A 72,089-nucleotide genomic window follows, 5' to 3' on the forward strand; every position below is an offset into this window, starting at 1 on the left:
TGGACTTTGGGTCTAATACTCAAAGCCTGAGCATGCACAGCTCGTGGTGAAGTTCTTTGCATTTTGACGCAGGAGAGTTTGAAGGTATAGAGCTGTATTCTTGGGTCAGCCGTGCTTTTTCCAGTATTCTTACAAAAGAATGCAAAAAATTACACCTAAGCTCAACTCAAGCACATGAGTAACACCAGGGGATTCCTCAACATCTGATTTCAAGACTTTGAATCATCAAGGCCTTAGTTACCACAATGGCAACTTTAAAATGTCACAGCAGCACCACTGCCGTGCCACACAATGCTGTTCTTTTCTTTCCCTGTTAAGAATAGGCTTGCTCATTCATATCGCAAACAAAGAAACATCTTTAGGCCCAAATGTGCAAACAGTGAAGTCATTAAACAACTGACTTCAATTCACATGAGCAACGTTACTTGCCTGAATAGTAAAAGCAAAAGCAGAGCCTTAGTGAACAACCCATCATAATCTTAGGGTGACAACACCCAAGTCAATGGAGTGGTTTGCAAGTTCAAGTGAGACACAAATGAAGACGTGTACATGTCCAGCCAAATGGGAGCATGGATGTTAATACTTAACAAAGATGGTTAAACATTTTCATTCAATAAAGTATTCAGCAAATATTATACTATTTTGAAGCACATAATGAAAAGGTCTCCTTTTATATCTTTATCCAGCTCTAAATGAGATAAGAGCCTTCAACGTATTTTGGAGATTTGGTTGGCAAATAATGAAGCTATAAGAGTTTGAAAATCCTGTACAGTGCATGTACAGTCCACTGGCTCCAGACATACATCTACAATCTGGAGTTGTGCAGCCTGAAATAAACACAGCTGTGTTTATCTGAATGTGTGATCCCATGTACATAGTAGAAAGTTCAAATAAATGCACTCGGCGCGATGATGCTGTAAATGCAGCGAGTGCATTTGTCAGATGTGTGATGATGCAATCTCTTAAATAAACAGACTGAGCTGTTTGTTTGACTCCTGAGCTACAGAGACATAAAAATATATGTACATTAATTGAAGCCAATAGAATTAAATCCAAACCAGCTATAAGATCTTAATTGAACCTTAACTGAAAATTCACTTGTTGTTCTTACACCCAGAATAAACAAGTTCTGTGTGCTGGTATTAAGCGTATGGTCTAAGTTTTAGATAATACTAGACTAACGTAATAGATAACCATTGGTTCTAGTTTTAGTGGACCAATCCTGTTTTTTCCTAAGATGGCCCATTGTCTAAGACCAACTCTAGAAAACATAGGATATCCCCAATTTTTCTTCTCATCAACCAAAGAAATAGCTCTATTTTACAGCTAAAATATCTTTATTTGGGATGTGTGGTCTTTTCAGTATTCAACAGCCCCAACAGTCTACAGGAGTAAGTTTTTGATGAACTGAAGAATATGTGAAGGAAAGAGAAAAACTGAATGAATGTAGATGCCATCAAAGCTGCTGTTTTACTCAGAGTTAACATTGGCGCAGCGTTTCACTATAAACTCATTCAGAACATCAAGTTACTGGAAAAAATCCTCCACTTGAGTAATATGCAGTAGTTACCGATGAGTCAGAAGTTGGAAGTAGTGACACCACTACACACTATTAAAAAGTCCTACTTTTCAATACTGTCTGACTGCTCTGCAGCCCTAAATAATATGACTGCAGAAGATGCGTAAAGCTTTTTCATTTGTCTTAAGCATATTCACTTGGAAAACACAAGCTGTACAAAAGGTCTTGAGAATGGTTACTATAGAATTAGACCATCAAATTTCTTGACTTATGTGCTTTAAAATCTTGCCCAAAAGATGGCACTAACATTGTTTTTAGTAACATATATTGGATATAGATTTAATTCTACCCCTGTGTAAAAGTATCTTCAAAATAGTTACAAATGTATGTTGAAGAAGGTGCTTAATATACACTACTACGCCAGCTAACAATTGCTATATAGAAATTAAGCTTCCTTCACGTTAGGATCATCAGACACTGCATACGGAAACTATTGCTGGACCAGCAGATGTATCTGCCAAAATAGAGAGACACGGAGCTATGGAACCTTCATCCCAACCAGGACTATTTAAATCTATGTAATATGCCATACAATATACCAGAACGGTATCATACATTTAAATCATGCACTGTTAAATCTCTTGAAAAGTTCGCTAAGACTAGATCAACTTCATTGAACATTTTATATCTGATTTAAAATATTCAAAGAAGTATAACACTGCTGAATTTTATTATCAGTAATTTATCTCAAGTTTTAAAATATTTAAATTACGTGCTGTATAAGGAATGGCAAATAGTTTGCATGTCTCTTCGAGCAGTGGAAGCACCTATTTACAATACTTTCACAGTTCATGTTAATATGGTTATTCTGAGTATGCACGGAGACCACCTTTCTTCTTTTCACTAACCAGATCATGTCTACGGACTTGAAGAAGGTGGGCCCCAAAAAAGCTAAAGATTTCCCTGGCAGGAATGGAGCATTTGACAAGCAGAGGACTCAAGTGCAGCTGCTATAATTTACAGCAGCACCAGAGAGAAAAATACTCAGTCTTGCTCCCACTGAAGCCAACAGAAAAAAGATCTGTGAAGAGTCAGGCCCAGCTTTCAGTATTCTGAGCTTCTTCTGAACATCTGGTGCTTCTTATTTTCATGTCATGCTCCTTCCATAATAGCATAGCTCACACAGCTTCCAAAACCCTCAGGTACATGTTAAGATACTGTGATAAAGCTGGACACTAGAAAAAAACAGAGAAAATGACATAAAAGAATGATAAACAGGTCAGCGTGATAGGAATGACCAAATTATGGCCAAGTCTCTTGCAAGCACCATAACGAAGGAGAGATTTGAGGGGCAGAGAAGAGAAAGTTTGAGGAGAGAGCTTGGAAACTGAATATAAAGGCAACAGATAAATGAAAGTGAGCGGTAAAGAAGGGCAACGTCATGGTAGGTGTTGAAAGAGAAGTCAAACAGCTTGTGCTCTATGCAGTCAACACAAGAGATGTTATGGCATCCAGGAGAGAGCACCTACAGGTTGAAGGCAGGAGAGGATGTGAGATGTGAGATGGAGAGCTTGTGATGTGCTGGGACGGGAATGCCACCGGCGAGAGAAGAAGCCAAAGGGAGATGGAGCAAAGCAGGGAAAGGGGTATGTGGTCTGGAGGCACAGCAGAGAAATGGGGAAGTGGTGGTATGGAGACATGTCAGAGGTGAAGAAACAGCTGGGACTGGTGCAAGGATAACAGTGAGGAAGGTGAGGCAGACCCACACATACTGGGCTTGTCTTTGTGGGAACCACGTAGCAGCTTTAATCTGGGGACCTGCACTTGCTTATATTGAATTTAGCCCCAAAACAAGGAAGAGAGGGAACACGAATTAGGTCGACATGATGTATACATAGCTTTTCACTCTAAAAAGAGGTACGACAAACGAGGAGGCTGACGAATTGCAGGAGCTGCCCCAAAGCACATTTAATACTTAACACCACTTCCTTATGAAGTCGAAGCAATTTAAGTCCCCAGCCCGTTGTCCTTCTACTAACAACCCCCTCCTGAAGTCAGTTAGTTAAAGAAATGCAAGGAAAAGGAAGGTGAGCTTCTTGGGGAGGGAAGACCTAGCCACGCACTTTTACTTTTTGTTTTCATTTCCCAGAGACAGAATCAGGTTTCCTTTTAGACTTTTGTATTTTTGTTGTTGTTTCTGGAGCAAGCCAACCTTTATACCCCCCCCTTAAACTTTATTTTTCTTCGTGGGAGGAATTAGTCAGGGAGAAAAGAGAAGTGAGGACCGACGACTGCACTGCAAAATAGTAACAGAGGCATCACAACGAAATTGGGGAATTTACAAAAGTGAAAAATTAGATACAGCTACTGAGGCCGCCAACCACAGGTGGGTTCTCTCATATTAACATAAAACCCCTCAGTTAAGAGGAATCAGAAGAGCCTGGTACCAATTATTGTAAGCTGCCATCACCACTCATGTCGAGGCTCTGTTCAGTCCAGAAGAAAAACCTCGCACCCTGTTAGTAGGGCCTGAAAATCCCCAAACCATTGCTGGGAAACTCCCCACAACAATATCCCTGCACACAGAATTTTTTTTGTGCTGCTACACAGCAGGTCATCTACATGCAACCAGTTGCTTTTGCATAAAAGTAGAGGTGCTCATCTGGTTACAACCCCAGAAAGCCACGGTGCAGGAGCACACCTGGGAAAAAAATCTCCTACAATAGGGTGCTGGACCGTAACAGGACTCTGCTGCCCCTTCCACCCCCTCACTTAATGAATTTTTCAAAACCCAAAGAGAACTGCCATCCTAACAACAGGAACTGGACAATTTGCAGTAGGTGCTACGCATGGTAGTGCTAGTAGCAGCAGGAGTGCCATGAATATGGAAGTGAGGAGCTAACAGGAGGAAGAGACATTTGGAGAGAAGTATCTTGCTCAGCTTCTCATAACAAAAACTAGTTTTAAAATCTTCAGCAGTGAAGCAAATGGGTAGGGTGTCACCGGTTCAGCTGAAAACTCACTTGCACCTTATGGTCACCATCTGTGGTGTGGAACGTTTTCAACCTTGACAAAGCAGATTTGTCCGAGGATATTTCCTCTCTTTGAAATAAGAGAATTAGCTGTGGTAAAACCGGAACCCGTGTTGGCACATCTACACTCAGGCGATCTCTGGAAAAAAAAGTATATCATTGCAACAAGCGTCTGGTTGCCAACCTGTAAAAAATAACACCCCGCCACCCCCGGCCAGCTCCAGCTGTGTCAGTGCCGAGCAACACCAAAGGCCACTGTCTCTTCCTCCTCCTTTTTAAAATATGAAGTGCCTTTTTAAAAGCCCACGAGAAGAAAGGCATATACAGCAGGTGGTCACATCTGTGCCCATCTCCCTCCATCCTGAACAATTTGCTCCCGAGTGCTCTTGGCGAGGAAAAGGATGGAAACTCTGGGCGTGAAAGGAGGATGAGGGTGGGTGGAAGAGGACAAGGGCAGGCACTCCCGCTCGCGTCTCGAGAAGGAACAGAAGAAGGTCTTAAAGCCCACGAGCTGTTTGCCCTCTTTCTTGCTGTATCTCAGCGTAACCACTGTGGGAGAATCCCCCCAGCGCCTAACTAGCTGACAAGCACAAAAATCAACATATGTTTCAGATATGTATGTGCAGCCATGCTCTCTACCACTGTTGAGATGGAAGAGACCACAGAAATATAAAACATAGATGGTTTCCTTTTGATTTGCCCTTCATTTGAGAATTCTCCATTGGCTGTAATTGCATTCATAATACTGCCGCATTTGTATATTTTTCAAAGAACTGAGTGAATAATCCAAATGATGACTCCAGCTCTGGACACAGCCTTTCATTTCAACTCATTTAACATTTTAATAGTTCCTTAAGTATTGTAAGGGTCCTGTGTCAAGCTGGAGAGGCGCGCTGCGGACCTGTGGCTCCTCCCTGCTTCTGCTAGGATTTTCCAATGTGACTTTGGGCAAATTGTTTAATCACTCTGGGCTTCAGTCCCCTCAGCCTGCAAAACAGGAATAAACTGCCCTCCTTCTTTCAAAGGTAAATTGTGAGGATAAATGGGTGCATACAACTGCAGATCATGTTTTGGGGGGCCAGAAAATCCTTGTCTAAATGGATAGAGCCAGCCGTGCATCTTGCCTCTAAAGAGATGACGATGCTTTACTTTCCCTGGCAACCACCCTGAATGTCACAGACATTTTTAAGTTTACTTTTGACTTTTGAGGAAGTACATGGCCAGTTACTACCATAACTAAACACCAAAAGTTTAGTCTGTTCCACCCAGTTTTTTAATCTGGTTATTTGCCTGGCTGTTGAATTTTGCTTCTTCCCTCAAATTCTCCCGTTCCTCCCCATTAAGAGGTGGAATCCCAGTGAGCTACACTTCAGCAGAGATGAGTTGTCGGGCTAATGAGAATCCAATTAACATAGTCAAATTTAACCACTTCACTTCCAGTTCTGGTAGGCAATGTCACACGCTCCGGCGACACGGGAAGTACTGCGATGCGAATTAAGCATCATTAGCTAGAGGCAACCAGTAGAGACACAGGACGGCAATCGTCTGCCTGCAGAAACCACAAGAAAGGGCACAGCTCTCACCATCAAGAGCTTCATATGTAACTCTGGCCTTTAAAATGTGTGACAATGACTCAGAATGAGGAACACAAGAAAATCTGCCGAAAAAGCAGGTTGTCACAATGTGGGATTCGTTTCTTCAACAGCTATAACCTCAGTTTCCTGATTCAGCAACTTTGATGCCTATAAATTAAAGAAATAAAGTGAAATGGCAACGTGTTTGCATGGCATGGAGGTGAAACGGGGTCCAAAAGGAAAGGCACTTTGGTGGTCAGGAAATATACTGTAATGTCCCTGGATTAAAGATTAGTGCCACTAGCGAAGTTAGGAGAACCCCTGTATGATCATTAAGTTTATCAAAGCCTCAGTAAAGATTCAAACACGGGTGAAGTATCGGCCCAGTTGAAGTCGGGGCGATACTCCCAACCTCTCACCAAGTGTTTCTAAAGTGCCCAAAGCACTGGGGCTGAAAAGCAAAATCAAAACAGAACAGATAAATTATAAATTAAATAACATAAGTTAAAGCCTCCTGGAAATGAAAACTGATTAGCCAGATTTCACAGAGGGTTTCAATTAAGTCTGTTTCTCATTTTTGTTTATCTATATTTAATACTGATAAATAATGTTATTTCATTACAAGTCTCTGAAGGGTGTTTCTAGCCTTTCTTAAAGGGATAGTCGGTCTTGAAGAAAATCATCACCTATGGTACAAGTAATATTCTGGGCTAGTAAAATGGAAAAAGCGTGCTTATTTTTCTCCACTAACCATGCTCGCGTGTTTTCTTGCACTCTGTTTCTCCTCCGACTTTGCAGAAGCTGGAAAGGGAGCTCTACTAAGAGTTCCCATCTTCTCCCTCTGTTGAAAACCTGAAATATTGGCTACTGCTGAGTTTAAATGCTGTGCTTCATGATTCATTTATCCACCCTCAAAGATAAGGGAGGAGGGCCCAAGAGGACCAATTCCCATCTCACACGGCCCCCGTGCCCCTGAGACCTGAGGATGGGGAAGCAGGAGTTCAGCCCTGCCGTGTAGTTTCCCTCCAGCGCTACGTGCGCTTACACCCAACCCCATCAAATGCTTCTATTTACAGAGAAAGGACGCCAATATTAAAAAGCCACTTCTCATAGAATTAGGAAACAGCGATCAGCACTGCCAAGACTTTACCCACCACATGATGACCCTGATCCTCCCCATCCTTGCATGGCAAGCAGCAGAACTTCCCTGGTTTCAGCTGCTGGAGATCAACGCCACATCCTGGAGGTGGGCAGGTGAAAAGCTCCCCTGCATACCTGTTCTTTAATTAAAAAATGTGTAAGGTGAAAAGGGGCAGCACGTTAATGGCACGTGTTTTAGACGAGGAGACAGAGCTTTACACTCAGCGGCAGTACGCAGGTGAGGGTTTCGGCTCCCTGCTCCTCCCACAGGTCATCCTCCTGCTCCCGGACAGGGATTTGACAGCTACGTACCATGACTTCAGTAACGCAGAAAACAGTGCTGCATTTGCTAGAACTGCTTAACACTGTTTAATTGTGCTAATTTAACCCAGGTGGTCTCCACAGCAGCCTTTGCCTTAGGCCTGGAGAAAAGCAGGGAGGAGAAAGCAGTGAATTTGCTACATTAGCGCATGGGAAGAGTTCAGAAAACCCAGTTGAGATGTGCAGAAAGAAGGTGTAGCAATTGCATGCTTCCTATCAGCTCCTGCAGCTTTAGCGGAAGGTCTTGGTGCAGTGGTGGCTTCAGGGACTAGGATGCTGTGAGCTGTCGAGGCTTTTTTTGCTTGCAGGATTTTGAGATGGAAAGGATGGGGATACTCTTTAACTTCTGAAGAATCCAGGTGACTGTCCATTGCGTAATAGCAGTGCCGTAAGCACGGGCACATCAGTGAGTTGCTTTTTCTGAGCAGATGTGCATGCTAACGTGGAGAGGCATGAATGTTATGCCAGAGGTCTTTTATTTGAATAACTCTACCAGAAGGAAGACGGGTGGCCTTCAGGAGGGATGCAGGTAGCACTGCCTGGAGCCGTGTGCTGGTGCCTGGTGCTGCCAGACCCGCTGCTGCATCCCTGGCTTAGGAACTGGAAATCATGTTGCTGAACTAGGATGACCTTGTTACTCCAACTGGAGCCACTTTTTCTGCCCCCAGATTTTATTCAATTGTCTATTTGTTTGGCAACCTGAGCAGAGCAGTGTCTCCAGCTGGACTGCTGGGTGTCTGGAAGACTAAGGCTGGCTGTGAGCAGATGGGAATGTTCCCGTATTTGTGTCTCCAGCTCTCAGGGACCTGACTGAGACTCGCACTGCTCAGAATGCTAAAGGAGGCTGCCCAAAAAATGCCACAGCAAATGCAGCTGGAAAGTCATCCGTTTTTATTCACTTTGATTTCTCAGGCTGCTTCTCAGCCTGAAAGCCAGGTCTGAATCTAGTGATGCACAGAAAGGAAGGGTGTTGAGTGTCTGCTCATTGCTGTGGCACTCGCGCTGTCCTACTTCTCCAGCAAGTAGGACATCTGGGATCTATGGCCACCTTAGTCCCAGGCTTCAATCTCGCACCTTCAGCAAGTGCCCCCAGCCCTCGGAGCAGAGGCTGAGCTCCAAGTCAGACTCCGTGCACTTTGCAATACTGCAAAAAATTCCTGGGACCAGGGGAAGAAAAAGCGAAGGAAATACGGCTTTGTAATTCAATGCTGAGAGCACTCACCAGGACAGGGGAACCCTCAGCTGTGATTCCTGCTACCCTCAGAAGTAGTATCTTCCTAGTTACTTAAAATGTGTCTGTCTTGGGAGCGGTGAACTGCAATCTCCCTATTCCTACATGACTGCATTCACAGCCATGCTCCTTTACTGTTTTTCTGTGCCATTCCCGTTACAGGCATCATAAGCCGTGCTGCACCATCCACGCTCAAGTCCAGGATAGGCAGAAAACTGACTAAAGAAAATTAAGCTCCACCTTGATGTCCCACTTTTCTCAGGCTATGTTTTTGCAACTTCGTAGCAGATGGTATGTCTTAGGTATATCACTTTGGCGATGCCAAGTGATGTACTATCTATCAGTGTTTTTATTTAATGAGGAGGGAAATTTTGACTCCTGCTCACACTTGGGAAGCGGCAACACGGAGACAGGTGTGATGCTATTTCATACTGCTGTATCATCTACCCAGAGCTCTTAATAGCTAGTTTTAATCGGGACACTAAAGGAACTATTAATTAGGGAAACATCCGGGTGCCTAATACAAATTGTAGAGACGATAATGGGGTATTATAGCATCTTAATTTCCTTCAGAGACTACAATTAGCAGTGGGTTGGTCTGCACTATGATGATTTTCTTTTTTCTTTTCTCTGACAAAATAAAGGTTGCAAATATAGGGCAGCTGAGTCCTAATAGGAGATGCATGGGATTCCAGCCCAAAGCGCTTTACGTGTGTGTCCAGTCAATACACGTAAAAGGAGCCATTTTACTTAAAAGCCAATGCCTCAAAAGTGAAACGTGGAAACTGTTAAAGGGCTCTGTGGCACTTGGTGACAGCTTTGCTTTCAACTGCACTAGGACAAATATCAGCATTTAATACTATATGGTATTATAAGGCAATAAAAGAAATGAAGCAAGGTACAGCTGAGTGAGGAGGAAAATTATAAATGACTAGGGTGTAGTTGTTGTTTTTAAAATGTGAAGTAGATGACAATGTTGCATACAACTGCTCTTAAAGAATGCCACAGTATTTTACCATTTATAGATAGCCAAGTCCCTGGTTTTATATCTCAGCTGTAACGTGGCACAATAGTTTCCACTACCTGCACATCAGATCATAGATGCCACATTTTTGGTGGACTTTCACTGTTGAACAGGTGTAATCCAACCTTCCTGCTTTGTGGCATTGCAAAGGAGGATGATTACATTGGTGCAAGCTAACTTGATTTTCCTTTTCACAACAAAATCAATTTTTTTTTTTGAGAACTTGGACTTGTACTGTTACATAGGAAAATATTTATCAGTGAAACAAATTTCTTCTGTCTAGGGACTTGATTATCAAGGCAGCTGAAATCCATAAAGGGTTATTGAAGATGAAATACTTATCTCTTATCTCTGCCACATCTGAATAAAAAGGTGGGAATTTCTGCCCCCAGAGGAACCTGGATGAGGTTCATCCATGTCCCTCTAAGGAAGCTGATGCTTGTACTGATCTTATTGGCCTCTAGCAACAGCAAGCGAGCAAACTCTTTGCAGTGGATATTTTTCATTGGAAAAATGGAGCAGAAAGGGCAGAAAATGTAAAGAAAGTAAAAAAGAGCAACAGGAAAATCCTAAAAAGTGGTCATCAGTTGAAAGCGCTATGTGAAGAGGACATGCAGCTGATGACCTTAAAATCACAGAATCACAGAATCACTGCGGTTGGAAATGACCTGTAAGATCACCAAGTCCAACCATCAACCAACACCCCCTTGCCCATTAAACCATGTCCCACAATGCCATGTCTACATGTTCCTTGAACACCTCCAGTGACGGTGACTCCACCACTTCCCTGGGCAGCTTATTCCAGTGTCTCACCACTCTCTCAGTAAAGAAGTTTTTCCTAATATCCAGCCTAAACCTCCCCTGGTGCAACTTGAGGCCATTTCCTCTTGTCCTGTCACTTGTCACTTGGGAGAAAAGACCAACACCCACCTCTCTGCAACCCCCTTTCAGGCAGTTGTAGGGAGCAATAAGGTCTCCCCTCAGCCTCCTCTTCTCCAGACTGAACACCCCCAGTTCCCTCAGCCGCTCCTCATCAGACTTGTGCTCCAGACCCCTCACCAGCTCCGTCGCCCTTCTCTGGACACGCTCCAGCACCTCAATGTCCTTCTTGTAGTGAGGGGCCCAAAACTCAACACAGCATTCGAGGTGTGGCCTCACCAGCGCCGAGTACAGGGGCACGATCCCCTCCCTGCTCCTGCTGCCACACTGTTTCTGATACAGGCCAGGATGCCGTTGGCCTTCTTGGCCACCTGGGCACACTGCGGGCTCATATTGAGCCGGCTGTCGATCAACACCCCCAGGTCCTTTTCTGCAGGGCAGCTTTCCAGCCACTCGTCCCCAAGCCTGTAGCGCTGCATGGGGTTGTTGTGACCCAAGTGCAGGACCCGGCACTTGGCCTTGTTGAACCTCATCCAATTGGCCTCGGCCCATCGATGCAGCCTGTCCAGATCCCTCTGCAGAGCCTTCCGACCCTCCAGCAGATCAACACTCCTGCCCAACTTGGTGTCGTCTGCACCCAGCAGATCAGCATCACCCAGCACCAAAGCAAATCACACTGCTGCCATCACTGAATATACCTTTCATTTCCTCTCCACAAAGCAGAGGCACAAGCCACTTGGAAGGAAACCAAAAGCATTAGCCACTGTTCTGCTGACGTGGGTGGGAAACCCCCTTCTGCCGCACAGGTCCTCACACAGGGGCCACTGCGATCATGTCCTCATGAGAAAGAAGAAGGAGAGAAGTGTCTGACTCTGCCTGGCCTCATCGCAGCTGGCTGGATGCTGTGGTGCCAACGCCCAGCGGGATGGCCCAACCTTCGGCGCAGCGCACAGGGAAGGCTGTGGCAGGTTCTTGTGGTCGTCACCGCCTCTGTTGGTACTTCATCCCTGTGCCTTTCAACACCCTCACCAGCTCCACAACTGTAGAAATGGGTTTATTTTCATCTAGGATGTCTCTAAAATAGATTATTCATAACTTGCTTCCTTATGTTTCAAAATAGGGGTAAGAAAGTTGAGGAATGAATGAGGAAATGGGGTCTATTGGAGGCTATGCCCCCCATTTCTCTTTCCTTTAGAAAATACATAATAATCAGCAAATGTGTTCATGTGATAGCGACTTTTTCTTAAAAGACTCAGACTGACCAGCCCACCACCCACTTCGCCGCTGGGAAAGCCTGCACCATCGCTCGGCACTCGCCTTGGCTTGATGCGGGAGGGAGCTGCGGGGGGACAGCAGCGACCCAGGCAGCCTGCGGAGCTGCGCTCTCTTCTTGGAAACATGGAAAGGTGATTATGGATAAGCTGGCGGATTGTGGCCGGAACCAGAAGATCTCAGGGACACTTAAAGAGGTTTAACGAGCTGAACGTCACCAGTTCCCTGCAGCTTGGCCCTGGGGTGGGGAACTAGCCCCCCCCATACTTTCACGAACGCTTGCAAAGAGATATGGCTTAGACTCAGTGAATATTGGAGACTTGGTATTGTGTTTTAAATTAATTCTTTGACCTATACCTTCATCTGCCATGGTACGAATGAACATTACAGGCTGAACATTAGATATTTATGTTCATTTAACAATCTGTAATAAGCTATCGGGGCTGATTTTGACATGTACATTGAAGTTATTGCTTCTTTATCAATATCACGGTACATTTGTCAGCAGAGAATGATAATTGTATTGCTATGTATATAACAGATCTTGTAGTGTGACATTCTCTACAGTGTGCACAAATTGAATACATTTCATCTTAAATACAAGCCTATTAATTAAAATCAGAGAGAAATAGAGAATTTTATACTGCCGACTATGGAGCATCTCTGACCAGCGTCTTCTCCAGCATCTTCTTCTCTGGTAAACAACTTGGAGTCTCACACGATCACCTACTCGTCTAGCTATTTATCTGTTATAGGATGCCAGAGGAAATGCAAGGTCAGAGGTCTGAAATCAAGGGCACAGGAGGTAGGACAAAAAGGGCTGACAAGGCTGCTGTAAAAGCATGAGAGCATATTTCTGTACTATAGCAAGCATCAAGCAGCATCTGCCACAGTTATGGCAGCAAGAGTAGCTTTCGTTCTGTTCCTCGCTTTTCACACACCAGTAACTTAGACAAATGCACTGCATATGTGAACACAGGTAGTCATCTGCACTTTTCAGAAGTCTCCAGCCAACTCCGAGTTTTAATTACTGCTAACTTCTACATTAATTTCCTTACAACCTGGCTGCTTTTTTTTACAGCCAATGATGAACTAAATATGAGGCCAGGTTTCGAGAAGAAGTAAGTTTAAAGCAAGAAATCTTAACTCACACGTACTAGAATACACAGGATTTTATGCACAAGGAAGAGAAGACTTAAATAAGCAGGAACACACCGAAGACCTGGGAAGGATTTCTCTGCCATAGTTTAATGGAGATCATAAGAGAGAGAATGAGTCAGACCATACTTGAAAACTAATCGCCCGTTGTCCCAGTGCGATGATGGCTAACATTAAGATTTTCTGCAGTTCAGGTTACAGAAGCAGTGAAATGCGGTTATTTTTATCAACTGACTGAAGTGTAATAAAACTGTAGTAAAAACTCACTGGGAGAAGTTGCAATAATCAATGTTTGCCTCTTCTGGCAGAGTATAAAGAAGAAGAGAAAAAGGAACTGTAACTTATGCCAAAGTAAAAGCCATTGCTCACGAGTTTTCTATGCCGTAGAAAATCTCTATGCCACAGCTTAAAATAAGGCAGAATGAACTCCGGTATGAACAAGACCAAGCAGTACAGGATGAGAGGCCAGGTACTATGATAGAGAAGCTCTAGCCTTGTAATCAGCTAAGGCCCTAGATTTCATATTACAGTTAAAAGTAAAGATGCAGTATCAGTACTAAGACCAGAGATAGGGCAAAAAATAGTGAAGAAGTAATTGCCAGTCATCTTACCAAACTTATCAGGATTTTCTCTTAGCAACAGAAGATGGACCTGTGTGAATATATTCCTGAAACTTCAGTAATTTTGGCAACAAGCAATAAGGCAGTGCACAGGTCAAGAAGGGATGGGGAGAGTGGGACCAGCATGCAGAGAGGATACTCCTCCGTTGGATGTAACTGAAACACGATACTGTGAATGTAGGTATTTTGCTCCTATTTGTGTATATGTCTTGCCGTGGTATTTTCCATAATAGACATTATTTTCCTTTCCCCTTAACAGGCTTCCTTGTTTTAGACGTAAACTCACATTTTGCAAAATTTCCTTCTTGCCACCGAAGGGTGCTAAGGGAAAATGGTTGGCTTTTCTCAGCTTTGGGTATCTAGATTAATTGATGTTTATTAATTTCAGAAGCATCTCTGTTATCAGAATCCGCCCACCTTGGCTTCCAACAGTACCTGTCAGAACGGTTATGTGAAATCAGCCCAAACCATTGCAGTCAGCGTCTTGTTGATTCCTACTGCAACAAGTTTTCCATTTACTAATAACAATACCACTAGACAGCAGTTGGACTAGTTAGCTAGAGAGAGGCACATTTTTCTGCCTTTTCATTCCCATGCACAGATGGAGAAAAGAAGAGGCTCGGTTTAGCTTTTAAACATGACAGTGTAGCTAAAGTTGCTTTTCAACTTAAATTGACTGTATCCCCTCTACATATTCTGCAAATTAATGTGGCCATGCTTCCACATTACTCGACAATATATTCTGTGCTAGTAATGTAATCATTTACAAAACTCTCTCTCTAGTCTATCATGCAAAAAAAATACCGTAAGATGAGCATAATCTAGGAAAGATCTTGTTCCACTAACAACTCCACAAACAGCCATGTGTAATTTTTTCCAGAAATGACTCAAAAGATCACCTGCTAATCCACTGGCTGGTACCAAATAGCTGCCATTAGGTAAAACTCATAGCAAGGAGCTCCAAAAGGGCACAACGTTGAAAACCACCATGGGCTTTGCTTTGAAACCTTTCTTTCCTTCACACCTGCTAGGCTGGCACAACTGAATTTTCCCATTCTTGTCAAATCTTTCCAGTTTAAGATGAGTAATAGTGACAGGTTTCTGAAGAAATACACCACTTAATGTTGTATTCTCCAGTAAAGATCCTCTTAAACACTTTTACTTGCAAAGGTTACTACGACAGCTGTTTGGCTTAATATATTTTCAAAATGGGTATTTATGTTCTTCCACAGCTATTTGAATTCTTCTTTTTCTTCACGTGTTATATCTAAAATATGAATTTTTATCAAATTTGGAATGTGATCCATTATTTAATTTATCAGGACCGTTCTGTTTAATTGCTAAATTCACCTCATCTTCTGTAGGGTATGTAACATCTTCCACCTTCAATCTTTAATTGACTGCAGTTTTATTTCCTGCGCCTTTTTCATCTTATCTTAATTGATTGCGCTGTGACAGCTCCTTTTGAAATACCAAGCAGAAAAGACAAAGTGTTTTCATAGATTTCGAGGCCATCACAGTTCTCCAGCCTACCATCCTGTGTGAAGCAGATCACAGACACTTACACAGTCTACCTCAATTTTGAGTTATTGAGTCTGCAGCTCAGTCACTTGTGGTTGAGCTGGAACATATCTTCTAGGAAGTTTTCCAATTTCAAAGACTTCATGTGACAAAAATTATCCCACATCCCATGTGTAGTATCCAAATGTTAAATTGTTCTAACAGCTAAATTATGTGCAATGTTAAAAATTTACACCTCATTTCTGATATAACTTTTTCAGCTTCAGTTTATAGACAGACGACCATTTTATGCCTATATCTATCTTGTGATTAAAAGGACTTCTAGGATTGTCTATCTTCTCTGATTTATTTAATGGCCTCAAATGTAGACTGGAATAAGTGGTATATAACTGCAAAAGGATTTTTCAAAAGATAATTTGAGTTCTTACTGGACAGTTATGAAGGCAGTTAGCGAACATGCAGCTGGGGATTTTTATATATATATACATACATATATATATATATATGAGTGTTATATATTTTTATATATATGCTACAGGTATGGAGAAGGGACTAGATGCCCAAGGGGGAATTTCTGTAGGAAATCTCCCACACCACCAGAGTTGTTTAAAGGCTAGTCATTCTACAGCATGATTAAATTACTAACTGCTTCCTTCCTCTTCTTTGTCTTCTCGTGGGCATCTTGGAAATTGTTCTCAGGTCTCAGATGTGTAAGGTGAATACGTTAGGTGTTTCTTGTTAGCATAGAAGAGCAGGGAAGCAGAACTATGGGCTGCAATGGTACAGGCAGCGAGGGAAATTACCAAACACCTCATGAAAAGTCTTTTTTTTTCATTTTCCTTAGTAGCTTGGCAACATGTAATTCTCTAGTCTCCTGAACCCTGTCATCTAAATTATGTTAGGATTCAAACAGCTAGCAGACTGTAAACAGGAGAGATTAGTCATCCTCAGATCCCCAGCAATACCATCTTGGAGAGCGGGAGAGTGGTTCCTGTACGACCCCGCACTGTTTACATTGGGGTAGCAGCAGGGAAGAACATGGGAAAGTCAGATATGAGTGGCACTTCAGAAAAAAATTGAAAACATTTGTCAACACTGTGACCTACCACGTAATAGTTCATGAGTGGTGCTCAGCGCTGTCTCACAGATGCCCTTCAGTAGGATGAACTGGAGCATCACGGTCTAGTTAGCGGGAGACAGTCTGTTGCTCTATTTGAGCTGGATTCCCACTTCACCATGGTGACCAAGAAAGCTATATCTGATCTGCTATTCTGGCAAAGGCCTCCATCATTTTTCTGTCTTCTCATTGCAAGCCTCCTCATCGGAGTTTTCCAAGAGCCCTCAATCACTATACCTGACAGAGCCGGACTTCTTTCCAGCAAATGAACACAAGGACCCGACAGCGTCTTTGGGAAAATATGTTCTTCCCTTCTGGAAGGTTTCCAAAGGGCAGGCTGCCCCAGCAAACCCCCTCAAGGACAGATAGCCTAACAATAGCTGACCCAAGGTTGTGTTTTCAATTTATGTGTGTTAACAGTAAAACAGAGTACGTTAATAGCATGGGTAAAGGCACGGCCTTTTAGTACTTAAAGGGTGCTTATAAGAAAGTTGGGGACACACTTTTTAGTAGGGCCTATAGCGATATGACAAGGGGTAATGGTTTTAAACTAAAGGAGGGTAGATTCAGACTAGATATAAAGAAGAAATTTTTTATGCTGAGGGTGGTGAAACACTGGCAGATGTTGTCCAGAGGTGGTAGATGCCCCATCCCTGGAAACATTCAAGGTCAGGCTGGACGGGGCTCTGAGCAACGTGGTCTAGTTGAAGATGTCCCTGCTCATCGCAGGGGTGTTGGACTAGATGACCTCGAAAGGTCCCTTCCAACCCAAACTATTCTATGATTCTACAATTCTATGGTGCCATTTCATCATGCATTTGAGCACTGACTTTACAAACACACACCAGATCATTTTGAAGTTGCCAGCTCCGACACTATAAGAGTAAATCGGAGTGATGTTACCTTTAGCTAAGACAACCCAGCCTCGGAGGTGCCGTAAGAGTCATCCAAGCCCTGTGCTATTGTTCCCGCTGCTGTGTTTTGTCTGGGCAGCCCAAACTCTTATAAACAGGAAACTGGAGACTTCAGATGACTTCTCTGCTTGAATACAGATTGGCAGAAGTATTCGAGATCGCTGCCCTTCTTACAAACAAAACTCATTCATATGAATATTCATAGGCAATTAAACTGTCGCGACTACTTAAGGAAATGCCTGGACTTACATACAGGTTAATGAGTGTGTGTTTAGGCTACAGGTCTTGCTCTAGGAGCTACAGATATCAATCTACTATTCAGTCCTTAAGCTGCTAGCAGTGGTGTTTTTTTCCTGAAACTCTTCTCCCATAAATACCAAATAAAACTATAGTTTGTGCAATAGTCCCAGAGATATTGGTTGACCCAGACTGTATTTGTTTGCATAAGACATCTTTATGGCACTCTGGGGAAAAAACAGAGTTTCAAAACCAGAACATCTATCCTCAGACAAATCTGCTGAACTGCAGAGTCTTACTTCCTGACTTCCAGGTATTTCTTTTGGAGTAGATACAGTAACACTTGCACATCATTCTGAGTCACTCCTTGTGCATATGTGCACATTACATCCATTTTCTCCTGCACTGACAGGACATTGCCAAATGACTTAGTTTAGATAGAGCTGGCTCTCCAACGTAATTTTTCACACACACATTTTAGCGCACTGAAAGCTGAATTCTGATTTACAACCTTTTTGGAATTTGCTTTTCACCGAGGTTTATGCCAAAGATGTTTTATTCATACAAAACAAATGCCTGACATTTGTTTCATTAAGATATTAAACTTGCGCTCCGTTTGCTCTCACCGAAGATACCAGCCACGTAAAGGATTGCCAGGCCAGGCTCTGGCGCAGGCACGGCTAAGGGACTCGGAAAATGGCATGTGAGCTCATCTTTTGCAGCTCTGACTAGGCAAGCCCTGTTCAGAGCCCTGATTCAGTGGCCATTAAATAAAGCAGAAAAGCACCCAACCCCACCCTTTGCAGCTGGAGCTTTGTCTGAATGTGATAAGAGATCATTAATTTTCAATTTGACCTCAGCCTATAATGTTCAAGCGGCCTCTTTGTTCTCATAGTGATGTTACAAGCAAGGTCTGAGTCAAGGGAACTGGAAAGGAAATATTAAAATAGTCCAAAAAACCTCATTAGTCTTGTGATCTCACTCCTCCTAACTTAACTGCGCACACCTTATCCATTGGACCATCACGGCCCCACGACATGAATTTCCTCTTGGTTACTGCTTCTTTCCCAGAATAAAGAACACCGGTCAACCAAGGTGACCAGTTGTGCAATGGTAATAATGAATATTGAAACAACGCAGCAAAAACATGTTGTGAACAAACCAGCGGGGCAAAGTTTATTTATATCAAATGTCTGTGAGTAGCATTTGTAACATTTTACAGGCAGAATAAAAGCTGAAATTCACTGATTAAAGTGTTCTCTGTGAACAGCTCATACAGCTCTGAATTCAAAGTCATAGTTGAAGAAATTGTTATTACAATCCACTGCAAAAAGAGCTATTGTGAACCTATGGGCACATCAACAGCTGTCTATGGAAAATTATTATTATTAGAGAACAGAAAATGTCCTATTTTTAACAGATAATCTCAGAATCTGGGTTGAATTAGAATGCAGGAGAGCCCATCTTTCACATCCTTTTTCATTCAGGCATTTGGCAAGCCGAGACTTTACAGAATGTAATTTAGGATGTTTAAATTGCTGTTTGTTACCGGTGGCTTCTCATTGTAACACCTCAAATACTTCATCAGAGGACCTAGGGCTTGGGTCCTTCTGTAAATAGACAACTACTTACTACAGTTGTTAGGTGCTTTAGGCTGCTCAGTTTGGGTTCACAGGGTTGGATGCAAGGAAGGGGTGTTTTAGGGTTGTTTTAATGTGTTTTTTCTGCTTTTAAGCAAATCCAGTTTTCCATTGACTAACTCATGCTTTGTACTGAATCAAAACATTTAAATCTTAAGATTTCTCTCCATCTGACAGAATTAACAGAACTGGATGGCACCAGAATTGGGGCCAGCACTCATTTGAGACTTCATTTTCTCTACTTCTCTGTGGAGAAAGAAATCCTATTCGGGGATTGTACCATCAAATATGAGGAAAAGGGGTATGTAATACCTTGACTGTATCTTCAAAAACCTTCATGACAGCCCGAGACCTGCTCAGAAGCCTGTGGAGCTGCATGTGTCCACAGCAGGCAAAGGACACACCAACGGAAACTCGCTGCAGCTCAACCCACCTCTCAACCCATCAGAAAGAAATCAAGGAAGAGGGCAGACAGAAAAAAAAAATTATTTCACCACTGACTGCTGATGCCCTGCCCTTCGTGGAGCAGAGGACGACCCCGTTTGTTCTGGCTTCATTTCTCAGGGAGCCTTCAGAAGGTACACGAGCTTCCAAAATGTCTTTCTGCATAAAAGAAAGGAAAGGGAGGTTGTAATACAAGCACAAAGAGGGGTCCCCATGCGGAAAGTTAAACCTCTCAACTTCCTGAGATGTAAATTCATGTTTGCTCACGTTATTCATGCAAAAGGCATATCGCATCTCTAGAATGCTATATGGCGCTTCCAGGGTTACTCTCCGTAGCCCCACATTTCTGTTGCATGTTGGGGAGGGATATGGAGATGCACACAGTCAGTCAAGTCAGGAAAGACCTTGGATAGTAAGGAAAGAAAAACCTTCCGAAAAGCAGTGGCATAATGATTGTTTGCCAAAATACATTAAAAAAAAAAAAAGAGATTTCTGTTAACTAGCAAATTATAGGATTTTAAAATCTTCTTTCCTCAATATGCAGACTTTAGTTTTTATATGCCAAGTAACTCTGACCTCAACGAATATTTTCCCTATGGACCTGAACTATTTTATGCAAGTTTAAGGGTATTGGAAAGGGAAGGATGATGGCTAAACTGGTTAATAAGACGTTTGGTGACTTCCTATCAGAGTCAAGCACAGAAACTAATGAAAAAAACTTTCGGTTTTCTTGATGCTGCTTACTAGACTTGTAGGTATATGTAGCCTTTCTGGGAAAAAAAAATAACAATTCAGTGTGGGTTTGACTAAATTTCAGCTTCCTGATGATATATGTTCAGACAATCAGGGAAACAAGTAATATTATCTAAGTTCCACCACATTATGGGACCTACGTGAACAGCTCAGGCAAACCAGGCAGAAACCTGAGACCTCATAACACTTTATAAATACCCAGACAGGAAAAAACATTGCCGTGAAATACTTTTACAGACAAATCATGTTCTTGAGCAAATTTTCTGCTGGTCAGCGGACAATACTGATACTTGAACCCAGCACTGATTTCAAATATTTTTGCACTTCACAGCTTGGTATTAATCTGCAGCAGAGTGTCAGCGAGCTGGTCCCTCTGTGCTGGAGTGATTATCGCTGAGCTGATGGATGGAACTGCAAATATTGTGAAGAGTTCTTCCAGATCTGCACTTTGTATTGCAGCTGTTAATATTTTTTTTATTGCTTTGTTTTCTTATCCAAATTTTAGTTGCATGAATGACATATTAATTAACCAAATTCAGAATTGGTTAACTCAACAACTGGAAGGCTTATATTTATAATTGTTCAGTAATACTACCCAAATGTCAGCTCTTAGTTTGAAAAATTCCTCTGAACTAGTAAACAAGAGAATAATAAAGATACTATAATTTTCTTTCAATAAAATAAACAGAATATTTTCTTAGTTAATTGTTTACACGTCTTACTCCTGCCACTTCTTTCCTTTCATCCTTATTTTTCTTGTTTTCCTTTATTCACATTTCATCTCTTGAACTCCTTATCTCTCTAATCCCTTATCCTTTATGTTCTTGTTTTATCTCTCATTCCACCATTTTATTCCCTGTTTCCTAAGCCTATCTCCCTTTCCATGCTAGGCTCCCCAGGCTTTGAATGCCCTCTGAACCCTTTTCCCTTTCCCCCAGTTCTCTACCTTTCTCTTCTCTTTCATTTTTCCTTACAGCAATCTCCGCAGAACAATACTAGAAGTCGAGCTGGCAAGCTGACAAAAAAGAACAGTTGGAAAGAAAAGTTTACTCAAAGACAAGCACATTTCTTAAAAAAAAAAAAAAAAAAGAAATATCTATAGGAAGGTGTTGCCAAATCATCTGCTTTTTCAGCTGTGAAACTTTTAGCAAGGCTCTCTGCAGCACTGATGTGAGGGAAGGAGCAGGAAACACTATCAGGTTGCCAGATGACTTGAGGACGGTGAGGTGGGATTCTTAAGTGCACATGATAGCAGTAATTCAGGATATTATTCCTCATGTAAAAATAGCTATGCAAAATTAACACAAAGGCTTTGGTATAAAAAGATAAAAGCCAGGAAACTCAGAGGCTGTGCAGCTCTTTTTATCTCGTTTCATTTTGGTTAGGGGATTGCAGGGAAACAGCAGAAGAGATAGATTGAGCATTTACATTAAGGCATCTGGTGCAAGGTGTAGTCACGACAAAAGGTTATGGTATTCCTGCTTGTCAAATGGGTGAGAAGAGGACCTGAGTGTAAAGGAGATGATCTTAGGCTGGGGACACATGGTCGGAGATGGGAAATGTGAAAGGCAAACCTGGAGCAAGTCACGCAGTGGCAGTCACCTACAAATGAGCAGGCTGGATGTTGGCCGGTGGGTCTGTGAACAAGAGAAAATTTCAACTGTGATTTGCACAGGAGTACATTTGTTACTTGGGGGTAGAGTAAACCACTTCAGGCTTTGCATTATATAGTCTCAGCTCTTTAAAAGCTTAAGGAAACGTTCTTTCCCTGTTCAACTGACTGAAGCCGGAGCGGCTTCAGTTGGCAAATATCTATTGGATTCCATTGATTTATTCTGGATTTGAATTTTGCTCCTGGAAATAAAACAGTTATGTGAAGAGAGCCGTAGGTGGGATTTCTACTCCCATCCCCACTATCTGAGCCAATGACCCTGAGCCTTGACTTGCATTCCTAATAGGATAGACCTCCTTTTGAAAGAATTCTTTAGCACCTGTAGGTTACGCATTCAATTAGTATCTATATCCTGAACCAAGCTGAGTTGCACAAGCTTTGAAAAAAGTAACAACCAAATGGCTAATTAGGTCAAATTTGGGGCGTATCAAACTTGACAGTGTCTGGCTTACATCACCGTGGATTTACATAATGGAACTTAACAGCGCTGAAGTCTGTTGTGTCAACTCTGATGGCTCGATGGAAGGCTTTTTCCATAATTTTCTTCAAAACATAAAACACTCATTCGGAAGAATATCTTCTCGATAACCTTTCCATCTGTCCTGTGTGGTGCAGGGCCTATCGCCGCTCATTACCTGGGCTACTAGCACAGTAGTATTTCCATCAGTTATCTGATTTTTCAGAACTCAGTAATCAACGTCAGCAACCAATTGTTTAACAAATTTCCTTTTAAAAACCAAAGCTATTTTTCAGTTAAACAAGAACTGTTTTTTCAACTGCAAAAGCCTGGGGGAGAGACGGCAAAAACCATGAGGACTCAAGGAAAATGCCCCTGGTAGTCTTTTCCAGAGATACTATCTATCGGTGAGCAATAAAAAAACCCCAAAAAACCAAACAAACCAACAAAATCTTAAGTTAATAAAGTTTTATATTCTTACTGTGGCTTCCTCTGTCTTCTAGCAGCCCATCCTGTACATCAAAGGTCACAAAGAACACAATGAGTCACTATCAAAACCCAAAGAATGCTTCGTGAACAATTACTATACATAAATTGCAGCCTGGTATTTCGTTTCTGTGCCAACTCACAGTAATACAGCCCATTTCCTCTTCATTTTTTTCCCTGCAGCTTTTGTCCATAATAGCAAACAGCTTTGTTAATCTGCTCAGAGTGCCTGAATTTATTTTTTTTTGGGTGTACTTATACCTTTGCCTTTTTGAGTAGTGGGCAGCAGTGGTATGAATTCTTTTGCTACAGCTGTTTAGGCTACATTTCTTTGGTGTTAGAGTCCACTACAAGTCTATAACGCTGCTGGGTTTTGTAGCCAAAAACATCATTGGGAATACTGAAAGGGTCCCCTCTGAAACCCAGAATCAAAGTGCCCCCCAGAGACAAACCAGCCATACATTAGCTCATGCCTAGCAGAGCAACTCAGTGCTGTGCAGCTGTGAAACCTGCGCGGATCCCTTCATAGAGCCACTGCTGGGAGGACTGGCCTCAGGATTCACCCAGTTCAGGGGCAAACACGGTACCGACCTTACACACTTTTAATACCGTGCATGTGGGATGAAATAGGCCTTCTGTTTGGAATCTACTGTATCTTAGCGATCGTCAACCTTGGCATTGCATTTCATACTGCAATCTCCAGTCTTCCCACTTTTGGCAATATCTCATGTCAATGACTCTTGCTGCAACCCCCTGAAAGACAAGCAGAGATATTCATTCACTTACATAGTTTAATATCTGAGAAATAAAAAATCTTTTAAAATTTTGCTGAATAAATATTGTGAAGACAAATAAAGGAGAATTGTTTTTCAGAAAGTATGATTTGTGTGTGTGCGTACGTGTGCGTGTGCAATCAAGCAATGAATGCAAACCTAGATTTATATCGTCATCGTGTTATTACCTGCGCACTCGAATTCTGCATACTGCTCAGCTTTTAAGTAGTCTTCTGGTTAATTTTTATTGTCTTTAACGAGCAATATTATGGACTAGAAAGTTGTGATGACAAGTAGCAACAACTGGCATTCTCTCAACAATTCCACAATAAGAAAAGAGGGAAGTAAGATAGTATCAGCCAGCTTCCTTCTGAAGAGGTTTGGTTAAATCAGAATTCTTCATTTTAGAAAATTACAAAGCAAAAATACTTCAGACTACTATTCCACCTAGCATGGGAGGAAGATAGTAGATATTTTTAATGTTCCTAAAATAATCACATCCTATTGTACCCAGCTCTAGTAAAAGGTACACTGAAGTAAAACACTGCTTTTTTGCCTCCTGTATTGCGAGAACCATTCAAAGACCCCTCACTTCAGTTCATGATAACAAAAGTAATCAAACGTGTTTGAGGGATGTATGCTATGGCTCATCCGGCCATGTGCTGAAACACAGGACTCGCAGTCACGTCCAGGGCTTTGATTTGTCTTCAGTAACATTCACATCAACTACCGATGTGAAGGGGACTCGGAGAAGGGATAGTAATTGTCCTTATAATACACTTCACAATTGTGGAGCCTAAATTTTGATTCTTTACTCTATTATTAACCTTATGTGTAAACTTGCATGCATTTACCCACGCAGGTTCCAGTTTTCAATCTGTAAAAAGGAGATGGTAGCACTTACGTATCTTTGGGGATTAAGATCCTGGAGGGGCTCCAGGCTGGCAGCGTTTTATACTCATAAAAAGCATCGCTACAGCAATTGTGAATAGGCATAAGTACCGACAGGTCCTCGCAAGATCGGGATATATTTTTAATATGCTGTTCTGGGGGAATAATATTATCACGTAAATCTTATAAATTATTAATTAATACTAAAAATGAAATGTATTTAGCATCCTTGAGTGAAAGCTGCTATAGAAGACTAATTCATAAACGTTTTTAGAGCCAAATTTCAACAAAGCATCTGTAGTTTTTGAAATTCTTGGTTGATTAATTCTGCAACCTTGCATATACACATTTAATCTCCATTTTGCATATGCTTATACCTATCTGCAAATTACAAGTTGCATTAGCGCCGTAGAATTTGCATACATCCAAACAGAAGACTCACTTCTGCAGAAGGACTTTTAGAAATGTGACCTCTTCTAAGTTATACCAGTAAAACATAGAAAACTTGCTGTCGCTTATGATGTAGAGCAAAAACGGTGATGAAAGTGCTTGCTTGTGATCGAGAAAACAATACATCCTTCCGTCGTTCCATGCAAAGAAAATATTTCTGGGTTTTTTTTTCATTTTCCTTCTTCTCTCACACTAACTGAATGTGGGTGGGAAACAGTAGAAACAGAAAGGGTCATGTTTGCTCCTCCAAATTTGAAGACGGTGGTTTTTTCCTTTGCCACAGATGCTCCATGCTCATCAGTTACCGTGTACTTCTGAGAGAGAAAAGAGAGAGAGAAATTGCCAATAACATTGGTAACCTTAAGTGTAGGCATGCATAAAAATTTGCTGAAAATTGGGTTGTGGTACATGTTCTTATTTTAGATTTGCCCTTGTTAACGTCTTTTTAATAAACAGGTGCATACACTTCCCCAAGCTGTCACTGTTGTTTACCCAGTCTGCACATTTTATAAATCTCCTAATGGAATAGACCCAATCATCTTAAGGATCCGGGCTTTAATAAGCTAGAGTCTCAAAGTTTTCAGGAAAATACTTGCTGGTAATATAGTTCTGCTGGATACAAGCTTCACAATAGTTGCTTCTAAAGATAAAAAAAAAAGTGACACAATTTCACTTCTAAGTTCAGCACAATGTAATACGGAGTTTCATGCATGCTTGACATTAAGATTAGCAACAAAGTGGGATGGATAGAGGGAAAGAGAAATAGAAAGGTGTAAGAAAGGTGGAAAAGGCTTTTCTATTGGAGTTTGAAACCAAGAGGATGCTCCCTACTGAGCGCCCGGATCACAGTGGTGTACACTCAGGCTTACTTTCGCTAGCTCAGCGTCAGCCCCCACGAAAGTTTCATTCCTCTCTCCACCTCTTGACCCAGGGCAGAAGAGCCCGTCACGAGACTGGGGAGACACTATTTTTGATTCCTACCAAGTGGTGAAAGATTTTCAACCGAAATCTCCCACTTCCTTGGAGAGCGCTTGACTCATTAGGTTGCAATGCAAACCGTAGCCTTGCTCATTCAGAGAAGGAGCAGCTACAAAAGGCTGCCTTTGAAAAAGGATTTTACATGGTGAATGTGGAAGGGATGGAGGAGCTTCTTCTCCATACTCTGGTCTTTCATTGTGACTGCAGTCTCACAGGTCATTTAGAGTCACTCCAATTGTTTGACACTGCCATTCCCTCAAGACTGCTTGGGTAGACACAGTTGCGTTGATGCAAAGATTTAATTTGAGGTAGGTATTTCATGTCTGCAAAGAGCACAAACTCTCTCCAAGCATTCCCTAAAAGGTCGAAATACCTGACTTTCACTCTGGATCCCACTAAGGGGACCGAGCATTCACTGCTGCAGTGCAGGTCTTAACTTTAAGGAGTACAGACCTCATTGATTGTGTCCATCCCACAGTTCTTTGAGAGCAGCGGCTCTAAAGAAACTAATATTTACAGTCAATGTAGTAGAGAGATTAATATATTAACAATTACTTTGCTATTGGAATAGGTAAATAAGTTAAAGGTATATATAATTAACAGCAGTTTCATCTCATGATCTTTTAAATTGCATCGCTGGAGATCAGTGTTGTCCGATTGTAGACAGCAAGCAGTAATTGCTGAAACTTCTTGTAACTAATACCATGGGAAGAGTTTCTGCATTTAGTTCTTTGCTGAAGGTGTCAGTTTGATAGCCCTGGAGGATGTAATCCGTAATATTTGTCTCTAGAGAAGTCAGAGGAATGAAAATAGCAAAATACACTTTCTCTGTCTCATTGAAGTTATTGCTGTTGTTCAGGGTTGGTTAGGTAACTCCAGGCTTCCACGCTTCACCTTGCCACAGATACCACCAGTAGAGCAGCGATGGAGAGATTTCTACAACGTAGAAAACTATTCCGCTACATATTTGACTGAAAAAGCTGATACATTAAACAAAAGCTACCTATGTTGCTATCACACGGGGAAAATTTCTAGCTATCGCCAAATTGATTTGCACTCAAGTCTATGACCTACACGTGAGAAGTCAAATAACCCCATATATACACCCGAAGCTCTCCAGCTCTTAACAGGCTATTTTAACCTAGAGCTTCATGCGCCTTGATGTGGTTATGAGTTGCACAGTGCCTCATTAGACGAAGAACCCTTGAGCAGACTCTGTTCTGGTCTGAGTCACGGCGCTCCACAAGGAACTACGCTCACGGTGCAGACTTCACCGCTAGCATTATTCTTTCTGGGAAAAAGGCAAAAAAAGAAAAACCTTTACAGCAGCAAGACTGGGTGCAGGACAGATAGAGTGATTTGCCATGAAAAAAGTTAGAGGGGCTCATTAGAGGCAAAGTTATTAGGCCAAGCAAACAGTTAATCCCTGTCACACAGAGGTAACAGAGTTGCCAGCCTTGAACTCTAAATTAAAGGCACTCTCTGAGCTCCAGAGAAGTGACTCTTTTTTGCAGCTTCCTCAGTACCATCCGTCTACCATAATGCTGTGGTCTTTTTCTTTCTTTAAATTCTGGGCTCCAACTAATTACTGGCAGGAAGTGCCTATTTTTATGCCATTAGTATGCAAATGAGTGAGAAGTAGAAAAATATTCTAAAGGAACTGTTACAATATCTGTCCACAGATTACTGGCCAATTAGAACATGGGATTAGGGCTGCGGGACCCCAAAAGAGTATGGCCAAAGTCTTTCTGCTTGGGTGCCTCAAGTGTAATTTCAATGGGAACTGTATATACACGGTGCTTTTCCTCTAAAAAAAGGGAAAAAAAAGTTCAAGCCTAAATTGCCTGCTTACAAATGAGCACTTCTACGCTTGAAAAATGAATGCCTTCACTTCCTCGCCTCAATTTTTCTATCCATAAATTGGGGATAAAACATCCTGTTTGTCTGCGTTCCAGCACACGCTGGGGGCGAACTATTCAGCCAGACTGAAGGTCTCCTCATCTCTCACCCTTTCTGACAATGTCTGAGAGACAAAATCTTGTATTTATAAAATTATTTATAATGTGAGTGATAAATATTAAAAGATTTTCAGGTCTTAGCACTTCTGCCTAGGTAAAAAAATAACGGGAAGAACTGCCTGCCTTGTGACGTTTTGGCATTTCCATAGCTTGACAGTACCAAGAACTCAGAGGTGCAGGAGAGTGGAAAACTATTGGAAAACAACTTGACTAAGCTTTTTGAACCTAGAAATTTGTGAAACAAACTGCTGCATTATCCTAAGGGTATTTCTCATGCAAATCAGCCTTCTCGTCACTCTTTCACACCAACTGATTAGCGAGAGTAGGAAAAAATACATAATTCCTCAAGTTACTGGTCTCGACGCTTCTCACAGCTGTACTCTTTGGAAATTTTGCATTATCACTCCATTAGGTCTTACTCATTTTGACTTCCTATTAAAAAAATAAACTGTTTACATCTACATACCAAAGATAACACCACACTAAACTAAGTCAGCATGACAAACACTCCTCCTCTGAAAAGTTTTGCTGGAGAGGTTTGTTATCCATCGTGGCCGAAGAAGAGGGTTCACAAACCAGGCTGCAACACGAGCACCTGCCCGGCCTCTCCCAGGAGTGACACCACCTGAAAAGGCTTGATTGACCAGGGAAAAAGCACACACCTCCTACTCCTACGCAACTGGTAACAGCCCTGGTTTTCCCCCTTCGCATCTGCTTCTCTCAGAAAAACATCCTTGTGGCTTTTTTGCCTGAGTCCACCTGGTATATAGTTCCTCGTTATTTATTCCTCCCACCCACCCCTGCACCCTGAACTCTGTCGAGCGGCCCCGCTGCTTGGCGGCCACCACTGCAAATGCTTTGCTTCCCCTTCCATCACTTTGCTGCGCTCAGTTTTCTTCTTTCTACTCCCCGGTCCAGCAGCCGGGCCCCGGACGGCGGGCGAGCTCCCGCAGGCCCGGCGGGGAGGCCTGCCTTCGCTCGCTCGCTGCCGGGGAGCTGCCCCCGCAGAAGGGGCTGCCCAAGCGCTGCCGGCGACGGGCGGGCCCGGGCCCCTCGCCCCGCGGGCAGGGTGGGTCCGTCGGGCGGCGCCGGGCCTGGGGGCGAGCGGTCGGCGGCGGGGCCCGGCCCGGCCTCGGGCCGCGGGCGGAGGAAGGAGGGGGCCCGGCTGGCGGCAGGGGGAGGCTGGCTCTGCTGCGCGCCGAGGGGAGGGAGGGGCCGGGACGCCGGCGCGTCGGTGCCGACGGTCTCCAGGCGGGAGTGAGGAGGAGGAGGAGGAGGAGGTGAGCTCCCTCTGGGTGGGGTAAGGAGCGGGGCCGCCCGAGCCAGGCAGGAGGGAGGGAAGGGGTCAGCGCGGAGCGGCGGGGCGGGCGCTCGGCCCGGGGCCGGGCGAGGAGGACGGGGGCGAGGGCCGGCGGTGGCCGGCGCTCCGCGGGGCGGGGTGGGGTGGGGGGGCCCGGCCCGGCGAGCCCCGCTCCGCTCGGCGGGGGGGAGGCGAGGGGAGCCGGCTCGCCGCCGCCGGACGCGGGGCTGCGCGCTCCGCCTGACGTGGCTCCCCGGCACCTGCGGCGCGGGCGGCGCTGTCGGGGGCAGCCGTTGCCCCGGCCCCCCCTAAGATGGCTCCGCGGCCCTGGCAGCGGCCTCCGGGGCGGGGGAGCCGCCAGGCCCCGCAGCCCTGCGGCGGCCCCGGCGGGAAGGGGCCGTTCCCCGGGAGGCGGCCGCGGCGGGGGAGCAGCCGCTGCCGGCACGGGGTGCCGCCTCCCCGGCGGCCCTAACATGGCTGCCCGCGCCTCGGCCCTGGGGAGCCGGGGCCGGCCAGGGCCTGCCGGCATCTTCCGGCCCCTTCCCCCGGGGCCCTCCTGGGCAGCCCCTGGGTGAGGCGCGGCTGCAGGGCCCGGGGCAGCCGGGGAGGGGAGCGCGGCCTGGCCGGGCCTGGCTCCCCAGCCCGGCTGGGGCAGGTGGCTGCGGGGGAGCCGCCGTCGGGACGTGCCCAGCCCGCCAGGCCTCAGTCAGCCGCCGGCCCTGCCGCAGCCCCCCAGTCCCTGAGCGTTTACAGTGCGTGTGTGTGGGTTATTTTCTAAAGACAGTCTGGATTTTTTTTTTTTTTTAAGTACAAGCTGTGTGGAGCAGGAGCCACTTTTTGTAAGCAGTTACGAAGTGAGCTGCAAAATTTGAACCCAGTTTCCTTCCAAGTGTCACTATAGCACAATTAAAATGTTAATATGTATAAATAGCTCTGCTGGTAAAGCTGTCAGGAAAAATTGTAACCTTTGTGGTGACATAGTGTCATGCTTTACAGAACAAGGGAAAAAAAGCCAAACCAAAACCCCTTCAGTTTTGCAAAATGTGTAGATTTTAGGATTTTGGTTTTGTTATTTTAAGCTAAAACCACCATGTGACAGAACGCTTCATAGCAGAGGAGCTGCTTAAATATACTTTGCAAACGAATCCCAACTTCAGGAAAGTGTGTCTCAGATGAATGGGACTTGGCAGGTCTGCACAAATCTTTTAACACATGACTGTGTGATGACTGGAGTAGCAGACTGGAGGAAAGAAACCATTGGAGGTGCGAATGCATGCACTTTTTTTAAGAAGCGGGGGAAAGAGTTTGAAGCTTACTTCATGGTAGGATTTTCTGGTTGATGAGAAGTGGGTGCACGTTACCATGATTCAGAGTGTAGCCCAATAGTCAGGTAAAGATGAGTAGCAGATTTTAGTGTGGTTTATAACAATGGTTTGGCATAATTAAATAGAGCTATTTTATTGGACTCTATTAACCTGGTTAACCTTAAATCTTAACCATGACAGGGTTTTCATGTAAAGAGCCTCCATACAAAGTACAATATTGAATTTTAATTGGAGCTTTCAAGACCTAATGTACAGTGTATTCTTCTTGCTTCATCTTTTTTTTTTCTTCTTGAAGTCCAGGTGTAGTAAAATGCGTTGGAAGAGTACTTTCTGACATAAGTTTAAATGCTATGAATCCAGATCACATAAATCAATTAAGGGAAGGATATTTTTAATACAGTGCTGATTTTCTTTTTTTTTGATCTATTATAAAAAGGTGAGGATTGTTCTCAATATTGCAATACCTTGGTCTTTAAAAACTTTCTGAACAGTTTCCCAGTCTAATTATTAGCTGCCCAATTGACAGTGATGGTAGAACCTGGGAAGCAAACCCACTGTCCAGCTGAAGGTGTTGGTGCTTTACAAACACGGTACAAAATTCCTCCCTCCGCTGATAAATGCACAGTTTGAATTCTCATGGGGTAGTATCGCCACGACTACTGTCAGTTATTGCGCTTGGAGTAGTGCAGTAAAGCCCTGTGAAGGCAAGAACGGCACGTAACGGATTGGTCGTGTGCCACAGAGTTTAGCCTGAATGAGGGAAGGCGTTTGGCACGTGAGTCACTAATACGATACCAGCAAAGATCTCCTGAATTTCAGTCTTTTGGGATTTGCCACAAGTTAAACACCTGTTAACTGACCCTTGTGGACATCTCTCCTGCGTTAGGATCAGTACCAAGTGCGACTGCTGCTGTTGCAGAAGTTGTGCCCGTAGCTTTCAAAGTGCCCGCGTTACAGTTAAACCTGCCACTTTCGCTGCTAAGTCACTTAAAGTGTAATGTAAAAGTTATACAACTTCCTTAATGTTGTTTTAAAACTAAAATAGAGACATATTTTAAAGACCTGTTTGGCTGGAGGCCCATTTTAGAGTGGCCGGTAAAAGTAATAAACTATCCTCAAACATTTCTGCTCAATAAAATTTGAGAATATGCAAAAAAAAAGTTCCTGGTTTAGCTTTTTATAAATGTTTTCTACACCCTACGACTGCAGCGTTTGACATTGCCCATCGCTCAAAGAAGAGCCACATGCTTTGAGCATTTTAGACCTCTGACCCAATCTACAGCATGGACTTCTGTTATTTTCTGTTTTGATCGGAGCAGTGAAGGTTTATGGTCTCTGACCAATATCCTGCACTGGTGAAAATTTCTAGGTAGTCAGTTTTAGCAAAACCAAAAAGGAAAAAGATCTATAGACTACATTGTTTGGCTGCACAAGATCAGAGTATGTTTATACAATGCAGTCCTATATAGTTCAGATTGGGAGAGTCATTGAGATAAGGCATTTCTTCTGCAGGTGTTGATGAGCAAATGTTTAATGTGGAATATTTTCTTGTTTTGGCTCTTTCAGTTGCAAAGAGGAAGTCTTGTCCAAAGTCTTGAGATCTTACCTGGTTAAATAATTCAGTCAAAGAACTGCTGTTCCTGTATAAATCGGATCCTAAACTCCGTGTTCAGAAGAAACATATATGAACAGTTATTCCTTTGTGAACAGAACTGTATTCTGTTGTAAGGAAATACACTGAGAATATATTTTAAGGTTAGATTTTCAGTGCTATTGGTATAAATAATGGGACCTTAATGTTGACTGCTCTATTTGAGGGCTTCTGCATACCACTGCTTGAGACATAAGCCATTGTGTGGTGGAAGTGGTAACAAAACCAAGGCAAATGATTTGCTGACTTGAACAGAGTGAGTATCTCATTGTCTGGGACTAGTTGTATAACTTATTAATATTGCTAATTTAAAAAAAATACATGCAGAAGTGGAGAACAATCTCTAAATATATATGGAAGGCTGTTAGGAAACCATGCAGCAGGCATTTTAAAAATACATTGGCTACCGTGAGTTTTTTTTCTATTTGTATGTGAGAAACCTTCTCTACCAAGTTTGTGGAGCAGGAAAATCATCTTAATCTTTGGTGGCAGAATTGTTAACGAGGGGCTCCAGAGAGCCTGCCTTCCCCTGCCCCCAGCCATCAGTAAGCGGTGCAGTTAGCAGTGGTGAAGCAGTGCCTCAGTGCTGTAAGGACACAAACCCCAGTGTGAATTTCACTTCTGAATAGATATTTATCAAAGTATGTCTTAAACGTACACCTTAGCTAGCCATATTGCTGCACGTCGGATGTGAAAGTAAAAATAAATGTGTGAAGCACCAGACAGAGAGTATGAAATCTAAATCTGAAAACCATGTCTCCAAACAGTCCATTATCCTAAATCCTGGACTCCATATATATGTATATATGGGAGAATGTATATATGTTTTATTTTTGATCCACGGTATTTCCTGTAGGCAAGAAATCAAAGATCTTTTCAAGTTATAAACGACAGTAATGGGGAAGCCAATATTTCAGATTGCTGGTATTTTGGGTATGAGTAGCTCTTTGATGTCCAAATGAGAACTGGAGGAATGTCTAAAATTAACAATGAAATATGTAAAATTAATGATGAAATGCAGAACTTGGAGGAAGGCAGGCAAGGCCAGGCACTAAGTGTGGTTTGGTTTTTTTTGTCCCCTGAATAATTATTTGTTAGGATTAAGACACAGAAAGAATACAAACAGCTGAGACGCATCAGTCCCAAAGTAAGTTAGTGCTGTATAAGCAACTTTGATTTAGATATACAGCAACTTTGATTTAGATATTTGCGTGTGTGTAGGTTTACATATAATCAAACATATGTGCGACATTTAATACATATGGGATTAGTGGAAGTTTTCTTGTTGGCACTTCAGATGCAACTGAGTTTAATAACTTCATACCTTAATTTTGCTGAATTGTAGTTTCGTTGAATTGTTATTAAAAATTGTTGAAAAAAATGTTGACAAAAAAAAAGAGGAATTTAACCAGTTTTGTATGTGAAAACATCTTTATGTATTGTGTCTGTACAACAGTGCGACCGGTGTGGCTTCACGTGCTGTTTTTCCAGTTTTGTTCCGAGGTTATTTTTGGGCAGTCAGATGCCACGTTTGTGCAACAGGTTGCCTATGTTCATGACGCTCAATGGTAGAAGTATGATATTGCCATAAATACTGTGGGAATGTTTTCCTCTTAGAGTGCAACAGTGGTCCTTAAAAAGGTTACTTTGGCCATGCCTCTGGCAACAGAAAACTCGTGGTGATGGTGGTCTCGATGAATAAAATACCATCCAGAGTGCAAGATTTCTTTCATAGTCATTATTAGAAGCTGTCATTGAGGAAAAAAAAAAACCATACCCCTTAAGTTCACGCCTAAGTAGTTGGATTCAGATTTAATATGATGCAGTCTTTTATTCCTTCTCTGGTATGGAAGATTTACTGAATTGATGTTGCATGATAGGCATTACTCACCCTGGCAGAATTCAGTGGTCAAGTGTGTTGGAATGAAGGATGAAGACCTCGCTGTTGCCATTTGGTATTTTTTCTCAATCTGAAAAGACAAAGAGAAGCTTCTCCTTCAGAGAACTGAGATTTTTGGTTTGTCCTCTCAGGACCTAATAAAACCTAGGTAATAGAAACAGAACTGTTATAAAGCCATTATATGGAAGAACTTCCAGAATATTGCAAAGCTTTGTGTGTATGTGCAAGAGTGAATGTATGTGAATGCTGAAGTCAGAATGATTAGATAAAGCAATGATGGTATGTGACTGTAGTGGCAGAATATTTGGGAGAAAGAACAGTGAAGATAGCTCCATTTCTAGGACTAGCTCTTAGAAAAATACCCTCTTCCTGTTCTTTCTAGCCAGATGGGTTTGGAGGAAAAAAAAGCCTGAGAGTTTCATATGAATGACATTATTTAGGATTATTTGACAAAGTAGATCTTGATTCTGTTTTCATAGTGTTTTATTTACCGAGTGACACCTTTGTATATAAAATAGGAATAAACTCCATGTTGCATTGTGAAAATAAGGTATTTCTTTATAAATATCTTGCCTGGTGCATATAATTAAACAAGTGCTTTCTCAGAAGCACCATAATTTCCATAATTTAAAAACTAATATCTTTTAATTGAAGTACAGATCCTCATCTGATGCTCAGTGTCATATTTCCTATATATCTTTCTGCTTTGGTATTTACATACAAATATTCCAGAAAAAAAAAATTCAACAAGTAGTTGGACGTATTGCATCTTTTATACTCTGATTGTTTTCAAGGTCTACACAGGGAATATGCTGTAAGATGACTTCGCAGAATAAGTAATCCAGCAGTATTCTCTGAAATTCTGTGTTTTGCGATTTCCCAGTTGAAAGTTTTGCCATTCACCTTGTTTGTCTACTGGATTGCAGTTTAATGTAGTAAATTTCTGGGTCTAACTTTGTGTTGTTTGAGATAGATTTAAGTTCTCCAAATAACAACATCTTCTTGTTGGGTTTAGAAAATAATTTATTGTCCTGATCTTGCTTTAAGAAAATTTTAACAAGAAATATAGGCTTTTGTTATCATTAAGTCAGTTTTCTTTTTGGTTGTGATTTAAATGTAAAGGCAGGATTTATGGAAATCACTGTAGGGTGGTGCTGGCCTAATTAGTCATTATTTCTGGCAAGGCATAAAAAATTGGTCATTCTTGTGCCTAAAACTAATAGCGTGCTTTGTATTTAATCTGTAGGCCTTTTGTAAAACAAATGGTTGTGCTAATAAGTCCAAAATATACACATTTAAAGTTCTAATAATATTGTTTGGCATGCTGTTCTAGGGAGTCATTTAGATTTTTCGCTGATAGTTAAATTTACTAAGGTAGGCTATCTCTCCCTGGAAAAATGTGTATTTATACAGATCCTTTAAAAACAGTATATTTTTTTAAAAGAATAGTAGTAGCTGAGCTGGAACTTGCAGTAGCAATTTTGGAATTGAATATGGCTTTTCTACTGGTGTCTATTCAAGGATGAACTACAAAACACTACAGTGCTGTATAAAAGTGCTAATACCTATTACAAGTTTTTGCAAAGAGTTTTAGGATTATCTGTGTGATGTGTTCACTGTTGGGCTGACTGATGTCTCTTACAGGGCTTTTTTTTTTTTGTTGTTGGCCTCGTTGAGATGAATTGCCAGTAATTGGTATTTCACCCAGAAGCGACCCAGGTGACTTAGGGAATTCCACCACCTTCAGCAGCCCCATGCATGTGGAATGCCTTTCCTAATCAGGCTTAAGACAGGGGGGCATTCAGCACAATAATGATTGGAAACCTGCTTTCTAAAAAACAAAAAAAAAAAAAGAAAAATCAGCAGGGGCATGTGAGACGAATGCTTCTCCACGCCTTTGCCCTCTCATTGTCAGACCACAGTTTATGCTGCTTTTAGATATCCTTAACGACTGCAGGACATTGCTAAAGCAGAAAGCTACTTTACATGTTCCTCTTTATGAATCTGTTTCATTATTAAACTTTTAAAAGTCACAACCCCCAACATGCAACTGCAGTTTCATGGTAACTGTGACATTATTTTACTATTCATGCTGTGAATTTCATTCTATAGTAAAATGAATATTATATTGGCCTTTTAAGTTGGTTGTCAGCGGAGAATAGGGAAGCTACACTTACAGCATCTGTATGCAATCTTGGCGACAAGTAGGACCCTCTGGAAAGCTGTTACTGTTGGGGCAGAACTAATCATTCCATGTGAAATTATATAAGGAGAATTAGCTCTGACTCTACCTCATTTCCTTTCATACCACTGTGAAAATAAGCTTAGAAACGTCAAACCTTCCCTCCTTATTTCTCCAAGTACTTTTATTAGATACTTCTTTTTATTAAGGCTTATTTATTGTAGGTGCTAGAAACAAAAATAACTACCTGTATTTCTAGGTACTAATGGGATGTGCATCCTTGCCCAATTTGGCAGTTTTGATTTCCTTTTCAGGACTGAATTCCCGGGATCGGTTGCCGTTGCCTTCTCTGTACTTTGACTTTATTTCCCCGGTGGATCATTCAGAGTACTTCGTATTTAAGGTAGAATGCTTGATGTGATAGAAGATTGTCAATCACAGACTGCCTTGGCTATTTACAAAAAAGAGATATCAAAAGCCTGCTTGGAGCTCTAAGGAGCAGTCAAGTCACCTGCTGATTTGCCTGGCAGGGGACTAAACTTGTACAGCCTTTAGGTTTAGAAAAGAAAACACAGATCTCTGGAGGTCATCCACTCTACGCTAAGGCCCTGTACTGTATGCGTGAGCATACAGTGTTCATCTTAAAGCCAGATAGATATGTGTAGGTGGTTTCTGACATGTTCCTCTTACCAGGTCTTAAAAACAATCAGGGAAGATTTGTGTAACCCCTCCATAATCTAATCTGTTGTTTAATTATCCCTACAGGTAGCATATTTCCTCTAATACTAGTCTAATTTTTTTCCTAACTTGTTAAGCGTCTTGGGTTTTGTTTTTTCTGCAGTGGATATTGCAATAGTGGGACATGATCATCATTTTTCTAACTGCTGTTAACCTATTTTGAAGCCTGCGCCCTCTTTCTTTACTCATCTGTTTTTCTGTACTCAGCAAGCCCATTTCCCTTTAACTTCCCCTGATTGCTTAGGTTTTCTTCTGAGCTTGTCTCCGTTTCCTACATCTGTGTACCCAGACCTGAACGTAGCGTACAACCTTAGTCAGTCAGTATCAGTGATGGATAGAATAAATCTTACTATCTTTTGCAAATGATGCTCTTGTTAATAGAAATTCAAAATAATTTTTCACTTTTTGCATTCAATTCAGTGTTAAACCCCCAGTTTCAGTTCTGCTGTTCATCGCTTAGTCCTACTTTTTTCAATTCCAACTTTGCTTCCCAGAATGCTTGTAGCCCTTCCCAGGTAACTAAAAAATTTTGCAAGTATGTTGTTCATCATCCAAGTAATATAGGAAAACATTAAATAATCCTGCACTGAAAATGCTGTCTGCATTATGATACGAGGGCCAAGAGGAGAAAGCGTATTATGGTTGGAGTCTTGCAACGTGTACCTTGATGCAGACCCGACCTCTGGAGTCGTAGAACGGCTGGGTTGTGCTCTGACCCCTTTGTTGTCTTTGGGGCCGTTTGCTGGTCTTGCTTGGATATGTCTTGTACTGGAGACCCTGGAGCCGGACAAATGAAGTCAGCCATCTTGTAGCTATAGGTGTTTAGGGAGGGAATCTTTAGTGAGATAAAAGAAAAAAAACTTGGAGAACGTTTACATGGATCTGCATACCTGGGTTGGCGGTGGGTTCAGTTCCTCAGAGTGGTGTGTAAAGATCACCTGTAACTAATTGGGTAAATATGCATATGCATATTTCTGTGTCTGAGTAGCTTGACATGTATCCATACACAAATGGTCATTCTTTGTGGCTGCTAGATCAATGCTTTAAAAAAAAAATAATCTTTGATCAAACAGATCTCATTGTTTGAAGTAAGTGTTATTTTGTGAATCATGGGGAAGAAAGGGTATCTCAGCTTCAGAACCTTTTCTTTCATGCTGTTTGCTTGGAACATAATTTGCAGGCGTTTTTCTTTTATGTTAGTGTTTTAGTATACCTGATGTGATCAGAAACGCTTTCTCTTATCCTCTGCATTGACGTTTCCAAAGCCGAAGCAACTTAAGGGATGCTGCTAGAGAGTCGGAAAGTAGCAAGGACCGTGGCTTATGGTTAAGGCAGATGTGATTGCAACATCTGTGCCTAGGAAAGCTGCAGTCTGATCTGCCTTCTGTCTTCAGGATTTCTGGGATTCCAGAAGCAGAAGTGGTGCAGATAAGACATGTCCTTTGAGGTTTTGAAATGCTTCTGCTTAGTTTGTAAAGCTCTTCCTTATTAGGCCCACAGGAAGCACATCTCCTATAGCGCAGCCAAATTGGTATCGTTATTAAATACTTCTTCTCAGACTCTCCAGTGGTAACTCTTCTCCGTGGTGGCATTATATTTGGGAAGAAGAGCCTCTATGGTTGCCTCTGTGTATTGACTAGCTGAATATGTGGCCTCAACACGTAACTGTGTATGGTAATTTCTGACTTGGAAGCTGTGGTGGGATCCAAAGAACAGTTTAGAGAGGATTTTTCACCTTTTCCCTTAAATTGAACTCTCCAGTGCTAAAACTTGGGACTGCTAACTTGGAATCTTCATTAGAACACAATCCAGAATAATAGGAGAAAGAACCCCAAAGCCTTGCCATCAGACAAATTAAAATTCATTTTCTTTAATGATTCTCCCCTTTGCCAACTGTGTTCTTGCAAAATGGGTCTTTGCCCTAGGTTTATTCTCAGTGCAGCAACTGCGTTGGTTTCTGGGGGACATAAAATTTTGCATATTCCTCTCTGTGTTATTAAGAAAACTCTGCCCTTTTCCATCATCTCTGAGCAGAAGTTGTATGTCTGCTTGCCGATCTCAGGACTCTCCTGCTTATGTTGGGGCTCCCCGCTTGCTGTGCTTCATCTCTGCTGTTGCGTCCTGCTCTTGGAGGCTGTGCCAGGTGAGATGTGCTTGCTTTTCTTTCCCCTTTCAGGAGAGCTCCTCTGGCCCGTTGTGCAGCCTGTGGGAAGAGGCAAGCCGGTGGCCTTCCTCTGCTCCAGCTATAACCTTTTTGAAAGGACTTCATTTAATACAGTGCACGGCAAGCAAAACAGGTATGCTCTGTGGGAGTACAACAGAAAACACGTACTTCAGAAATGGCTAGATATACTGCTTTAAGCTCATGAATGTGTTCTGCAGAAGAAACAGCCTGTAATTAATATGTTAAAAGAGGAACTGGATGAAACATGAAGACAACCTCCAAATGAGAAAAGCAGGTGGTTTGCATTATTTCCTTCATGCTTAGTTTTTATGTTGGTGTCATCATAACAATACATGACAAATGAATATGCTTTTCTCTCAGTGATGTTTAAAATTTGATTACCTGAATATTTATGTTGTTCAGTATTTAGAAATATTTGAAGAGTTTTATTCTTCACTGGATTGTGCATAGAGTAATTTTGGAAGTTGAACAGTATATTTAATTGCAGACTATCCTAAAATAAATTCTTAACCATTTGGATGTATTAATATTACATTTAAAAATGTGAACTTTGAAAATGTAGTTATTAAATTCTGTTCAAGTTGTGAACTCTATTCTCTTTTCTAGCATTAATTATGCAAGTTTGAAATTCTCAGTTTCATTTAAAGGTAGGGCTTTTTATTTGTATGTAGCTGTTGAAATAAATTACCAGTACAAGAAAACATTCTGCTAATAAACGAGGGATGCCTGGAGTTGGCTCTACTAACTGAGACAATTTAATTCATCCATCATCAGGGATGATGTTTCTTAGCAACACAAAGTATTTTCACCCGGGGCGCTTTCACGAACTTTCACATTTTTCTTCGAATACAGCCTTGGTAGTATTTTATATGACCTGAAGTTCGTCAGTCTGTCCTGAAGCTCCCAATACTTTTCCATTCCCTCCAATGATCAAATGATCTGATACACGTTTTTTCAGCTTAATAATACACAAGTTGACTAGAGAATCATTTCGCATGTCAGATTTTCCAAAGGGTTCTGGGAAATTATTGTTGCTCTGTATAGCAAAGCTAAAAGTTATTGAAAATGTGTTACAATTTCATAATAAAACAGATACGAAAAATATTGGCTTGGGAGCTAACTAAATGCTTTCTGATAGCCATAGCCTCAAGGGGGATACTTGGATCATTTGTAATAAAGGGATATCTTTGATATCTTTTGGTGATTTGACTAGTATTCTGTTTAGATCATAATTTATGAAAAAACTGGCTCGATACGCAATGTTACATTATCAAATTGTTTGGGTGTCAGAATTGCCTTAATGTGTGGCCAGGATTTTCAATGTTTATTCTTTTAATGTGCTCTCTATGAAATCAGAAGAAGCTGTTGATACATTAAGACTCTACCTTTATTCTTGCTTTCCATTTTTTTAACACGTGTGAAGCTGATTTGATCAACGTAGTTACAGCCTAGAGTTGCTGGGGAGATTTGGCTTGCTTAAGAAACCCCATCAGGTTTATAACAAGTGTTACTCAGTACTGAGAGCAAACATCTTCCAAATGCAATGCATTATTTTGCTTTGAGAAATATATTTTCTTGAATTTTTAGTAAATTGCTTTGAAAACTTCTGTAATTCTGTTATGTGAATAGTGACTAAGCCTCTGCTTATATCTTGCTTTGAGAGGAAAAGTTTTAGTGGTTATAGGATGAAAGCTTCTTTATCAGCAGTGCGTAGTGATAAATGTTTGAAAAATGTTGTGTCGAGTTAACTATTACTCAGCTTATTTCACAAAGGAGGTGAACAGAAACCGTTTTAAATAGTGGGAAAACATTACAGAAATATTGGTTTGATTCTTCCTCATAGTTCAAAAAAAACCTGTATTGCAGCTCATGTCATCTTAGTTTTATTTTACTGAATTTTCATATATGCATGTAAAGTCTTTGTACATATAAATATATGGAGAAAAATGAATTGGAAGAATTAGTGAGATGCTGTTATATAAAGGTTTTATTGATGGTGTTTTAGACTGTATGTGGTGTTAATGCATGAGGGAGGATTTAGGGAGTCCTCAGAGTTGCCAGCAAAGTCCATGCTCGCTTTGTCATTTAACTGGGTGCTTTTCTGTAAGGATGACACCTCACAAGTGAACTCGCTGGCCATTCCTGTGTGATTTCAAGTTAAATGGCTCTGGGCTTCTAGTTGGTGTTTCTAGTTCCGGGATGCTTAATTGCATGTCCAAACTTTGACATCTTGTTTAAGATCATCCTTGTTGCAGTGTAGGTGTTTCATACCCTGCTATTTAGTGTCCAGCATCTTGCAAGATCTCCAGGTGTTTCCTAGAGTCCTTTGAAGAATCACCTGAGTTGGAAGATTCTTCTCTTATCCCACAGCAAACAGTATCTGAAGAAAGAAGGAGAGAAAGAAAATCTTAGCAAAGGGCTTTGCTGGCAACAGGGGCTTTAGCCTTTAAAGTATCAAGTCTTTGACAACAGCGGCAGTCACTTATGTCTGATGTTGCCTTACCTGTAAGTTTGAACTACAGCAGCTTGCAGAAAGGTCAGGGCTCCATCTGCTCCCCCTCCTGCAGGACTTTGTTGCATGTGGTGACAGACTTATCTATGTTTTCACCTCTGCCTTAGCATCTTAGGATCATCTGGGAAGCTCTGGAATCAGTTGTAGGCTCTCCTTGCCCCTTCAGGTGCTGTATAGAAAATTCATTGCTTGTAGGAGTAGGCAGAGTTTGCGGTCTTGATGGCTTCTTTAGGTAGTTGCACAGTCAGATGTAGTGGACATTTGCTGAAGGCTGGTGTTTACAATGCAATAAAGTAATGTATCTATGGTTACGTTGTAGACCTGTATTTGCATCTCAGCATACGGTATTTTGTTCTGTAATGCTATGTGTGTGAAGACTGACTTTAAAGTTGGTAATACATTTTTCAGAAAGTCAAATGTAGAAGATTTTTAAATACTGAAATCTCTTCATAATTGAGACTTTATTTTATTATTACAAAGACTGCCACAGGCAAGTGTGCGCAACCTGTTTTATAAGAAACCAAACCTCCCAAATACTCTCCAGAAATTAGTCTAAAATTCCTGTTTCTATCTTGTTCAAGACTCTGGATCTCAAAGTCATTTAGTACACATTGGCAATATCCAGTCTCAGGTATGAGAACAGTTTAATTTTGGGGAAGGCTTCATTTGGGGTAGAGAAAAGAAGAATTCCATGGGATTCACAAGCAAAAAATACAGCACTCTGCTGTGAAGTACTGGAAGCGATGCTGGTGGAGATGCATCAGTCTAAGACGAAGAGGAGGGAGGGCTTCTAATAACTTCCCCTTACCTGGGCACTTTTTTTATATGGCAGAATGGTTACTTTGGATAGGCAAATAATAAGAAAACATCACCTGAGTGCTGTGCTAAAGACAAAATCCATTATCAAATGCTATTTGTAAACCACAGCTTCTCCAGCCCAATTGAAGCAGCCGCTGTGGTCCTTCTCTCTTACCCCGGCTCCTTTTTTTCAGCTGGGGCTTCTACCCATATTCTATGCAGTTTCCTGTGATTGGGTATAAAGATATGAAGAATTGATGAAAATTATCTTTTTGAAGGTAGTAAAAGGTCTGGAGTAAGTCTAGTAAATAGATAGGAATAATGCTTGTAATGAGGAACACACAGTAGTGTCAGAACGGTTGTAAATTTTCAAAAACTACTTTTCATCTTCATCCATCCATGATTCAAATAAAGAACATTCCCTTTATGGCCTGCAGCACAATACAAGTTGTACTTTGCTAGCTTTTGGTTAAAGCAATGAACATATTATTTGAATTTTAGGAAAGACAACTTGAAAATGTACTATATTTAGGATTTAGTCTTGAAGTTATAAGAAAAACTAGTGCTTTTTGCTGTTGTTGCATCTTTTAATGTTCATGTGCAAAGAATGACGTGATCAGAGTTGTCACTGGGAACATTTAGTTTTTCATGCAAAGTATTTTTGGGCAGCTCTTATTGGGAAGGACATGGGATGGAATATAAAAGAACTAGTCTAAGAAATTACCATTTATGTTAAAAGATGACAAATTATAATTGTTTGGATGCTATTTCTGCAGTTAGTCTCTGCAAAAATGGAAAAGGTGAGTGCAAACTCGTAAGGCTAAAGCATTTCTCAAGGTGGTAGTTTGACTTTGGGGTTCTCATCATTTAACATAGCTGTGTCTTTTCAGAGACTCAGGAACTAAATGATTTTATTCTAATTAGGATCTGGACACATTTATGAATGAGAAGTCGGATGTCTTCCTGTACACATAGTCTTTCTGTTACATGTTGTGTTTGCATGTAACTCATACTGTGCGAGAGTTTGCATGAAAGCAAATGGATATGGTTCCATTCAGTCTGTCTCTAGTACACAAAGCCATTTTATGTTGTCATTAAAAATCATAAATTCTCTACATTAGTGACCTTTATTTCCAGCCAAGGAGTAGTACATGAAAGTGTTATGGGATCTTTAATTGCTATATTTTTTTAAGTCTCCGTTTTGAGTGTGTATATCTCTCCCTGACCCTGAGTCACTGGAAGATCTAGTGAAACGTGCTTTTCCAAGCAGGTCATTCTGCTGAGCAGGTTATGGGGAGTAATGGATGTGGGAGAGGTTGAATCTCAAATTTTAGTGGCGTAGTTTTGACACACGGTAGTATACTGCGCTATTGAGGAGGCGGACCTACTTCTGCTGAGGTCCTTCTGTTGTACCTCCATAGTATGGAATGAAAGCCTGTCTGACATAAATATTTCATGGTATTTCAGGCCTTAACTGGGAAGTCCCCGAGATCAGAAAAGTAACGGGTCCTTAAATCCCAGTCATCTGAGATATGGAGAGAAAACACCCTTCACAACTTACTGTCAGAAGATTGTAAGATAAAATTTAGAGTAGTAGCAGTCATCCTCTACGGTTACCTACCGATAACATGGTTTGGCTCTTGCCCTCCTGGCTGTAGCTGTGTCTCTTTTTTCCAAGTATTGCATTGCATGTAAGTTCAGGGGGTCAAATTTTTTTTTAACGTGCTTTCTAAACTCTGGAATTTTCCTGTATTTGCTTGACAAAATTTTTTTGTCTGTACTCTTTAATAATACTCTGATGCTTGTGTCCCCTACCCCCCGAATGTTTTTCTCTAGAAACTCCTTATGTTCTCCTTTACTTTGAGAGTTGGCAGGTATTATGTCCTATTCAAAGGAAGCAATTTTATTCTTAATACAGTCTCAAAATGGAAAAAACAAAACATTGAGCTGTCTGCCACAAATTTTACTTAAATGGGTTTTGATTGAGGGGGAAAAAAGTTGATAGTCTTCAGATAATTCAGGAATTTAAGTAAAAAAACTATGCTTTGGTAACTTTTGGAAGCTCTGTGTAAACTTTTGAACCTGTTGGTGTTTTAGTCTTTTTTTTTTTTATTTTATTTGCAGGGGCATCTGTAGACTATGGGATTTACAAGCCTGGGCCAGGCTTGCTTTTACAGCGCCTGGCAGTGTAGCATCAGGTAGCATAATGTGACTTGACCGGTCTGGTTCAAGATGGTTGCAACCCACACCTCTTCTCCTTCCTACAAATAATGTATTTTTTTTATATCAGTCCTCATTACAAAATAGCAATACTGACAGATATAACTAATCAGTCCTTTTCTATACATAAGGCATGTTTGAAGCAAGGGTGATGTGGTAGGCTTTTTCCTAGGTCGGTGTAGACTGAACCCTAGAGTAAACACTTTTTTAGAGCATTGTATGGAAACTGCATAGGTTTAGATGCTGCAATATGGGCTTTTGGTCTAGATTTTATATTCTAGAAGTGAAATAACAGTTTTGAGGAGAAGACTGAGAGAAGACTGTCTCTCAGTGGGACAGCTAGCATAACTATGGCTTGTGGTAAAAATAAATAACACTTAACAGTTAGGCAGCTGGCACTCTGCACCTACATTTTCCCATCCATACTGTGTGGTTTAGTGTTTTGGGGTGTTGTTTTGTTTTGTATTTTTTCCCCGCATTCGGGGCAGGCTACAGCAAAGCTTGTTTGATGAATTGCAGTTTGTCTCATGAGCACGATACTTTGAGAATAAGAACAACAACTGAGCATTGTGTGGCTTCTTTCTGATTCAATAAGCAAGCCTTCTATTATAAATTAGTTTCAGCAACAACTTATGGGGGTGTGTGTATATATACAAGTACAGAGCATCCTGAAATAGGTACAATGGAATCCCAGTTATACACACAAAAAGCAAGAATCTAACTAGTTCTGTATTCAGTGTTAAAGAGCTGTATTTCATATGAAAGGTTGACCTTTGCGGGGCCTTTTCTTCTGAAATAAAGAATAGGCTGATCTGTTTCTCCCACAGCTGGAAGGGCAGGGGGAGATTTGGTTGATCTTATTTTTTTCAGCAAGACTATCACAGGGAATGATAGGGCCAGTTGCTGAGATCGCAAAGGACTGTGCTGCCCCAGGCATCTTCAACTATGTGCGAAGACTGATTCTAGTTAATGCAAAAAAAAAAAAAAAAGAAATGCCTAAGTTTAGACCAAACACCGACTCAGGTCAGGAAAAATGGGATCCTTCCCACTGACTTAAAATGGATACGTGAGACTTTTGTATGATGGTTCATATAAATCAAAGTGAATGGACATTAGATTACACATTCATCATTATGATTATCACTTGAACTGCTTAGTATGTGTAACCTGGTAAGCGTTTGCCAGTATTGTATTTAACTATAAAGACAATATTATAACATTATATTCTGAATTTTATTTAATTTATTGTGGTGTCTAAAGTTCTACGACTTGAAGAGTTTGAGACAGACAGATAGATGATCAAGAGCATGCACCTTCTGCATGGGGAGTCTGGGGGGATGTGGGGTTTTTTTACATCTGGGGGTCTAGTTACCCATATATAAAGCGTACTTTTTATGGCAATAAGAGTCTATTTAAAATTCTATTTTAAATCCAGTTTAATCTATTTAAAATATGTTATGATAGATACTTAGATGCTTTCTTGTGGACAAAAACATTCTGCCCACCCAATTGTGTAACTTCAGCTTAAGCCAGTTTTCTGTTTCCAGCCTCCTAATTGTTCTGTAATGTATGGAGTACAAAGAATTAAACGTGTCCAGTCTTAAACGTTTGGTTAATCTCATTATGCTCGGGGAGAAGGTTTACAGTTTGGGTCTTGGGATGTGGGGCTCGGAGTTTGGCCTGTTGACAGTTGTTTTAAAGGTTGAATGCTGTTAGAGCCTGTTGCCTCTGCTAACAAGACTTCTCCAAAGAAAGCCTCAAGAACATTTTGTAGCATCCAAATAAGAGTCTGAGGCATTGTCTTTAAGTGTTTAAGATAATTTTAAGATCCATTGATGGGATATGTTCGGTCAGAGGGGCAGGGGCCACTCTCCAGAACTGAAAGATCTAGAGAAACCCGATGATCTGAGGTATGGTCAAGGATTCAGTAGAGCTGCCGCAGAAAATGTGAAGCGTTGGGAAGAGGTTGAAAACTGTGGATTTTTGTGGACCAGCTCTCCTCCCTCTGCCTGTTGTAGCTCCTGAATGGGTGAAAAGATGTGAGAGTATGTGTGTGTGGGTAGAACATAGGGACTGTGGTACGCTACGAGTGTATGTTCACATGTGAGGTTGATGTCTGTCGGGACGGTGATTCTTCCTGGGGTTATGACGTTAATGTTACCTGCCCTTGTGAGAGCGGCTGCAGGTGTGTCAGGGTCGCAAGTGAAAGACTGATGTTGGGAAATACAGTCAAATAGATGTCATTTTACCAGTCTTTTATGCATAAGTAGTTCTAGGAAGGCCTGGCAAGTATGGAATTACTTGGTTTTGTTCAATTTGTGGTTTAAATTAGACCAGTCACTAGTTTTGCTATCAGATTCTAATGCACCTTATACAGCCATTCCTGCTGCTTGTTGTCCTCTGCTCTCCCTGCTTTTGCATTACTGTGGGCTCTGGAGCTGCACTTGACTTTAAGTCAAGAAAAATCTCTATTGGAGCTTCTGTTAGTGTTGAAAGTCTCTAATCATGGTATTTTTTTGGGACATGAGCTGAGGAAAGCTGATCTTAAATGTGACTCTGATTCTTGAGGGGGAGAAAATCCACATATTTTCATTGTTAGTGGAAACTGTAAATGGGAACCTCAAAGAGGAACATGGAGGGGGATCCTCCATAGGTTGTCCACAGCGTATTTGGTCAAGAAAAACAGTTTAAGGAATGTGACATGCAGTTCTTGATGAAGAAAAATGCTTCTGTGTGCCTAATACATTGGAAAACATTTGTTCAAGAGCATGTCTTCCTTGTGCAAAATTTGCCCCTGTGGTATTGTTGAGGTCAGTATTCGCATAGGTTATCTCATACATACTGAACGTGATGCCTGAGGTCAGCTTTGGCTTGTAAATGCAACTTTAAGGAATGTTTTGTCCGGTCCTGTTAAAAAACATCTATGTAAGTTGTTTGTTTAGAAGCTTATTTACTCCTGCTCTTCCTGGACTTGTCTTCAGTTCTGATTAAAAAATAATAGTTGTAAATGACACATTGTGTTCTGCTTAACAAGTAAAGTTTGTGGAAATAATCCTTATGTGTATACATATACTCATTGACTGATTCTCTTTTAAATGAATTGGTATTAATTTTAAGGTAAATGTTTTCTGTTCTGGATGTTCAGGCAGACTTTTTTATTCTTTACTAAACCTTGGTGTGAAAAAATGTGTTGCCAGTTTTGTGAGAATAATGACTGTGTTATGTTGTTAATTGAGGAGTATTAGAGTGAATCTCTGATTCAGGGAGGAATTATCAAAATGCTGTCTCATAAAAATCAAATAAACTCAGCTTCTGGATCAAGTGGGCAAGTTCACATGTCCCTGTAGTTCTTTGAACATCCTGGCTTGAATCTTTACTACTGAAAAGGTCTCTGCACTTCATCACGTGTTGGCATGTTCACCGAGAATCAGCATTCCTCTTCTGTATTATTTCTTGATAGCTTTTTCATTAATCCTTCAAAACTACCGGGCTGCTTAATGGAGTCAGAATAAAAACAATGCATTTTCAGAAAGTCTTCTGGTGTGTTAAGTTTGCTTTTCGCGTTTCACTTAAGCATTAATCAATTAACTAATTTTTGATTCTAGTCACTTCTCAGGTTAGATCTCAGCGATATGTGGATGGATAATGTACTCTGTAAATTAGGTGTGAAACGGTTGGAGAAACGCACAAGCTGGTGCTGTGCAGAGCCAAGTCAAGTTTGGCCTGGCTTTATTTTAGCTGCTGTACCGCTACCTTGTGAGTGCATGGCAGCCTGGCTAGGCTGTCCTGGGTCTAAATTGGTCCTGTAGAAAACGGCTCAGATATTTGTTTTCTACCTGTACTTTTGTATCCCTTTTGTTGCTTGAGTTGTCTGTCATCGGGGCTGTCCTGTTCCTCCTGCTCTAGGTGATGAAGAGGTGACTTGGTCTCTTTTTGCTGCTCATGTTGTAGCGCAGCTTTGCAATGCTAAGCCTCATTTGATGACTATTACGGTTGCGGATTTTGTGAGTGGAAGAGTCTTTAGCTGAATGCTGTATTTTGTGAGGAGGTGGCTGTTCTGGGGCTGGTTGGAGGCTCGCGCTGAGACTCGCACCCAAAGGAGCATCGCGAGGAGGTGAGCACCCCAGCTAGCAGCGAACTCCTATGCCTTCTGCCCACCCCACTGCCCAGCAGCCAGATTCATTGCACAGCACCTAGTTCGTCGGGGTGAAGGAGAAAGGAATCAGGTTATTTGGGACGCGTGTCTCATCTTTAGCATTTCTTTGAACAGTTTAACTCTTGGTGGCTACTGCTTTCAAATTTATACACTCAGCTCAGTTTTGCTATCAGCTGTAATTTTCTTGATGCCTTGATAAGGGTGTCGGGGGGATTACTTTTTAAGTATTGCTTGGCTGTCTTTGAATGAAGGTTTGTTTTAATGCTTAAACTTCTAAAATTACCAGTTTGTAGTAGTGAGCCACGGGCCATCAAGTGCCACAATTTTGCTTACGAATAGGACCAGAAAGTATTTCAACAAAAATTTGTTACCGATTATCTTTAAGGATTCTGTCTCAAAGTTAAAGCTTACCGTTTGTGATATTACATAGATAATGAAGAAGACTTAACTAGTGTTTCTTGTGTCATATTATTTCAAAATTAGATTTGTTGTAGGTATATTATGATAGGCAGCGTTGCAACTCAGAGTGACTGTTCCCTGGAAGTGAACGTCTGCTGAAGATGTTCAGTATGATCTGTGATGCAACCGAGCTGGATGTAATTAATTGTTTATTAAAAGAAATCTGCTTATCTGTTATGCGAACAATGGAAAAAGAGAGCAGGTCACCAGAAGCAAAGATGTAGCTGTCTCCACTCTTCTGGTAAAGAATTCTCAGCTCCTGAAAAGCCAGTCTCGGCAGATGGTAGATGCCAAGGATGGAGAGCTGGGGGACGTAGAGTCTCAACTTTAAGGTATTTCCCCGAAGTTCTTTTGCGCACTCTGAAATCATTACACGAATGCTAGGGCTAAGATCCATTCAATGAATTCTACAACCTGTAAGTTGTGCTCAAGCTGTGAGTTTTACAGGGCTTCTAACGCTCTGTTTGAGGGTGAGGTTGCTGTTATTTTTTTCCTTTAAATTTTATGAGCATTTTATATAATGATGTTCCTGTCATGCTTTTGGCCATGAATCAGCAAAGCATTTATGTGCATGCTTTAATTGAAGCGTGGAGTTGTCTCGCTGTGCAAATGTTGAAGTCAGTGAGACTATTAATTAAAATTAAGTATCTGCATAAGTGCTTTTTCTAAAAATAAGTTGCTTCATAACAGCTTTGGGCCATATTTGGGGAGGAGGGGTTTATTTTTTTCAACTTTGGAAATAGGTATATAATTCTCTCTGAATTGTGTGATGATAAAACGTAGTGGCGATACCAGAGGGCAGAATGTCCATGGGATAGAGTGTGAACTTTCTGCCTCATAAGATGTCACCTAAGCTGCTATTTATTTATTTTGAAATAGAGAATAAAACTGTTACAGTTTTCATATTGCGCAGAGGGTGGTGTCAAGGAAAACTTCAGGAGAAGTTACTGCTTAAGCTACCCCCGTAATGGAAGCACACAGGTTATACTCATAGGAAACAGTCAATTCATTGTCTTGCTTACTGAGTGCCTGGTTCCAATTTTGTTTTTTTTCCATTGAGTAAAACCTTGCATTGTTTAGTTAAAGTCAGTGCTTCTCGGCGTGAGACTTCTTAGCTAGTGGTGGTGTGCGTCGTTTATGTTTTCTATCTGTAGTCAAAGGCATTATAAGTATTTCAAGGGAATAGTGTGTTTTTTCCCTCTACGTATTAGACAATTTACTATATACATTTAGTGTACAATTTACTTTAGAAAATTATCTGGTTTATTAATTCTCACAGCACCTTGGTGAAATAGCGTACTTTTATCTCCCAAGTCTAGCTCTGTACCAGACTCACTTTATCATGCTAGCCTGTTACCTTTTTTCAGATTTATTTCAAAAATTGACTACATTTTACAAGCCCCAGTATTCTCCACCTGCAGCAAACCAGTAGATTAGTAGAGGAGGGAAGAAATCACTGGAAACACAGAAAAGAGGAATGTGTATCAAGCTGCTTGTACGGTCAGATTTCTGATGGCACCTCTGCTGCCTCTTCTTTCAATGCTGATTTTTAAGATCTTTCAGACATGCCTTTTTACAGGCATGTATTATAAAGCACTGACCACATTCCTATGCAGGAGGTAAGAGACCCTAACGCACATGATGCGAGCTGGGAAGAAGCATCGTTTGCCTGAGGTCGTACAGATATTTGAAGTCAGATGCAGAATTAGAGCGCAGGTGTTTTCTGACCAGAAGATGATACTTCTGAGGTGCTTTAGCGCGATGTGTGTTGATATCCCCAAGCTGTTGGTTTTTTACTGCTGCAGTTCTTAGTCTTTATCATTTATCGTTTATTCTTTTATTAGCAGTAGAAACTGAGACTCACGCTTACATGTGAATACAGTTCAGATCCTTGCTGAAAATCACATGGTTGTTTCTAAAAACTGGGCTCAGAAGGTTCCTGTTTTAAGTCATTAATTTTGTGGGGGGAGGGAGTTGCATTTGTTTGGTGTTGATGCTAAAAGTTTCTGTAAAGCATTGTCAAGTGAAGGCAAAGCAAAATTTACATTGTTCGGGGAAAAATACCAATGTTGCCATCTTTACTATGAGCATGTCAGTCGCCCTTTATTGCTTTTTAAATTTGATTTCATAGTAGTGTGGTGAGCTTTTCAATAAACATAGTGGTTTCATTTATAGAACACTAGAATTATTGTTAATGCACAGCTTCATACTGCGAATTACGTATGTAATATTGTGTCCAGTGGGATCCTGTATCACAAAATTTGCATAGTTATGGTGCTAGTGACATCGTATCTCATACAAAGAACCTAGGGACCTGATACAATATCAGTAAAACTGTCTCATAGGTATGATTCAAACAGTTTTATTAGCAACATATGGGGTATGAAGGAGCCACAGAGGGTAGTTTTGAGTGTAAGGGTGCTGGCCTATCTTTTTCAGCCTGTAATTATATCAGTCCTCTTCTATGGCATTATTTGTTGCTGCTCTGGGATTGCTGAAAAATAACTACTAATATGGTGACACAAAGGATCAGAATAAATTATAATTGTTGACTTTACAAGAAATTCATTGGCAAAAAGGCTTACTATCCTAAGCTTGGATGTCATTTCTGGTTCAGCTTGGGAGCTAAGCCACATACAAGAAATAATATCTTTTTGAAAGTCGTAGGGTTTTCTGGCAACCTTATCCTGTTGTATTGGATGCTTTTGTGATCTGACAGATACGAGGAAGAAACTTCTTTTGGCTGCATTTTAGTTTTTAATCTTAAGCTAGGAGAGTGCATTTTGTGTAATTGATACTGGGATATTGAATTCTTGTTCCCCAAGTGAAACACATTATAATTAGTCATCTTCAAATAAAGAGTTCATCATTTAAATGTTTTGACATTAAAAACTAGCAAAAATATAGCTAGAAGATTACAGTCGTGCTCTGTTTAGTTGTACTTCTTAAAATCATGGTATATTTATAAAAAAATAGTTTTTACATGTTGTAAAAATGGTAAAAGTTTGGAGGTGTAATGTTTCTGCTAATTGGCTACTGAAGAGCCACAGTGTATACATAGCTATTAGAGAAAAGTACTATTGGACTACTTCCCTGATAACTTTTTAAAATGCCTGTGTTTTTAAAAAACACTGGGCTGAGCAATGTTTCTTTGCAGAACAGCCTGCATAAGGATTAGGACAGTTATATAGACTTTACTCAAAATTACTTCTGAGTTCTGTTATTCCGGATTGAGGTTCAGCACAGTCTGGGGGACAGAACTGGTGAAGCTCAGCAGGACATCTGTGAGGATGGGTCATCTGGGCAGATGTGCCTCTGCAGTGCTGGGACCTCTGTGCTGCTTCACTGATGTGGGAGCAGCTTTTCATCCATTTTTCTCCATTCCATTTCCATCGTTCCAGTGTAGATCTATACTACACCTGTAGAAATTTAATCTGGAAGGAATCCTGGGAATTGTTCATCTCTTGTATTCAGGTAGGATGAAACTTGTCTGAACCATTCCTGACTTAAATGTACCTTAAAAATAGTTAGTAAGATTCTATGAACTTTGTAGGGAAAGTAATTTGGAATTTAATTGCTAAACTTCTTTCTTAGGGTTCAAGCTCTCAATCAAAAGTGGCACTTCACTTGAAGCTACATTAAAATTCTAACATTTGCTTGCAACGCCTCCCAGAGCTTAGTGTGGCCCGCTAAAATTTTCAAGTGCATACTTTGCAAGCCATCAGTGAAAATACTGAAGCATGCTGGACTGAGGACAGATTCCTGCCTGTTTCTGGTGTTCTCCATTCTCATTGCAAACTACTGGTAGTTACACTCACAGTGCAGTTTTGTATCCTGTGATATTCCTGCATCTTAGTGGTATAACCTAGATCATATTTCCTCTTTTTGATTTTCAAAAATGCTGTGTGAAAAAGCCTCACTGAAGTCAAGGTGCATTTCTTGTCAAAGGGGGAAATTAAGATTAGTTTGATGTGAGTTTTTATTTTTTCCCTGACAAATCCTGACTGGCCAGTCCTCTGTGTGTGTACAAATAGATCGTTTAATTACTTGTTTTGGTAACCTGTTGGTATGGAGGTAAGGATTACTTGTCTGTAATTGTCGTTTCTTTTTCTTCTCTTTTGGGGTAAGTTTTGTTTGTGCTAGCACTTATGTCTTTGGGAGCTTTTCTGACTTCCGTGAGCTTTTGAAGATAATTGCAGGTGATTCAGGAGCGATTTCAACTAGTTCCCCTAGTATTCAATAGTAAAAGTCCTCAGACTTTGCCAGTTTAAATTTATGTTTTGAAAAATATCCTCTCATCCTATTTCTACGCTCTCTCTTTGAAAGCTTGGATTGGAAGCTCTCTGACAAAATCATTGCTGTTGAGAATCTTAAGTTCTTCTGAAGTGAAAAAGCATTAAACCTTGAGAAATAAGTAGAAACATGTCATCTAACTTGCAATCAAGAGGTGGACAGATACCAACTTTTAGGTGCATAAACATCACAATCTTCTGATCGTTGTATCTAATGCACTTAGTCCTCTGACTCCAGGGCAACTGTCTACAGGGTGAAATGGTCGTTTTCAGTGTGTCCCACAAAAACAGTCAGCTCTTTCTTTTAGACATCATTAAGCATGAACTTGTGCTGTTTTAATGTATTTTTTGCCTTTTTAATGTAATTTTGCTTTTTACACACTTTATTATACTGTTTTCTCCTCTCCCATATCACTTTTTGTTTGGAGTAGAAAGCTCACACCCACTTTGCTAAAGATGGTAAAGGAGTGATTTCTGAAATTAACTATTAAATAAAAAAATTATATAAACAGATCTGGACATCCCATCATAGGGACTTTAGAAAACTGTCTTATGAGCCTCTAGAACCACTCATGTTAATTGTTGCGTATCTTGTAAATGTGTTTATTTCAAAGTACTGGAAGACTTCCAAAAAGTTTCTATATTTAAAAGGCCAAAAAGGATGTCACAGTGGATTTAGCCCAGGAAAAAATAAAGTAAAGGTTAACTTGGACGTCCGTCAGTGAAGGCTTAAAAGCTAAAAAAAAATTAATATAATTAATGCTGGTCACTATGGTTTTGTGATAGAAGGCTTTGTGAGACAGACAAAGCTGATGTGTTTTTTTAATAGGATTGTGTGTCTGGCCTATATTGCTATATTAAACTAATTTCTTTTAAGGCATTAAATCATTCCAACACAATATTTTGATGTGAAAACTTGGATTATGTGTAGCTGAGACACAGAAAAGATTAAAAATGTCCTGTTGCTTAAAGTGTAACTTTCAATGGGATGAGAAAGATCTATGTAGAATCATAGAATGGTTTAGGTTGGAAGAGACCTTAAAGATCATCTAGCTCCAACCCCCCTGCCATGGGCAGGGACACCTTCCACTAGACCAGTTTGCTCAAAGCCCCGTCCAGCCTGGCCTTGAACACTGCCACGGTTGGGGCATCCACAACTTCTCTGGGCAACCTGTTCCAGTGCCTCACCACCCTCATGGAGAAGAATTTCTTCCTAATATCTAATCTAAATCTACCTTCTTTCAGCTTACAGCCATTACCCCTTTTCCTATTGCTACATGCCCTTGTAAAAAGTCCCTCTCCAGCTTTCTTGCAGGCCTCCTTCAGGTACTAGAAGGCTGCTAGAAGGTCTCCCCAGAACCTTCTCTTCTCCAGGCTGAACAGCCCCAACTCTCTCAGCCTGTCTTTGTAGGAAAGGTGCTCCAGCCCCCTGATCATCTTCGTGGCCCTCCTCTGGACGTGCTCCAACAGGTCGATGTCCTTCTTATGTTGGGGGGCCCAGAGCTGGACGCAGTACTGCAGGTGGGGTCTCATGACAGCAGAGTAAGGGGGAGAATTACCTCCCTCAACCTCTAGTGGGTCTCCCATGTGTTCATGGCCCAGTTACACTTAATCAGCAGTTTTGTTGGAGATTTAAATTTGCTGCTGTATTTTTCAGATGATGCAAAGAACACTGGAGAAATATATCTACAGTTAGTCATGTAGTTCAGTCATCAAAATACAGTAAAGCTGTAGTTGGTACAGAAAACTTAGGTTGGGAAACCCTGTTTTGAGAATACGGGCATGATACAAGGAGAGGCAGGAAAGCTGGGACTGTTTAGACTCGAGGTGAGTAGGCTCAGGGGCACAAACTGAAATACAGGAAATTCTATTTAATCACAGGAAGAAGTTTTTCGCTAAGAGTGGCCAAACACTGGAACAAGTTGCCCAGAGAGGCTGTGGAGTCTCCATCTATGGAGATACTCAGAACTCTACACAGTCCTGGGAAACCTGGTGTGATTGACCCTGGTTTGAGCAGAAGGTTTGGACTAGTCAGTCTCTGGAGGTCCCCTCCAACCTCATCCATCCCCTGATTCTGTGACTTGGGGGAGGGATTGGAGGTGTGATTATCTGTGGTGATTATAATGCCATGGCAAAAGGGCTAGTGCAGTCTTTGCATATGCAAGAGAGACCACGAAGTAGACAAACACGTAAAATCTTGACATTAACTTACACAGCACTTCAAGACTGCCATTAGTATATTGTCTTGAATTCTGGTGGGATGGGGCGTTTTTCTGATGTGCTTAGAATGGTAACAGCGGCCATCTCCTGTAGAGAGGACCTTTAATGGCAGGTCAGGTTGATAGGCTCACCTGGCTCCTCCACTATAGGATTTGATGAAGTGTGAAGTAAACGAACCTACCTACTCTTGATGATCAATGGGCATAGGTGATTGTGGACTTTCCTGACTTCTTTGTTTAGCTCAACTGTAGTCTTTTTTGCAGACGTTACTGGAAAAAGTATTTGGGGTAAATACTAGTATTAGGAAAGTATTTGGGATAAATATTTGGGTGAAGGAGCATTAGGTAGTATTTGGATGAAGCTTCTTAGCCTAAAACAGTTAGGAAGTTACACCAGATGAGCTCATATCTTTTTTTTCTTTTCTTGTTTCCCCCCACCCCTTAAACTCTATTCAGATTTAAGAATGCTATTACAACTGGGAAAATTGCACTTTATCATCTCTCCATTGGATTGAAGCGATAGAACAGGTGGGGAAAAAGTACTGCTCACCACTGAGATCCACAGACAAGATTCCCAAACTACTTTGTTGAAGACATCTAAAGCAACACAGCCTGGTATTTTATTGCTCCCAGTTTTGGATGCAGGTAATAATACTTCTGATAAATATGATGTGTTTCTTAGATGAAAAAGTCAAAGTGTGTAGTTCCCTATTTGACAGGCAGAAAACACAAGGCGCGAGAATTGAGTGGCTTATGGCCAATTGCTCAATGTCGAGTTGGGGTCCCGGGCTCCCTGCTCTTGCAGTATGTTGTCTCTCCCTGTGGGTCACTGTGTCCATGCAGAGTGTTACCAAGTCCAGAGCAAATTCATTGGTTCAGCTTCATCCTACACTTCATGGGATAATACTCTTAATTGTTTGTGAAGGTACTACCTTTCAGAAGATCTTTGATGGATCAAGTTAAACTACTTTTCTTATCTCTCTGTGTGATGCTTGTTTGAGCAGGCAGCAGGGGCTACAATAAGGACTTCAGTGTGTGCAGTCTGGGGACTACCTTTCTTCATCTGTCTTGGTTGTCTGGTGGCACTAACTGGCCCCATAAAGAAAAGGAAACTTGATTGCCTTTTGTGCCTGGCTCAATGGGTACAGAGCTCTTGGTGTTTAGTAGATGTCTGCTAATGATTTTTCCTGTGCCTGCCCCAAAAATGACAATAGAGTTTCCACCGTCCTTCTAGTATATGGTAGGTCTGACAAGGTTACAGGTTTTGGAAATCAAAGGAATTTTTCCTTCAAAGCAAGATTAGAAACATGCTTGCTGACTTCTTTTTTCTCCTTTTCAATCAAAACCTGGATTCACATAGTTGCAACAGAGGTGGGAAATGTTAGGATCATGAATTAGATATGTCCGTTAACAATTGTGCTGTTCTTGTAACTCAAGTAGACCAGCTTCATGAGAGACGGTACATGAGTGAGTGACGGGTGGGCCCTACAGCGAGATGGAACAGGCGGCCCAGGGAGGTGGTGGAGTCACCATCACTGGAGGTGTTCAAGGAACGTGTGGACGTGGCACTGCAGTACATGGTTTAGTGGGCATGGTGGCGTTGGGTTGATGGTTGGACTTGATGATCTTACAGGTCTTTTCCAACCTTAATGATTCTGTGACAGGAAGAGATGACAAAAATCTTTGGCCATTCAGATACGTATTTCCTATTTACCACCCCACCTCCTCCCCCCAAAAAATCAAAGTATGTGGAATTCCACTGTTCAGACTAATGGTAGTCAACAGTGAATTGAGACTGTATTTTATACTTTTGGTGGGGAAAATCAGTTTTCCTCACACTGAGAATTAATAAATTTGGTTGTATCTTTGACATTTATTTGTGCATTAAATGAAAATCTGATCACTTTTTTTGTGACTTTTGCATGTAGTGAACATATCAGTCAGTATTTTAAGGCGGGGTCCTCCTTCCCCAATGTCTCTAACACATTTAAACTGACTGGGATTGCCTGTTTTAGGAAAGGTTTGTGCTTCTCTGCATGTAAAACTGCTCTAAGCCTGGTTTGTTTAAGTAAATAAGCCAGTGTGACAGTCTGTGTCAGTGCCATTCTTTCTTCTTTCCCCTTTCTTTTCCAGTAACTTCTGAACTAATCAGGCAACTTGTACTAAATTTGACGGAAGAGTAACAAGCATAAAGGTTTTAAGCTCCTATGTGTTAAATTAAAATATGTGGTCAAGTAATGAAAAGACAGTATTATGGGCTGCAATGATTAGAGGGCTGCAGTGTAAGCTCTTACGAGACAGCAGAGAATTCAAGTATTTCTTTGATTGCATTGCTTATATTGACACATATTTCTTCTCGTGTCCTAATTGATTTGTATATTTGACTCTGAGACATCAGAACTGTGCTAGCACTGTCGTTGTATGTTGTAGTAGCATTATCAGAGGTCTTCATAGCATGGAGACTGTTTGAACTTTTACAGTCCGTTTATTCTAATGAAGTTTTTATTGGCTTGTTTGATGCTTGTGATACTCTTCCCTCATCTTGCCATTTCCTTACAGCAGTTATTTTTGTTCCTAGCATCTAGGTTTTTCATGGAATTTTTATTTTTAAATTCTAGAAAGTGTCTTGTTAAGAAGCTGGTTTTCAGCTGCTTTTTACTGTAAAGATGTGGGCTTTTTCCTATCATTCTTCACTCAATCTCTTTAATAATAATAATAAAAGAGGCATATTATAAAACTATCAGTTGAGTAGTCAGGAGTCTTTAGGGAGTAAGTTAATTGTATAAGAACAACTTTTTTTTGTATTTAAAATTTTGTGGGGTGCAATCAATTAATGGTATGTCATTCTCAGGGTAAGGTAGGAAAGACTTGCCTAATTTGGTTATTTTCAGTGGCAGCTAGTGAGATAGCAAAGCCAAATAAGGAGAAGGTTTTGACAAAGTAGAGTTCTGGAAAGCCTAGTTCTTGGGTAGTGCGTTTTCCTTTTAAGTATTGCCGAAGAGTGGAAACGCTGAAGAAGAGCTTTCATGTACTACATGCAATTTGTAGGTGGTATTACTGTCCATGATGGTTGGAGAAGGTATTGTGCCCCTAGCTTGGGCATGTAGGCGCATCTCTTCCAGGCAGATGATATACATGAGATTGAGGAATGGGGTCGAAGACATAAATCATAACTTATTACAGGAAATAACAGACTTCTGGTTACTTGCATGAAATCAAATGCCAAGGACTATATATATTCAAGTTATGAATTAATTTATGATTAATGTTTTAATTGTCTGTGTTCTAAATTCTGCCATGTTGCAAATTTAATTAAATTTGAGATACAGAAGTAAACAACAAACTCCAGACCCTTCCTTTCTTCCACAAATCACTTACAACCACCCAGATGCTTTCTCAATGGCTGCTTTTGCCAGACTCTCAAAACCTGTACTGCCTCTGAGGCTGTTTCTTGCACAGACGAGCAGGACCTCCAGTAGCCTCGTGCGCTGGACAGAGATGAAAGTCACGTAAACTTAAAATAGTGTATTTTTTCAGTATGTCTCAGAGGCTGGGAGAGGACAGGTAGCACAGCCCCTGTTCAGAGCTGGGGAAAAACAGCCTCATGTGGGAAGAACAGCATGTCTCTAACCTCTGGTGCAGTCCCTACGTGAACAAGCTTGATGTCATGGGGGGCAAAAGAAATGCTAGTTCATGCAAGTATTGTACATCATGTATCCTTTACTATAAAGTGTAAAAATCGTGTATCTTATGAAGCCAGTACTATGATTAATATGATGTAAAATACAGGGTAAGGTTTTTAAAAGCTTTTAAGAGTCTGCTCAACTGCCATTTTCATAAATGATTTAAACATTTAGGTACCCAAGTCTCATTGTAACTCCATGAGACTTTCAGCTTCTCCTTTTGAAAATGCGGCTCCAAGTTACTTAGGTATTTTTTCTAAAATACTGTCGTTGTGCTCCATTTCGTATGGTGTAGAGCATAGGGGAGAGACACACACTGAAATACAACTAGCACGTGCAGAGCAGACGGGTGTTTATTGGGGTGAGTGGAGATCAGATGGAGACCACCAGTGCCACTCTCACAGGTGACCAACTTCTAGTTTCTCATTTACTTGCATCAGGCATAACTGGGTAGGTAAGCACACCCTGTCCATCTTTAACTCGTTTCAAGCTTCAGTGTGCAGTTAAGTGGCTCCAGAAATGTTAGTGATTTCCACGTGTAGGCTTTGATATGCAAGTGTCGTCGTTAGGTGTAAAAGAAAATTTAGGGTGCGTCTCAGCTGTGGGCTCCTTTGCTGCACTGTGGTGCTAGTAAAAATGCAAGAGAGCATGCAGGTTGCAGAATTATAAAGGTGACAGTTGTGTTCTTGGCTACTCAAGTCTAGAAGAAGTGCCTCCTAGGACTGTCCTCTCCTGTGGACTTCTCCCAACTACCTCTCTCCTACGCAGTTTGCAGGCACAGGCGCAAGCCCTTCCCAGTGCACCTTCTGGGCATTCAGCTTGTCCCCTGTCCCCTCTGGAAAAGTGGTGGGATGAAACTGTAGTGCTGATGACCAGCTGGATTGTGGGGTCCATCTGTCCACTGTATGTGATGCATTTTTATTGTTTGAAGGCAATTCCTTGTGAATTAATGCATTTTTCTTGCGTGGTCATTTGTCCTTTTTGCAAAGGACATGCAACTATATTTTAACTTGAATGCATTTCATTTCATTTTTAACAAGGCCAGTTTTCACAAGTAAAAGCCTAATGGAAGCCTAGCTGATGAAGTAAGAATTTTTTGAAACTATTGGAGGCTTACAAAAGATAAAGCTTAATTTAAAACCAGGAAAAATTCCAAAGTCTTCCATTGCTCTTTTAGGGCATTATTGCCAGAAGCGTGGTTTGTTTTTTTTTCTGAATGATGAAAATGTAGCACTTCAAAATCTGAGGAATAGGTCTTAGGGCAAAACAAAACGATATCCTGTGTTCAAGTGGTAGCAGCAATGAGTACAGACAGTTTCGAATCGTGTGGTTACTGCCGTGAAGGTACTTCAGAGACTGAAACTAGAACCCCTTCTAGCACTTCCATCTGCATACCTGTAATTCACATCATCTTTAAAAAGGACTTTACCACACGCTAGCAAAGCGCGGATCGAAAGCGTGTGTATCAAATGTCATACTGCACTTTGGTCTGGACGTGGCTGAGGTGTGGGGGAAGATTGCTGTATTTTTTCAGAGAGGTGTAGCATGGGCTTTTCCCATGCAGAAGAAATGGCAATTGTAGAACATGAATTGGTGCTTTGTATATACTCAGATATGTGTATGCATAGGCTGATATGTTCTTTTTCTGTGTTGGTTTTTTTTTTCCTGACAACTTGAATTTGAATATTACCTACTGGAAATTTCACAGGGTTCTGGTAAACAGTTAATAATTATTTTTAGGTGATTTCCAGTATGTAATCTCATTAACTCACTGTTTCAGCATACTTTGTAACAGTATCTGCTCTTTTTTTTTTTTTTTTTTCAATGAGACAAACCAGAGGCAGTTACTCAGATGTTTGCTAGGAAACGACAGCTACATAGGTGCTGGCTGGAACCTGCAAGTGTGCTGCCAGTTCATCTGAGCCAACGTGCTTTGTAGGATCCTGGTGTAGCCAGAATAGCTTTTGCAAAAGTAAATCTTAAAATACCAATTTTCTGTCTCGTTTTGTACTTTTGTTGTTGTTGTTTGTTTGTGGGGGTGTTTGTGTTTTTCAATTTTTCATGAATAATATGTTCATATAGCAGGGCAATTCTAAAGCATGTCTTAGGTGTTTATAGGGGCACAGTCATAAATAATTTAAAATCTCACTCAGGATGGGCTCAAAGTATTCCAAATATGGGCTTTATATATATACACACACATCCCTTCATGTAAGGGTTATTTAACTTTTACTGCCTTAGAGGCCCTGTAACAGATAGGGGTGCAGATCTGTAGGAAGCAATATTCTCACTGAGATCAGGGTGAGGCTCATTTTGCTCTTTTGTTCGTGAAGCAGCAGCTGAAAATGAAAGCCCACAACTTAGAACAGTGGCTTGCTTTCTTACAGGAAATATCCAGATTTTAATGAGGTCAAAGGATTCACTAGGTAGCTTTCCAGGTACCGTGTACTTACCCAAATCACTGCATAACCCAGCAATATCATTTATTTAAGTGATGAGAGTGAAAAGCTGAAGTAGTGTCATTCTTGAGGGTGGACATATACAGCCTGGGAAGAACTCTTGATCCTGGCTAACCTGAGGCATAAAAGTTTTGAAATAAAGATAGCTTAGAAGCATTGAACGAGCTTGCTAGGCCAACTGGTTCTTCTCGGCTTAGAAGGGAAACTAAAACCCCTCCCTGCACCTAGGAGGGAAGCCTGAAGAGGAAATACGGACTTAAAATATGCTTTTATCTTCTGTACTGAAAAAAGAAAACTTTTTTTTTAAACTTTTTATGCAGAAAAGCTGCATTTTGTGTTAGAATTTTTTTTGGCAATTTAATTGTAGTTTTAAAAATGCGTAAGTGACTGTAGAGTTCTAAAAGCATTTGACAAAAGCTAATTGTGTGTTCTGTGGTCAGCAAAAACTGACTGGTTGGTGTTGCATGTTTTTATTCTGTGAGGCTATTGGCAGCTAAAAGAGTTATGTATTTCTATATCTTTTGTGAAACTGTAATGAAAATAAAGTTGTTATTGTGAAGCTTAGAGTTTTGACAGAAAGAATGGCCCTTCGATCTCTGAAAGCTGCTGGATTCTCCATACAAGTTGAAACCATAAACATTTTATGGCACAAGATGAATTGCTGGGGTCCAAACATAAATTTTAGAAAGAAAAAGAAAAAAAAATTGAGTGAATGCCTGCATCCTTGAATTTCTTGAATTGCTGCAGGAAAGAGGACCCATATGGTACTTTGGTAACTTCTAATGCATTGGAAGAATATAGACTACAGCTGACTTGGACCAAATCCTACAGACATCCTGTGTGCAGGACTATGACCTAATTTTAGTAAAACAGGACTTTATGTTCAGCTCGCATTGTCCAGACTCTTGAAGAATTTTACCTAAACTACCAGATTAAGTATTTCTATGTATTTAATCATTGTGGCGGGAGAGCGGAGTCCAAGATCGTGGGACCACACCACAATTTTTAATTTTCTTTTTTGAATAGAAGAGGAGCATGGAGGGAGAAGAGTATTTTCGTGTTCCTTCTTTGGAAATGAAAACAAAGGAAACTGACATGCTTTTACTTTTTCAGTCAAGTGTCGCTCATCCTAAAGTTGTAATAATCAATTCAGAATGGCTACTTACACTTCTTTACAAAATTAGATGAAAGAGCCTTGCAGATAAGTTAAAGACCACAAAAAAAAAGCTCATAACTTCATAACTTTAAACTGAATTAGTTGTTTCTTTGAATTGCCTGTTTTTAGTCATGTTGCCATAGGTATCAAAGCAGCTAGCTATTATCATTTCTTTGTAAGGATTTCTGCTTTTCTATATTCACGTTTTAGCAAATCAAAGGATAGGTCTTCAGGCACGAAACGGAAGGTGTGTTGTTTTAAAGATATGCTAAACATACCTATACTGAGTCGGTCTAGGTATTCTGGGTACCAGCAGCAGTGCAGCTGCAGCGACACCAGATTTGCATATGGCAGCAACATAATTACATACCATGCATTCTTAGAAAATGTTTATCTTGGTTGCTAAAGCTTCCTTCTGACTTTGGTGTTTTATCTCTGCTAGCTAGATTAAGCTAGCTCAGATACTGCTACTCACTATACTTACAGCTTTCTCGTGGTGTTTGAAAAGGACCCCATGTGTTAGCTGCCAGCAAGTTTTAATGATACATGCTACTTTTATCGATTTATGTTCAATTCTGCTTCACTTCAAATGGAGACATCCATTTTGGGTTCTTTGTAAGAACCTACATTATTAGGTCTTTGATGCCTTGGAAGAAATCTGAAGCCCTAGACATTTTGGGAATGGGGGAAAATCCTAATGGTTGGGTTTCTGCAGTGATTGTAAACAGCTGTGCGTCTCCATGTAAGTAGTGTACCAATGATTATCAGTCTGTGAATGAAGAGGATATTTTGTTTTTAGACTTCATGTTACATCAAAGAATAAATAGAAAAAAATCATTAAGGTATCAAAGTTAACAGCATCCGAAAACCTTATTGCGCCACATGCTGAGGAACAGTGTTTTGGCGAAGTCTTGTGCATAACTTCATAGATGTGACTGACACTAAGTTAAATGGGAGCCACTCATCTGCCTAATATTGCTGTCATTCACAAAGATTTCCCCGTCACGAAGATGGGGCTGTCCTGTTTGTCTTCCTATGAGCGCATATAGTCAGGTAACGGAAAAGCAACTTACATGAGTGGGGCCCCCAGCCCACTCATGCAAGCAGTGCTGTTGGAACCTGTACAGCTTCTTGTACCCAAAAAAAAGGGTATTTTGGGGATAATTAGTATTGTTTTCACACTTGCATCTTTTAGTACTGTTTTTTATTTAGTGTCATTTCGCTAAATAAAGGTTTAGTTTAGTCCTAACTTGAAAGACCGGCTTTAAAGCTGCATGCAGTGACTGATTTTCTTTTGAAGAGTTGAATCTATTTACAGAATCTCACTACTGTTTTTAAATAACTTCTTTTCAATGTTTTCTTTCAACTTTTGAAATTCATTAGCTGTAAACCATGTGTAAAATTTCTTCGGTCTTTTGAGTTGCTGTTTTATTTAGCAGCCTGGCATATCTGTGAATCTAAATTAAAAAAAAAAAAAAAAGTCATTTAGCGAGGAAATAGTTAATAGCAAAACATTACGAATAGTATTTGAAGAGGTTGTTAGTTTTGCTCAGGAAGCTTTCATTTTCTAGAATTTGTGCTGCCTCATTATTTGTAATATTGAAACTACTCCTTACCAATCAGTTACACGAAGAAATGAAAGTAATGTTTACTGTTCTGGATGGAAAATACTGAGTTAGGCTTAGTGGGCCAACTTCTGCTTTGAAGTAAAATGGTAAGAACCCGAAGTATTGCCCAGAGTGTCACTAAACCCAGCCTTGATCATTTTAACAGGATTCTTAATATCTTTTTGGAATGGCTAAATTTAGTGAAAAGATCTAGCGTGAGCATTTTGTGAACCAAAGTCAGGACTGAGATTCTGCAGAGTTGATGCCTAATGCACCTCGAACCTTGATGTCAGCTAGTCAAAAATTGGGATGAAAAAATACGGAGGCGAGTATGCAGAGCTGCTCTAGGAGCTGCGCTGGTTGTGCTGGTGGACAGCGTTCTCTCCCTAGTCATGTCGTAGGGGCAATTTTTGCTCTCTTGCCTCAAGGTGGATTGTCTTCTGGTGGTCACTAAACTTCTTTTTTCTCTATCATAGTTGGGTAATTGACCTTAAGTGTCTTCTAGTTTGAGTAATTATACTTTACCTACTTTAAAATTCTCTCTACAGTCTCTGAAGAATGGGCTAATGGTAACCTGTATTTCTTTTGCTGGCTGTAGCCATGACAGCATGTTTTTGCAGGTTTTAGTGTTCATTTTTCTAAAGGTTTTGGAAGCTCATGGTGTTCAATGTTTAGGGGTGAAAGGAGCCTTAAGTAGTTGGCTCAGACTCTCAGCCCAGTTTAGGTCTTCTTTAGGTTGTTCCAGCAATATAAAGTTCACTTTAAATCGACTTCTGGCACCTAGGGATTTTTCAGCAATAGAAGAGTAACACAAAAGCAGCAGTGGGAACAAGGTGGCACAAGGAGATGCAATCAAGCATAATCTAGAGAAGCCATTGGCTCCGTTAAATTACCGTGTAGTACTTTCTCCCTTTTCTTTGTAGGTTTGACTGTTGGCAGAACTAATCTGGATTCAGTACTTCTTTTTATGTTTTTAGTCATACATCAGAGGAAAAACTATTTATCATCAAAGAGCCAATAGAAATATTTACTACTGTGTTTTTAACTACAATGTATCCTATGCACTTTAGTGCTAAGAATTTTTTTTAGGGAAAATACCAGTTGTCTCTGTGTCCTCCAACAGTCCCCCACCCTGCCCCAACAGATCTGCGTTTTTAAGGATATCAATGCAAAAAGACATAGCTGATAAACTGTAAGTTAATTTTGTTTTTAAATCGGTCATTAAGGTAGAAGTTCTGATAATATTGCAAAATCAAGTAGTTTCCATAAAAAGATACTGACTTGCACAATTTCTTGTTTTATAAGGCATCAATATTTTTGTCAAAAAATTGTCTCTGTGCAAAGTAACAAGTTAATATGTCTCTTAGTGAACAATATAGGCATTGTGGGACATGGTTTAATGGGCATGGTGGTGTTGGGTTGATGGTTGGACTTGATGATCTTGCAGGTCTTTTCCAACCGTAGTGATTCTGTGAATATGAAATTACTGTTTGCAAGTCACATACAGTTTTGTAACTACTGCTTCTTCCCTAGCAACATCTTTCAGAAGTTGCAGTGCGTTCTCTTTGAATATAAAGCAGTTTGGTAACACTAGAAATGCTTTTGAGCATATCAGCAAGTTGTTACATTGAAAGACTTCAAGAGGCAATACATTAGGCAAAAAGCAGGGGCGATACCTGTAGAGCGCGCCATACGTGCCTTTAAGCAAACGATAATAATTAGTTGCTTGTATTCCCATGCAAACTAGCCCAAGTGTTGATGTTTATGAATTGCAAAGATCACTGCAATACCAACTCAGGCTGCAAGCTGCTGGGGTTGTTTATGCCCATTCAATTTTTAATGTACCTCTAAGATGTTTTGATGAGGGCATTTAGTCCAAAGGGATTCATGTGCCATAATCATACCTCCAGTGATTTAAACACAAAAGTAAGGGTAGTTCTTCAAAGTATTTTAAGTGCTGACTTCCACTTCAGTATTAATAATAAACAGTAAGAACATCCCTGAAAATATCTTCGTATTTTGTTGGCCAAATGCGATTCAGTTGTTTCTGTCATGCTTATGGGATGATGGTCATTAAATGTCACGAAGTGTCTGCTCTTAGGTAGCCTGCAGAGTGAGAAGTTACCCACAGCTTGTGGATACCTGCTTTGCTAATTAGTTCATAGCCATTCGGATCATGCGTTTTGCACTTCAGTCAAAAGAAAATATTTGACTAGAATCGACTTTCTTTGGCAGTCTGGTACAGCGGGCGCCGGTGCTGTGTTTCGTAAAACCACAGTTTTAATAACGACGTGATTTAAATAATAATTTAAATAAAATAATCTAATTAATGATTTAAATAAATTTAAATAATATTGCAAGTTTACACACTCTAGATGTATTTTTGGTTAATTTGTACCATGTCTGTTTTGGAGCACATTTGTGTAGACTCCTGGCAGTTTAACCATTTTGTTATTCGAGAAGTCTCGCTTTTTCATTGCATGTGCCTGTACTTAACAGCAAAACTAGTTAAAAAAAATAGAGCAAAAAATATGGCAAAAAACAGCTCTGTGCAGAGCCCCTCTGTGCCAAAGGCTCGCTGACTGGTGGGAATGTGGTGAGCTGGAGGGTGACCTTGTATTAGCTGAATTTGGGGGTAAGGGGGTAAAACTTCATTTTCTTTTTTAACTGGAAGATGTTAGCATGAAATCTTCCTGTGGAAGCTCCTTCAATTGGCAGGTTTGATTCGTGCTTAGCAAAAACCCCAAATTTCAGCGTGGGGGTGGGAGGAAACACTTAACACAATTCCTTTAGTTCATTTCAGTGAATTAAGAGAAGATATTAGGAAAAAATGAGATCATGTGAGTATATATTACCTGAACCATATAATTTAAATCTGAGCTATCTCTACTGAATTATGAGAGTGGGAGGAGTTTCTTAGTCACCATGGAAGGCAAAATGTCAAAATGACTAATTATGCTGTTACAGGGCCGAGGAGATAAGGTTAATTCCTGAGCAGCAGAACAGGTTTTTAAGAACTGTGGTAAGACTATCCCCAATATAAATATAGCTAATACTATTTTGGTATAATTACATTAGTTGTCGTGGCACTGTTAAAGAGATTACATTGTACCGTTGCTTGCATGGGACAGTGCTGGTGGCTTCGTAGAGGTAGGAAATGTAAAGCTGCGTCATGTTTTGAACACGGAAATTCATAGTGTGTTATACCTGGTTTTCTGTGACTGTAGTCAAGATAATAAGAACATACAATATTCCACTTGTGCCCAGTCCTGAGAAAGCTCACCGGAGGAATGTCTTCATAAAGAAATGAGTTATTAGTCTCCCCCACTAGCTTATGTTCTGCTGTGTAGCAGATAAGAAATTTTTTAGATCACAGGAGATAACTGTATCATGCATTGATAGCCTCCATCACAGTTTTTCAGCAGATCTCCTCCTCTAGTAGTTTTTGAAAAGCTTTAATTGAGATCCATTAGTGCAAAAAGCATTAAATATTTCTCAAAGGAGCATGTGGGCAGGAGCTTTCCTGCTGGACTTTCCTCTGCTACTTACCTGCTTCTAGTGTCTGGTTCTTTAGGTAAAATAAAGTTACCCTTGTGCTCTAAGCAAATGTGCCGAACTCACATCTTAATTTGGGGTGGGGGGGTCTTCGTTCCCTGTTTTCAAATATAACTACTTATTTTCTGAACACTGAAACACAGCCAGGGCAACAGTGGTTTAATTCTGTCAAATGCAGACCTCATATTTCTTTAAAAAAAGAAAAAAAAGGAGAGGGAGAAAGATTTATTGATAAATCATTTAATGTAGGTGCTGCTGGAAATCCCATAGTTTGCTAGTTTTGTTAAAACTGCAGCATTTCTGTAGGCGGCAATACTTCTGTTTACAGCAAAGATAATACAGGAAATTATCTGGAATACTCCAACAAAATAACTTTCTTACTACTCTAATTTAGTTAAGTTGGTGTTGTATAATCTCATTAACCTTTAAGCAGAAATAAAGAAAATCTACAAATGCTGTGGTTTACATATGCAAAGTATAAATTGCACAAACATAGCTAACGCACTGAATAGCGTGAACAGCAGTCGTGCTTGTCATAGTTCTGCAAGAAAATGATATTTCACAATTGTGAAACGTGAAGAAATGCACTGGGTGTAGAGCCCCACCCAAACCCGATAAACAGGGATTTTTTTTTTCCTTCTGCAAGAGGTGAGCAGTTGCTGCACAGTGTTACTGCTTCTGTGATAGTTGATTCATCCCTTTGCTATGCAAATTTTAAGTATACAAGGATTCAGTACTTTTATTTAAGAAATATGCCTGCAGGCTGTATTGGTAGGCTTTAGGGAGATATCTGGTTTGGTGTGAAATAAATAGTTGTTAAAAGATCACATGAATTTATGTCTTAGAAGATGAAAAGTGATGCTGTGAGCATTTTGAGAGCACCCTCCTGTACCCGGCACACGAGCTTGCCACTTGGTTTTGGTTTTTCAAAGAAACCTCACCAACCTCACGGAAAATCACAGAGCTGCGGGCCAGGGTGGGGAAGAGGAGAGCAGCAACGTGTCACCTTAAAAACACAGGACTTGGGACTTGAATTTCAGACACCCCCAGTCCCAACCTCTGGGGTTTTAAGCCTCGGAGTAAATGCTCACTGGTCCTGGTCGAAAGAGTAGTTGTTTTTGCTGTCTTCAGACCATTCGAGTGCTTAGCTTTTAATGAATGGATTTAAATGCCATAATTCAGGTTTATGTGCAAGTCGTAGGCATCCAAGTTTGCATATTTTGAGTGAAACGGGAGGGGAAAAAACCCTCAGAAAACATTTGAGTTAAAGACTGCTTTGGTATTTGCAGTTGGTGTTGAAGATTTGTCTTGCTAAAGAAAACAAAACGTTTACTTAAAAGCTATTTGCTGCCTAATGTGGGACACATTTTAATACACCATTACAAAATATAATACCAGTTTAATAAAATTTAGGTTGTAAAATAGCTATTAGGTTAAGCCCAGCCCCTTTTTATTCTGTTACTGTCAAAAATATTAATCAACTCCTCACTTCAGTATGAAATTCACTCTTGGTGCTGTTTTATTGCCTTTTCTTTTTCTCATCCAGCAGCATCATTCTTTCTGCAGTGGTTTCTTTTCTGCTGCGAGGAACAACATGTTTTGGAACCATTTATTCCTTTTCTATGCAAAACTTTATCTTTGTTTATGTAACTTTGCTGAGGACTTTTGGTCCTTAATGGTCTAAAATAAATAAATTAATTTGCTTGTTACCTTTCAGTAGAGACACTTTGGACTTTGCTTCTGACTTTAAAGTGTAAATCAGCCCCGAAGTTTAAGCACCTGAACTTGTGTTTCGTGTGCGCACTTGCGCAATATCCACGGAAATTAATAATCCTGATGCTTGTCTTCATGAGAAAGTTGTTACGCTGATTTAAATAGAGCTGGTCGAAATAAATTGCAGCAGCAGCCTTCCTCATGTGCTGCCTTGTCTCTCCTTTTCATACCTCCCCGAAACGTGCTCCCTCCTCTTAAATTTGTCGTTTTTAATTCTGTCCTATTGTTTTCATTAAGAGGGATTAGTAAAGATAAATCTTAGCTTTCGTAGCATTAACATTAGCTTACATCTGTCATATTTGTCTCCTAGCTAAACTAAATACTGCTTTTTTTTTTACCCTGCCGCAATTCGTTTGAAAGAACTAGTCTACCTAGATCTTGGTACGGGGTTTCCGGTGAGGAAAAATCATTACTAGAGGTGTATTTTCCAAAGTTTGATTATCATGCTGTTTGTCTTTCCTGATTGTTGCTGCACACCCATGCAAGCCCTGGAGAGGTACGTGTGGGGGCCCGTTTCTGGTGCTGGGGTGTTGCTTGGTGGAGGTACGGCTGCAACCAAAGCCATCGCTTCTCGGATAGCCTGAACGATGCTCACACGGCTGCCGGGGAGCTGCCAGGTCATGGCAATTAGGCACGGCAACCATTTAGTCGTGGTTCTTTTGACGATACCAGTGTCAGAAGAATCAATACGCTTTGTAAGGTGTTAGCAGCAGATTAAAAAAATAAAAGTATAATACCCATCAGGTGTACGTGGTGTAGCTTCAGGGAGAATACAGCGTGTGGGCACGGGAAGCGTGGCGGGGGGCTATGTGCCTGAATTTCATTTGATGTGCCTTTTTCCCCACAAATTTGTAACTATTTTTTTTTTTCTTCACATTTTATCTAGAAGCAGACAAATGAAGAAGAAAATCAAATATTTTGTGGGAAGCATATGGAGGAGTCCTCCTAGGCCTGTTTTCATTATGTTTCAAAGCCCTTTGGACAGACTTCTGAAAAGCAGGATGTCTGGCAGGCTCCGGGATGGGGAAGAGCGAGGTGCCTGGCTGCTCTTCCTGGGCGTAATGGCAGCCTCCTTTGATCAGATGGAGAATTATTTTATCTAATTCTTCTACAAAAGCTGATCAGATACACTCCTCAACAGCTTTTATTTAAAAGAAAAAAAAAAAAAAAATTTTATTAAAAAGGTTACATGTCACCAAACAACATGAAGTAAACTTACCTATGTATCCTGGCCAGTCATGATCCGCTTTACTGCATTTTTCTTTTACCAAAAAAGCTGTATTTTTATTATTTTAAGAGAGGAAGAGCAGAAAATGGTATCTTATATAAAAGCTGCTGGTCTGCATCATGGACTATACATGTGTGAGAACTGCTGCTTTCTGCCGTTGTGTTTCTTTAGTTACAGATTTGTCTTTAGCACTTACATACTCAATTCACATGCCAGCCTTCAGATTTTACCTGTTCCGACGAAGAGCACACAGATAATTGCTAAAATAGAAGTTAGCAGGAAATTTGGGGGTCTTTTTTGTTTCTGAATTTGACAAAGTTGTTACACTTCATTTATATATTCTAGTTTTCTTAGGTAGAGATTTCCTCCTGTATGTAAGTAATGAATGCTCTTAGCAGCGATGGTGCTTTGAACTGTCATTTCATACCGCTTGAAGTTAATTACTAGAAAACTGGGGTTTTCTTTTTTATATTAACCAGTTTCATATAAAGTGTGTCTCTTCACTGAGGATGTCACTGTGAGGTAGGAATAACTACAGTAAACTGAAGAACAGAGCAATTGAGCCTTTGA

Source organism: Gavia stellata, chromosome 8, assembly GCF_030936135.1.
Source record: "Gavia stellata isolate bGavSte3 chromosome 8, bGavSte3.hap2, whole genome shotgun sequence".
NCBI lineage: Eukaryota > Metazoa > Chordata > Aves > Gaviiformes > Gaviidae > Gavia > Gavia stellata.